This window comes from Salvia miltiorrhiza, chromosome 1 (genome assembly GCF_028751815.1).
Source record: "Salvia miltiorrhiza cultivar Shanhuang (shh) chromosome 1, IMPLAD_Smil_shh, whole genome shotgun sequence".
NCBI classification, from domain to species: domain Eukaryota; kingdom Viridiplantae; phylum Streptophyta; class Magnoliopsida; order Lamiales; family Lamiaceae; genus Salvia; species Salvia miltiorrhiza.
The window spans coordinates 60415878-60487236 of record NC_080387.1 but is presented as its reverse complement, the minus strand read 5'-3'; the positions used below and the strand labels follow the sequence as shown (position 1 = coordinate 60487236).

Genomic DNA, 71359 nt, shown 5'->3' with positions numbered 1-71359 from the left:
ATCCTTATTTTTCACTTCAAGGATGCCCTCCATTTTTGGTGTGATAATATTATTCATCCTTGAAGTGAAAATAAGGAAGAAAAAATGATAAACTTTTTTTTTTGTGTTAAATATTGAAAAAAAATATATTTAAATGCATAAATTTTTGTTATTCATCACTTTCTATTAATAAATTTATTCATAAAAGTAAACGTGCCCTAATATAGGCCTTGTTGTTGTGAGAATGATTCAACTTCAAACAGGAGCAGTACAGTGAAATTCGTCGATTTGAATACATAGATAGACATATTAATAGTAGAGTGAAAGTTGTGGATTTGAATATATAGATGAAGATATATACGTTAATAAATAAAGAAAAATGGTTGCGTACGTAAGTTTGAAAAAGTTGGGTAAATTGAAGAGAATTAATGGAATTGACCAACTTCCAGCGATTTGCAGGCTCTGCATTAAAAGCCATCTTCAGAGTGCAGGGAATAGCAGACAACAACTGTGATTAAACTTTGTTAAATTGAGGTTGAAGATGAGAGATGGATCCACATTGTTCCATCACAGCCGTCTGATCAAGGATCATATGTGATCCAACGGTCGTCGATGAGTTGTTGATTTCTGCACTATATTTAATATAGGAATTGAATTTGATTTTCTCTCTCTTGCAGCTAATCTTCTCTGCAAATGCAATTTACTGAGTTGGTTGAGTAGTTGAGGACAAGTGGCCTTTTTCTGCAGCGATTGTTGGTAGTTTTGCAGCACCTTGACAGCTCTCTCACATTTCTCTCCATATTTCTACAAAGAGAAGAGACGAGATCGATCATATAATTTCCTTAGCTCTATTAGTATTCTAGATCTTTTAAAAATGATATAATGTTAAGGGCAAATAGCGCCAAAATTCACGAACTTTTATTCGATTCTTATTTTTCCCACGATCTTTAAAAATTAGACAAAAATACATAACCTTTTTGATTGATTCTGATTTTTCCAACGATAAATTTCTCCTGCAAAAATTATAGCTGACGTGGTTTAATAATGTTGATGAGGATACAACGTCGTTACAATTTAAATTAAAACGCTGTCGTCTATTATAAATTTTTAAATCTGCCCTAATTTTATATTCCAACAATTGTATCTCTCTCTCAATCGTGCGCTAACAACAATTGCCTCTCTTCATCACTTTCGATTGTTTCTTGCTTGCATATTTGAAGAGCACATCAAGAACTAGCCATGGATTATGCCGAATCGCACCCTACCAATCTCTGCGCAAGAAGAACTCTACCAATCTCTGCGCAAGAAGAGCCCTAATTTATGAGTTGCAACCAATTTGTACTGTTTTTAACACAAAACGACAACGTTTTTAACAGTTGGAAACGACATCATTTGTTTCGCTGGACGGCGTTGCCATGTTGGCAATTGCGAGTGCCACCTAAGCTTTAAATTGGGCGAAATTAACAATCGTGGGAAAAATCAGAATCAATCAAAAGGTTATGTATTTTTGTCTAACTTTTAAAGGTCGTGAAAAAAAACGAGAATCGGGTAAAAGTTTGTGAATTTTGGCGCTATTTACCCTAATGTTAAATATAAAACATACTTAATATTGTTGAACACAAAAGTACATAAATATATATCAACGTCATTAATCTTATAAATTACATCAAAATTAATCAAAGTTCGATTTGTTCACTTTCGCTATAACTTCAAATAATTGAATAAAAGTACAAAATGAGCTTTGATGTTTATGTATAAAAGAAAAAAAAATACTAATGTAGACTAAACAAGAGCATTGCTTGCAAATAGTGATCACATAAACGACGTAACACAACATTTCTCTTATATACGTAGATATAGTTTTGTACGAGGATAATTAACAAGTTAGTATTAGGAAAAAAAAATCATTAAGCTAGAACAGAGGAAATTATGTAAATTGAAGAACGTACGTAACGAAGATATTGCTCGCTATATGAAGAAATAATTGATACTAGTATATACTTGAAAGAGACTAACAACATCACTTTCTTGGAAAATGTGATGACCACATAGTATAACTTACATAAACCTTTTGTTATTTAATTATGGGAGAGAAATATTTATAGCTTATGACAACCCAATTATTCTTAGCTAGCTAGCCTCTCCACTTGTATGATCATGTTAATTAAGCAGATTTCTTTTTATAATAATGCTATTTGGACAAAATATGGTTAAGTATAATAATGCTTTTGTTGTTTTCTTCACATTGTAGCGTTTTTTTTAAATAATTTTATTAATTTTAAAGTACAAAAAAGTAATAAAAAAATTGTCAAAAAATTACAAAAACACTACAATGTGGAGAAAAAATAAAACTAATTAAATCCTTTTTAAATTTGATCTGAAATTTTTAAAAGTATTTAACCTTTTTTGTCATACAAATTTTGTCGAAATAACCCTAAAAATCAACAATATATTGGATTTTGGTGTAGGTGGGGGCAATGAAACAAGTTTGCAGCAAAATCATGTGCAAGCAGTAACTACACTTTCACTTAGCATATTGGAATTGAATATCGGAATTGTAGTTTTTATTAGGAAAATACAAGTTCGATTGTGCATTGTACAAGTGCCCCCTACCATCATTGCAGATGATACACAATTTACTGTTCATTATCACAAGAAAATAGCCTTTCGAATCTGCCTTTATTTCCATGCATTCAATTCCCCCAACTGCTCTCTCTTCACTCCCCTCTCCCACTTTCTTTAAAATGGGAGCCCTAACACATTCTTTCAGGTGTCAACAAATCACTGGGGATTCCCAAACATTTAGAGAGAGAGAGAGAGAGAATGGCGAAATCATCATTGGTTTTGATGGCTGTAGTTTCTCTAGTAGTTGCAGCGCATGTGGCCGCAGCTGCTAGGGTGATGCCAGCCGGGGACGCCGGCCTCGCCGACCAGAAGAACTACCTCAGCTACGGCGGCGTCGGCAGCTTCAGCGGCGTCGGCGACAACGGCATACCTTTTGGGGGAGTCGGCGGCGGAATGGGCGCCAACGGCATACCCGGCATACCCGGCGGTGTTGGCGTAGGCGGCATTATCGGTACCACGCCTCAAGGTGGCCTTGCTGGAGTAGGCGGTGTTATCCCTGGCGGCGTCAGCAGCTTTGGCGGCGCTGGTGGCGGCTTCCCCGCTGTTGGCGGCGGATTCCCCGGCGTTGGTGGCGCCACTGGTGGCTTCCCCGGCGTTGGTGGCGCCACTGGTGGCTTCCCTGGCGTAGGTGGCGGTACCGGCAGCTTACCTTCCCCTTGAAGCTTTTTTGGTTGTGCTTTTACTACTTAATTTTATAGTTCACTTGAGTGTTCATGTAATTGTGCTTTGTTGTTTATCGTTATAAATGTGTGTCGGAATCTTGGTTTTCTTTAGGTTTTGCGTCCATTTGTGGACTTGTATTATGTCGAATTAAATTAGCATGCATAAAATATTATAAAGTTGCGTATGTACCACTGGGTCACGATGTGCTTGTTCGTACGTTATAGTACTTTATACATGTAACAACAAAAAAGAGAAAAATAATTGAGTCAACAAACAAAAAATGTGAAGAAAACGGAGGAGATAATGCCATGACATCTCCAACTCACACCAAAATGGATGGCGCAAATTTGCGTTTCCATATTGTTCACAAATGTATCCATCTTTTCATAAGAAGTAGAAGTGGTCACTACAACAAAATGTCGAGTAGCAGCATCACCAAGGGAAGTGTCATAAATTAAACGTGAGCCAAATTCAGAGTAGGGTTGCCAAGGTAACCTGAAATAGGTCGAAAACCTGCAAAACCTCTCCAGCTAGTTCTAGGCGGGAACACCCTACACCTATATTCAGAAAAGCTAAGTTGACATCATAACCTTATTTTCGAATAAAATAAATTGCATAAACCTTAAGGGCATGTTTGATATTGGTTTATATCCAGGATAAGTTAAGTTAATACAGATTTGTGTAGTGTTTGGTATTATGTTATATTAATACGGTCAACTCCAACTTTATCCCACCTCTCTGTATTATTTTGTGGGAATAACCCACACTAATAATACCACCTCCCCCCTAGGATTAACTTAAACCAGAATATTCTGTATTTAGCCATGATAGCAAACACCAACTCAATATTAATAATATGTCATTATCCACGCTAAATATCCTGGTTACAAATTATCCTACATAATCCTTTACTGAAAACCAAACATGCCCTAAAGGCTTTCATCATGAAATACTTTCAACATGAATAATTTATACGACGAAGTCTGTTGGTAACTATATTGTCCGTTGCATCATTTGATTTTGGAACTTAAACATTGACGCGACATTGGATCTTGTGTATAACCACTTTGAAGAGCTCATATATAAGCAATCTTTAAAAGAAAAAGGAAAAAAAAATCAATACGCACAAGCACATACCATGAAATAAAATTCCGTTTAAGGGTGGACACACAATTTAATAAATTTGTTAAAATTATTATAAATAGAATAAAGATACAATTTATAGAGACAATGTTAGTACAAAAAAGTAAAATAAAAATACAGTATTAGTTAAAAAATAGAATAAAAATACAATTTATATTTCTAGTTAAATATGGAAGAAAAAATATGATGTGATTGTTCAAAAAGTTAAATAAGACCTATTTTATGAAGAAAAAAGGATAAATATAGTATATTAAATAGTATCACATAAAGGGAAACGAAAAGGAGGCCTCTTTTGACATCGAGAAACGGCATCACTAATTACGACGCACGAGAGCAAGAAATGCAAGTAGAGACAAAACGAGCGCAGCTCTTGATAATCAGACTCGTGAAAGCAAATCAGCTCTTTGCTAAATAATGGATGACATTGGATTGCTACCGTTCACCGTCATAACTAGTTTCCAAAAGCTTTTAAAAAACAAGAATCAAAGATAAACTTGCAAATTCATCTACTCCCCAATTCAACTTGATACTCATCACATATACAACCCCTCGGGAACACCCTCTTTCTTCTTGAACATGACCTTGTCCTTCGCCTTCTTAAAATCTGCATGTGTCACCTGAGAATCGCACACACATTGTTACATACAAGTTAAAACACATCAGACCCCATATAGCAGTGGCTTTCAATTACAGCCACACAGAAACCTACATTAAGCATATTGACCCAAACAAAATATTTCAGTGTCAAGCTACAATGAAAGTGGCCAAGTAATTTCACTTTAATTATAAAACTACCACAGCGCAATCACTTTGTAACCAAGTCTCTCCCCTAATATAATTAGAAATTTATAGTCATGACTCATGACATTCTATAGTCCTGAAATCCTCTCAATCAACAAAGCGGACAGTCCTTTTCGGAACTTTGCTGAATGGCCCAAATTCAATGGTAATACAAGGCAAACAAATAAAAGTCCCACTCTATATAACATATCACATGAACTTCTAATCATTCCTAATCTTGACAAAGAGGCAACAAATTCTCATCAACCAGCAGCGTGACAACTATAACAAAACCAGATTTTGGAAGCATGAATTTCTTATGTAAGGCAATCAAGTAAACAATAATGTTTCACTGAAAAAAGATAGTATAAAATGAATGAAGATGTGTCATCCGAGAACAACAGAACAATAGACAGTTATGTGTTTACTGATTGATAGAAAAAGGAGTAAGGTTGCAAAAATCATACTATTGATCAATATATCCTCAACTTCACTAAGTGGAATTTACTTAATACTTTCAAGATCTTCTGAAACGATGATGAACCTTGACTTGGTTATTAGTTATTTAGCGTCACAATTTGAAAGCCCAGATCTCCCAAAATTTGCTTTTATAGCAATTGAAATTTCAGCTCCTACTTTCAAATAATATAAAATTAAGTTACAGGGAGATAAATTACATCATTGTAACTTGCGTGGGGTTTCTCAAAGTATAAATGAATTTAAAATCTTAAGCAAATTTTCCGAACATGGAGTGTCGTCTGTTACTTAAAGTAAGAGCTAACTATGCAGTATGTATATCACTTAAATTCCAGAATTGATTCCATATAGTATGTATATTTCAGTATTGATTCCATATAGATTATCTATGAGCTGAATTTATTTTTAGGGTACAATTAATATCACTTGAATTGCAGCCCAATGCATAGGGTTCTTTCAGTATTGATCCCATATAGATTATCTATGAGTTGAAATTTAATTTTAGGGTACAATTCATATCACTTGAATTGCGGCCCAATGCATAGGGTTCTTTCCCCTCATCCCTATGTTTTCGATGGAACCCTAACAAAATGGTGACAATCTGAAGGGTTTACCTTCATGCGACGCTCTCTCAAAGCAAGCAAACCAGCTTCTGTGCATATGGCCTTGATATCAGCTCCAGAAAACTCATCTTTTGTCATAACAAACTCTTCTAGGTTCACATCATCAGCTAATGTCATCCTTGATGTGTGAATCTAAACATCAAACATAACATTTACTAAGTTTGAACATTAATGAGGAATGTTGTAATAGGGTGAAGTCATAAAAATTTAGTTTAAGCAACAAAGCATGCCATCAATACCTGGAAAATCCGCCTTCTTGTCTTGATATCTGGTAGAGGGAATTCAATCTTTCTATCTATTCTACCTGGCCTAAGTAACGCAGGATCAAGACTTTCAATTTTATTCGTCGCAAGAATCACTTTCACATCACCTCTTGAATCAAAACCATCTAACTGATTCAGCAATTCCAACATTGTCCTCTGAATTTCACGTTCACCACCTGAGTGGGCATCATACCTGTGACCAGAGTTCTCCAATTAGTACCAGCTTTACCTATTTCATGGAAATAAAATCTGTACATTACCTTTTTGTACCAACAGCATCAATTTCATCAATGAAGACAATTGACGGTGAGAGGTCATCAGCAACTCTAAAGAGTTCTCTCACCAACTTAGGGCCATCTCCCAGGTACTTTTGAATTAATTCACTTCCAACAACACGCAAGAAAGTTGCAGAAGTAGAATTTGCCACAGCCTGAAGGTTTAATGAAAAATAGTGGTTTATAAATTCAGACCAAAGTCTTAAAAGTGTCATGACGATACATATCCGTTCAAGATGTCCATTACTCATTAGAGATGCCATATAATACTTCTAAATAGCTTCCTATATCAATGCCCTGGATAAACTAGTATCTTTCAGCTCAGTCGACTGAGCCCTTGTAGCAACCAAATGAAAGAAAGTTATACTCATGCTTATAACTAAGAAATCAATGTTCAGTTTCAGAGCAAACATAACCAGATGAAAGGTCAACTCACTAGTCACTATTAAAGCTAACCTATCCTTTCAAGCCTCACAGTTCTGTCTGAGGAAAAAAGTAACAACTAGCAGCATATATAATCATTTTTTTCACTTTTGTTTCTGTCGGAAATCATTGGCAAACAAATATAACATGACCCTTGACAAAGAAACAAGACATGCTGAAGAAACTATGTTATAATTTACAACATTACCAATTGCGAGAAGACAAAATATATGATCTTGACAATTTAGGCTCAATGCACCACAAAAAGACACACCTTTGCAAGTAATGTTTTTCCAGTTCCAGGCTCTCCATAGAGTATAACACCCTTGGGAGGTTTAATACCAATATCTTCATATAATTCAGGGTGCGTTAATGGAAGCTCAACTGCCTCTTTGATCTCCTGGATCTGGGCATCAAGTCCACCAATATCAGCATATGACTCCAAAGGAGCCTTCTCAACCTTCATCACTGATACCATGGGGTCGACATCATCTTGAAGCAGTCCAACAACTGAAAGAACCTGCAACAAGGGAGATTTTCTAACTTAAGAACCTGCAGACGCAACTCAATCTTCCTATCCAAGCCCCATTGATGCCTTCTCCAAGGAAACTATTTCTCTATACAAAGCATTTTACAGCTCTCGCTTCACTGAAACTTATTTTGTTTACCTCTCTTTTTCTGGTTAGAAGTCATTGACAGCACACACGGAATGTATCTAATAACCATAACAAAAACACCATGCCCTGACCGAATCTAGACACCCTATTTTAGAAAAGTTATTCAAGCAAGTCGCAGAGTAAAGAAGTAGCATTTCCAACTTAAACAGCCTCTAATAAACTACATCTCCACTCTTCTCATCTCCTACCACGCCATACACCAAATCTTCACCGCCCAATTTCAGATGCAATTGTAAAGAACGAATCTCAATATCAATAGACGTATTTCATTTCCATTTCTACAAGGAAAACACACAAAAGCAAACATGTAAAGACTGTTCAAAACCCTAACCAGCTAGAAACCCTAATTAGTCACACATACCTTATTGTGCATCAGAATCGCGCATCCCGGCTCCAGCTGATCCTTATCGACGAACGACAATATCCCAACATAATACTCCGGCCCGACCGACGAGGAGACGATGGCGTGGTTCTCATCAATCAGCTCCTCCAAATTCCCGACGCTCATTGGCGTGCCCCGCAGGTCGTCAACCTTGGACCGATCCTCCTCCGTCTTCTCCTCCTGTGGCTTTAGCCGCTCCTGATTGGCCACGAATTCCTCCTCCATCAGCAGATAGTCCTTGATTCTCTCCAGCTTCAGGAGCCGCAGCTTGCACTTCGTCAGCGGCGTCACCGCCGGAATCCGTGCAGCCGCCTCCGGGCCCTTCTGCTTGCGCTGCTTGCGTCCGACGCGAGCCGGCGGCGCCGCCGGTTCGAATTTCTTTTCCTTCTTGTCGCCTTCGTTCTTGCGGTCGCCGGGGAGCTGCCGATTGAGGCCGCCGGGAGTGCCTTGACCCATTATTAGAAGGCGAAATTAGGGTTTGGGGATTAGAGATTGGGCAAATATGCGTAGAGAAAGTTGTCTTAGCGTTCAAGAAATAAATGTGCGAACTGCGAACAAAGGTAAAGAAAAAGAAGACGGAAATAGTCAGGGTCAGTGGGTCTATCCGACCCGGTTTCTCCTGCACCCGGCCCATATAACAGGTTAGTTTTAAACTAAAACTAAAAACCAACACTAAACTATCCCACATCGGATATATATGAAACAGTGACACGTACATAAGCTGTTAGCAAGGAGTAGGGTACACGACCTTACTTGAACAGGATCTGTTCTATAGAGTTGTACCTCTGTATCCTTGATTTCTAAGGAGACAGGAACCATGTCTGGAAGATGAAACATGGCCTGCCCGGTCGGAGCGTGATTATTGGTTACTATCGGCTGCGATAAATCAAGCCGCTGGTCCCTCAGATGATCGTTCTTGGCTAGACCACGGTCTGGTTTGGATGGCCGGGCAGCTAGCTGACAGATTTCTCTTTTTCTTTGCTAAAATTTACGCGAGTGATCTTGCAATTTTATGAGTAGACTTTAAAACTGTTTTGTTTGATAAAATATACTAACACATAGCTGACAGATTTCTCTTTTTCTTTGCTAAAATTTACGCGAGTGATCTTGCAATTTTATGAGTAGACTTTAAAACTGTTTTGTTTGATAAAATATACTAACACATAATTATAATTTATTACCCCCTCCGTCTCACAAAAACATGAACAAAGAGAAATGCACGAGTTTTAAGAAATGTTAGTTGAGAGTTAAAGTAAGTGGAAAATGAGTCCCACTTTAAAAGGTGTTGTGAGAGTAATGAATTAATTAAAGAAAAGTATGTCTGGAAGATGAAACATGGCCTGCCCGGTCGGAGCGTGATTATTGGTTACTATCGGCTGCGATAAATCAAGCCGCTGGTCCCTCAGATGATCGTTCTTGGCTAGACCACGGTCTGGTTCGGATGGCCGGGCAGCTAGCTGACAGATTTCTCTTTTTCTTTGCTAAAATTTACGCGAGTGATCTTGCAATTTTATGAGTAGACTTTAAAACTGTTTTGTTTGATAAAATATACTAACACATAGCTACAGATTTCTCTTTTTCTTTGCTAAAATTTACGCGAGTGATCTTGCAATTTTATGAGTAGACTTTAAAACTGTTTTGTTTGATAAAATATACTAACACATAATTATAATTTATTACCCCCTCCGTCTCACAAAAACATGAACAAAGAGAAATGCACGAGTTTTAAGAAATGTTAGTTGAGAGTTAAAGTAAGTGGAAAATGAGTCTCACTTTAAAAGGTGTTGTGAGAGTAATGAATTAATTAAAGAAAAGTAGTGATGGGCCATGATGTACTAAAGTGGAAAGGTTCATGTTTTTGTGAGACACCCCAAAATAAAAAACCGTTCATGTTTTTGTGAGACGGAGGGAGTATGATGTATTTACGTACGCATATATATTGATTAGATTTGAGGTACATAATCATAAAAACGAATTCATGACATATTTCTATATATAAATGTCAATCTATATTTAATTAAAAAAAGATCTTTATTCTTTATACAAAGAAATAAAAAATGTCTTACACAAACACAAACAAACAATTATTAAATAATCTAAAATCATGTTCGAAATTTAATTTTTAATATACATAACTCATCAAATTTATATTTCAACTAATACAACAAATTTTCATTTTAGAAGTTTTATAGTACTATAAAATTAAATAGTTTTAAAATGAACAAATATAATTTGTTAAAGTTTAGGGGGTGTATTTGTTCAAGATTTTAATACATTTTTGCAGACTTTTAAAATCTGGGTGCATTCGTTCAATACTTTTAAAAGTCTATGAAAATCTAGAGATATTCGTTCAAGACTTTTAAAATTCTATAAAAATCCAGAGGTATTCGTTTCAGACTTTTAAACATCTATGAAAATCTAGAGCTATTTAAAAATTGGACTGATTTTCATTGATTTCATTCAAAAAATACGCATGAACAAATCTCACCTCCGATCATGAGAATTCGAAAGATTTCATATATCAGCGCCGGCTGGGTGCCAGCGGCCACGGCCGCTGGCACCCAACAATCACTGGGTCTCAGAGAAATTAATCAAATCATTTTTTATGCCTTTTCTCTGCCTTTCGATCGCTAGCATCCAAAAGAATATATTTGATGTCTTTTCTCTCACCAAATCATTTTGATGCCTTTCGATCACTGGCACCCAAAAGAATATATTTGATGCATTTTCTCTCACCAAATCATTTTTGCATCATTAATCACTGCCTCTAATCATTTCTGCACGCAATCATAATTTATAATCTGAGTTTTTTTTTTTTTTTTCACAATCGCTTGAACCCAGTGATCGCTGGGAGTTGTCCCAACGCTCAATTAACTCCAACGAGCGCTGAGATGGTAGATTTCAAATCCGTAAAAATCACGTCAAATTCTTGTTAAATTCATCTAGAAATCTGTGTGAAATCTGTAGATTTTTAAAATTCATCCAAAAATCCGTTCAGAATATATATGAAATCTGTAGACTTTTAAAATCCAGATATTTTAAAAATCTACAGAATTTCTGAACGAATACACCCCCCTTAATTGCATTAAAATTATCATAATTAAAAAATCATGTAAATAAAAATATAAATAGCAAACACAAATAAAAATATAAAAATTAAAATAGAAAAGAAAAGTAAGAAACAAAGCGTTGATGTGAGGAGAGAAGTCGATTTTCCAACAATTGCTTGATTTGGATAAGGGGGAACTCTATCTTACTGCTACTCATTTATTTTGAGTATTACTAGTTTATTGAGATCATGTGGAGTAATTGATTTTGTGTACATAACCGACAAATGAGGATATTGTTAGTGTGGGGAGCACATAGTAATTCATGTTTGTCATTTTATGTTAGGTATCCTATTAGTTGGTACTTGTGCCACCAAGTGCGCTATTATTAGCAACAAGAATCGCGAAAATATGCTTTATATGGTTGCATTCCTACACAACATTTTGCATGTTGTTTTATGATGTTGCAGCTCCATGATTTTATTAGGCGTCGTGTTTTTTGTCTACGTAAATGACAATAGATCAGATAAAATTTCAGTAAGTGTGAGCAGTAGAAATCACAAAGAAAATATTCAAAAAGAAGAAAAAAAATGGATCTGCTAAATAGTGGTTGAAGTGAACCGTTGATCTCTGAATTGTAAGCTAAGGGTGTGTTCTCTTTGATTGTAAATTTATCATGGGAAAAAGAAGGATAAATAAAATTTCACCATTTAAATCCTTATTTTCTTTTCCACATTTCCTACTTGACACTTACTCATTCCTCATTTACACTACACAGGAGGGATAATATTATTACACCATTTTTGGATGGATAATATTATCCCTTCTTTGTAGGGTGTGTTTACTTTGATAGAAAATATTAGAAAAAGTATATTTTCCATCATTTTCACATGTTTCCTATGATGAATAATTTTCTCCGGTCAGGCTGGAAAATTTATTCGGGCAGCCCCTTTTCACTCCTTTTCTTGCAAATGTTGGATAATATTATCCTATTAGGAGGGTGTGAAAATATTTTCCAACATTTCAATTTGTTTATCCATTTATTTCTAACAAAATAAACACATGATAAAAAAAGAAGAAAAAGATAATATTATCTCATTTTTTCTTATCCATCATTTTCAAATGAAAATTTTACTACCAAAGTAAACACACCCGTAGTGTAAATAAGGAATTAGTAAGGATCAAGTAGGAAATGTGGGAAAAGAAAAGAAGAATTTAAAGGGTGAAATTTAATTTATCTTTCCTTTTTCCATGATAAATTTACAACCAGAGATAACGCATCCTAAAAAGCATTGGCGAGAATATTGCCACCGTTGAACACCTGTAACTACGAATAGTATAAATGGGCAGAATATTATTCAAAGTGAAAAATCTTTTCACGACCCTAATGATCTTCCCGAATTATCTCATAGTATATATTTGAGCGATGGACCAAGAAAAAAGGGGCTAAAACTTCTCCATATTCCGCAGCCTCGGAATATTATTATTCTTCCACCTTTAATAATCGCGTAGTATTTCAGATCTCCATTTCCCAAGATAAACAACTCATTTCAAGACACCAAGAGAGATAAACAAAAAACACTTATGCTTAGTGTTTACATATTGTATCAAATTATGTTAGCTAGCTAGAGGATATCTATATATATATTATATATATAAATATATATATTCGTGTCTACTCAGTGACAAAATTTAGTCGGGTGGGACGATATATAGCCTCCCGTCAGTGATCTTACCCCAAATCATCCTGCATTATCACACAAATCTCTTCACCTTCATCACAAATTCAAAATAAATTATAAATGTGAAATGCCATAAAAGTAGCATGGTTTCTTTACCAGTTTGCTGGTTATGAGGGTTGCCGATGTCTTTGCTGGTGCTTGGTTTGTTGTCGTCATGCTGCACCACACCTTGATTCTGCATAATTAATTCCAGATTTATCATAATTATATTCATCAAAAATGTAATGGACAAGGATAAGTAGTTAAACAGAGAGTTTCACAAGATGTTAGTAATACTATAGAGATCAATCTTGCCTGTGGTATTGGTAGTTGTGTGGGATGGAAACCAAGATACTGTTGATACGAATCCGAAAAGCTTGGAAACCTTGGGTGGTTGTGATTCTGAGGAATAGTGGAGTTTGGCACGGGATCTGTGTGGTTAGTAGGTTGTGATCTTGAAGGATCAGGTATAGGAACTGGTTGCATATGAAATGGTGGCAGGGCAAATCTAGGACCCATTTGAGCTGCCGCAGCTGCAGGATTCGGCATGGCTGAGCCGGCCATCATAGGTGGATAATGGACCACCGGACGACTCATTCCCATGTCCATCCCCATCCCCATCCCCATGCCCAACCCCATTGCAGGCATGTACTGCTGCATGCCCGCCGGGTACATCATGGGAACCATCCCACAACCCATCGACATCATCTGCACAAAATCGCGCTTTTTAAAACTTGAATGCACAAAATGATAATGGATGGAATGTATTGGAATACCAAATATTGCTGCCAACCCAAAATTGAAGCATGTTGTAAACAGAGCATATTTTTAACTAAGGAAAACAACAAAAAGAGACATTCTAGTTGATACTCTGGCAAGAAGTGATATGCAGGGGCCATGCAAAACTTAGTCATGCTATTAGTTGATCACATCACATTCATATACTAACAAACGAAGATTATACCAATTTATAAATTAAAACTGGTAAAACTAGATCTACCTGCACTTGTAATTGAAGTGATTTCAAGTATTCGATAGCCTCATCCAGCATTGAAGCTTTGTCTGACTGAATTCAGAAATTTAAAGCTACAATGAGAATTCAATTCAAATAGCTTTGGTTCAAACTTAATGATATGTATACCTACTAAACTCTCAGACCTTATTGCAACGTGGGATGAGCTCTTGTAGTGCCCTCATTTTCTCATTTATCCTGTCCCGTCGCCTCTGCACGAGTAACAACATTCAAGCAATTCAGCAACATAATCATATGCTGAAACAAACCAGTGTCAAATTACTTCAAAACTTTGGACATGTACGAACCCTCTCCGACAGGTTGTGAACTTCTGCAGCACGTGATCTCTTTGTCGATGATGAACCACGGCCTTGTTTTTTACCTTCGGAAGCTTCAAACTCGATATCCTATACCAATGAATTAGAAATGGTATAAATAGAAGGGAGCAATTTTCTAGTCACGGATTAGTTGAAGAGTAAACCTATTTTACAACCATTTCACCTCTCTCATTTGACCATAAGTTGCTTCAGTAAAATACTAGGAGGAGGTGATAATTACTCTCGTTTTGGACAAGAAGACACATTATTAACAGATTACTTTTATCGTTGGAGCTGAGCATGAATGCAAACAATTATGTGAAGATTATAAGAAGCCATTCAGCATTTAAGGCAGTATTCCAATGTGGCTCCCCTAGTTCAGATTCCATAACCTAGGACAGATTTCCTTCTTCTACCCCTTTTGATTGTAATAAATACCCCTTTGCCTCCATCCAGTCACAGCGGTTTTGGATCCAAGAAAATAATAGTAATGACAAATTAAATTAGACAAGGATAATGCCACAGCCGCCACCCACCTGACAAGATCTGTGAGCATCATCTTATCTATGAAGCTATATTTATTAATATCCTTGTCACCAAAAACAACCATTCCACAGCTCAAAGGGGCAATGCGTCAGAAGTTAACTAACACTTGCTCTTAAAAGCTGAGTAAACCTATCACATTTTCATGATAATACGTCTCATATATGTGCACTGGTAATAAAAGCCATGAAACTATAACTAGAAAATTGAATAAGAAAGTCCCTCCCATGTATCCACCACAACCGCCTTTGCATTGAATGTGTATGGATAGTATTGATTCCTATGCTATGAGAACCTAAATACATTGTATCCAAAGTTAGGAAAAGAAATAATTTATTTTATAAAAAATAGGTATCTGTGAATGAGACGTATTGTATTGGAGGCTCCTAAGAGATAAGAGGGCAATGTCCGTGATCTGGCGCCGAAAACATTGCTCCATCAGCCACTCGCACTTCACTGCCACTATTTTCCAATTTTGGTGTTTAAATCATATCCTATAAAAATGTGTTCACTCTGACCTACTATCACCTGGTTCGAATTCGTGGCATGCCGCCTGCCCTGCCCACGTGGCAAAAACAAACGCAGCTGGCATCCGGAACTACCACGTGTCGAGGGCGCACGCCAGTTATATGTTCCGGCTCGATGCTAACATGCACCCTCTGTCTGACTACAGCCCCAGAGGGCCATAACCCAACTTGTTGGAATCTACCCGCAAATAAACAAAAACTAATTTCTTTTTTGGGCGGAATATAATTTAAACAATTTAAAAATTTTAAATATTGCTTACCTCACTCTGACATTCATTATCGTCGGCTTCTCTTACTTTCCGCTTCCGATCATCCGCGGCAGCCGCCGGCTTCTGCTGCGGCTGATGCGTCTCTCCGCTGAAGCTGGCGGGGGAGCCGTCGGGCGACGAGGTGACGGTGAGGTCACAAGTACCCGCGGCACCCGACGTGTCTCTAGTTCTCACCGTGGAGGTATCCGCGTGCACCGGCGGCCTGCTGTCGGTCACCTTGTGAGAAACCCTAGACTCCCGTGCGTCCGTCGGAGTCTCGTTTGACTCCACCACCGTCGACGATTCTCGTGGCGCCGTCCTCGGCCTGATCGGGAGCCTCGAGAAATGCACGAAATTGTGCACCCGCGGCGGATTGTCAGGTCTGGCAACCGGCGTCTGGATAGGCGGGGGGCGGATCTCCGCTGCCGCCCTAGGCTGCGCGTTGGCGGTGGCGGTGATGAGTGGCGGCGGCGGCGGAGCGGAGTAGAGGAGATCGGCGTAGAAATCGCGATCGAAGGAATCATCGAGTGGATACTGAAGCCAAGACGCCATCTCATCCTCCTGCATAAACAAATGCTGGTGCTCCTCGGCGGTGGATCGGATCTCCCTCTCCGGCGGAATCACGACCTCTCCGCTGCCGCCGCAGGAGTCGGTCCTCTTGGGCGGTTTCTGGTTCTGGCTCTGCACCACTACTTGACCGTTCTGCCATAGCAGCTCCATGATCTCCTCCTCACCTCTACAATTTCTCAAAGTAAAAAACACAGAAACACAAATTCAATCTCACATAATTCCACTAACAATAGGGCAGTGGCATCTAAAAGCTTACGTCGCAGTCCTTTTGGGTCTAGAGAAAGTGGAAGGCGTGGGAATGGAATCGTCGTCCTCCATTTCATGAAATTCGGGAACGCAGTGATTCATGGTCTGGTTTGAGTAATTTGTTTTCAGGTGGGGAAATTAATCATCCGAAGAGATTGAATCTAGGTATGATTGAGGATAGCGAGGGAGTTCCAAAAAGGGGAGGATTTAAGAAATATAGAGGAAGTTGAATTTCTCTCTCCTGTGTGCTTAGCCTTTTTTGTATGTAGATGATTGTTGGTTGTGGTAAATGGGTTGTTGCGCAGGGGGAGAAGATAAGGCCCCCCGCCCCCAACGAACAAATTGAATAACGTTAAATTGTTGAGAAGAAAATGTCGAAAGTGATACAGACAGTATGCGCACTGTAGTGTGTGTCCCCACCTCCCATTTCATTACAACACAACAATCATCCACTCATCATCAACTGCCATCGCTTCGTCTAATTACCAAACAACATTTTACTTCTATATATATATATATATATTTTTTTTTTTTGAAGCGAAAGATAGAAATATTATAGCAAAAAGTCGGAAATAGCAATATCTAGAAGCCAACTAGGAAAGTCGGCCTTCCAGATCACTACATCAGGAAAAGAAAAAGAAGACCGGGCAAGCTCATGGGCTGCCCTGTTCGCCTCGCGGCGCATGTGAAGAAACTCAACCACCACATGTTGTCGAACATGCATGAAAGCCTCCCACAAATCATCACACAAGGACTCCATTCCTTGGTTTCGATCCGACAGAACATGTTACTCGCTTTCTTTTCATATTATGCTTATGCTTTTCCAAGCGCAAAATTTTAATTCAAATTTCATACATAAATATAGGGGGAAAATATTTATCAAGTATAAAAGGTAGAAAAAAAATTTTGCCTCACTCAATGCTTAGAGACCAATACTTTTGTTTTGTTTTTGGATTAATAGTAAACATTCGATACAACCAAACCCGCCAACCAGTAATAACATACTCCCTCAGTTCACAATATTATTATCACTTTGTAGACGCAAGAGCTTTAATAAAGTGATGAATAATAATTAATAGTAATGTCGTATTATTCTGAGTGGAAAGTACTGCTATATATGTGGAGCTTACTGTTATAAATGTAAGTAACAATGATATTGTGGACATATCAAAATATCAAAAGTAATAATTATATTATGGACAGAGAAAATATATTTCTAGATTTACATTATGCAACAAACATAATACTATATATTTTATAATTGCCTATATGTACTCATTCTGCTCCCATTAACTTGATTAATATTTATTTTTGGGTCGTTTCAACTAGAATGATCAATTTCCTTGTGTGGGATAAATATAAACAATGAAATATCTAATTACTTATTCACTTAATTTATTATCAAACACACTTAAAATATTAATTTCTTAAATTTCGTGTCAAAAGGAAGTGTTGATCAACTTAATTGGGATGAAGGAATTTATTCCCTTATTTATTTATTTATTATCAAACCAACCAATGAATTCAATTAGTTTTGGTTTTGTTTTCTTCAATTAAGTTGCGGTTATAATATTACAAACCAATTGGCAAAAGATATTTTGTCTACGCCGACCAAACTGAAATATGATAACCTAGGTAAATTAACCCATAAAATTTTATTATTTTGATCAAAGTTTATAGAGATAAATTTGGCTCTGACCTGAATAATTGCAAAATAGTCCAAAATTTGATTGGAAAAGAAGTTGTGCCATGTAGATTATTATTGAGTCATATTTTTATTTTTAGAAGAAAAAGGAAATCGAAGTTAGTCGAAGTCAATGAAATTGAAGCGAGAGTTTGTGGTTGAATTTAATTAGGTCAAATTTATGCAATTCCTAGTGATGTCTAATCTAATCCTACGCTTTTTAGGATATTGATACCACAATTAATGATGAGTTTTGACTGTTTTTTTATTTTATTTATTTTGTGTTTGCTTTTAATTTAGAGTAATGCTAAACAGCCACATTGTGACCACCCACAATTTACCTAAATAAAAATTTATTTAATTTATTTTTTAAAATAAAAATAAGATTTTGTTATTTTATCATATTCTCTACTTTGTAATTATTTTTTTGTAATTTTTTGGTAACTTTTATTTTTATTAAAAAATAAAGTAAAAATAAAAAATGCAAAAAAAATAAAAAAAATAAGTACAATGTAGAGAATATAGTAAAATAACTAAATCCTATTGTACTTATTTTACTATATTCTCTACATTGTACTTATTTTTTTAATCTTTTTGCATTTTTTATTTTTACTTTATTTTTTAATAAAAATAAAAGTTACCAATAATTACAAAAAAATAATTACAAAGTAGAGAATATGATAAAATAACAAAATCTTATTTTTATTTTAAAAAATAAATTAAATAAATTTTTATTTAGGTAAATTGTGGGTGGCCACAATGTGGCTGTTTAGCATTACTCTTTAACCTTCAATTTATATTTATATAATCAGATAAGGACACTGATTACAACTTTTTAGACTTATTTTTTTAGAATCAATAATGTTTTTTTTACCTTGGCATCATCTATCATGTAGTCCTCCTTAATATAAAGGTGATTTCCGTACTACTGACTCGGATTAGTTTAACCCGATAATGACAATTAACGGTATAAACTGTCTCAGTTAATTAGTGGAACAGAAAATTATTCAACTACGTACTTTTGAGTTCATTAATCAACCAAGAATGCTTAATTAATAAACTAACATAAGATAATGTAATTTGAATTGTTTATTAGCAGCAGTCAACAACAATCAGTGCGTCCAACTAATTAAGTACTGTTTAAGGATTTGTTTATTTTTAATAATCCAAATAACCTTACTCATCTTTTCCAGATACTGCAACGTACAGTCGACCTTAGAGAGTTGGCTAATAGTAATATTCTTTGCACGTGCATATATACCAAGATCTATTTATACTTCGCTCAAAAGAATGTACTTTTATTTATTTATTTTGTACTTGCATATCGTTTTTTAAGCATTATTACTTGCATATCATTTTGACATATGTCTAGGCACACTTATATATATGGAAAACAATTGGCATGTTGTTGCTAGTCAATGAATAATACTCCCTACGTCCCAGCCCAATAGGCTCATTTCTTTTCGGCACGGAGATTAAAAAATTCATTTTTTAGGAGTAAAATGGTGTGATCCACACTAATTAAGTACATTTTCTTTACTTAAAATGAAAAACGAGCCTATTGGAGTGGGACGTCTCAAAAAGGAAAACGAGCCTATTAGAGTGGGACGGACTGAGTACTCCGTACAAATTAATTAGATCATGTCCTTCTACATAATAGTAAGTAGAAATAAATCTTAATATCTTAGATAACATTCTAAGATATTACTAATACTCAAATTAGGTTACTCAGGCTTCTTCGACAAGACAAAAACTTGGGTACAATCGGGTGTACTATACAACCGAGTTGCACCTGCACTCAGATGCTGACCCGCATCCGCATCCTGACTCAAATCGTGTAAATGACACTATTTTAAGTGCGGGTGCAAGTTGTACGGTACACCCGATTGTACCCAAGATCACCTCCTTCAACAATATTACTACTTCTTAGGGTATAGATATGATTTCCAAGTTCCAACTAAGGTCGAGTGAACTTTTACAATAGAAAATGTTATCTAAGGATTGATTCACTCATATATAAACTAGGGTTTGGCATTATAACACAATTTTTAAAAGCAGTATTTAATTTGTATATTAGTAACATTGAAACGATATATATAATTTTACCGCTAAAAAGTTTAAAGCCGATTATCGCGAAGGTTAAAAGAATGGTGTTGTGCTTAGTAAGTTTTAGAAGTCATATTGGATGATGATAAAAATTGTGAAATGTAAGACAATTAGTATAATAATAATAATAATAATAATAATAATAATAAGAAGAAGAAGAAGAAGAAGAAGATAATATTTTTGAAGGGTGAGGGAGTGATGTAGACGCATTCGAGTGTCGAAGCGTGGTGGTGGTGCATTATGCATCAACCATCTCGGTCGAGAAAAATGAAAATGACTAAATACTATTCCAAAAAATCCCACTTGTTGGGTATTTTTTGAGTGGTTATCCAATTGTTATGATTCTCCTTCATCTACAATACCTACATCATTGGAGGCTTTCGGATGCTCATTTCGTCCCTACTTCCATGGGGTGCAATTAATATTGAGCTTAATTGATGTTCATTCAACCAAAAATAAACATGTCCCATATAACCTACTTTAATTTATTTTGGTTTAAAATGTGCAAAATAACCGAAGAATGTGAACATCCAAAATTGATATTACATGCACTTATTTGGTGCCGCTTGATTGAGAATATTGTTTTCGAGATGTAAATGTGGGACACGTGCTAAGTACTCAGTAGTGGTAGCTAAAAAAGTTCTTCATTTCAGACTTGCAAGGTAATATGATGCTAAATTTCTCATTTTTCATTTGTTAGCAATACATTTTTCTTTTTCTTTTCATGCATAAATATATGCCTAGCTACCTATCATCCGCAAACATCTCATACCTACTTATTTCTTCTGCATATATTTGTCTACACAGTGTCCTCATTAGTGAACTTGTTTTGCTCTCTATTAGAATAGAAACATGATCAATACATTAGATTCTTGACATGTCTCACATGCTATAAGTTGAGGCATATGTACGTACGAGGTATGTTATACCCATTATGCACAAGCACGACCCCAACCTTATAGATTCTCTAACAAGTGTGATGTGCTTTAAAGGAATTTTGAATTCTCATACGACAGAAGACAAGTGTCATAAGATTAACAGTTACTCCCTCCGTCCCGCGAGTCTTGACACGTTTGGGTTCGGCACGGGAATTAAGGAGTTGTAGATTAGTGTTTTAAGTGTGTAATTAATAAAGTATAAAATTGATAAAGTAAGAGAGAGAAGGTAATAAAAGTAATAAAGTAAGAGAGAGAATATAATAAAGGTGATAAAGTAGGAGAGAGAATGTAATAATTATTGCCCAAAAATGAAACGTGTCAAGATTCGTGGGACGGCCCAAAAAGAAAAACGCGTCAAGACTCGCGGAACGGAAGGAGTAATAGATTATGAATTTCCCCATCTAAAGAGCCACTGAAATACTCATGAAAATCAAATCTTGTCGTTCTTGTTTTTGTTACTTATCCATATTTACATAGTAAAACGAGATAATTACGAAAGGTCCGTTTCACGTCAAAAGCATTTACCGTTTCCCACGTTCTACACGACTTGGGCAAGTCCTAATTGGTTCAGGGGTTCTATTTCACTTTTTTACGGTTTAGGGTTCTATTTCAGTTTTAATAGTAGAGATTCTATTTCAACACATCATGTCCTAGATATTGCCATCGTTTATTTAGTTAATACCCCTGCACCATATTTCCTCGTAATGATTGTGTCAAAAACAGAAAGATCTGGCCTACCAACACATTGCCGTCACATCAAAGAAAGTAAACAATTACTTTTTCTTTTCGTATGAAATTACCGGAGACAAGCAAAACATATAGGTTTGACGTATTAATTGTACACATGCAATGTTTTGTGTTGATTGTTGGTCTACAACATATGCTTTGATGTGGGTCCGGACCCACTAGGGGTAGGGCCATCTAACATGCCCCTTTCTTTCCTTTTCCTACTCCCAACTCCAACTGGTTTTCAAGAACGCCTCATTAGTGCTGGCATGATAAAAAGAAATCGTAAAGACCCAATATATTATGTTTTAATACGAAAAAATGATTTCATTATAGACACAAATACAAAAAGGTACATCACAATGTTTGTTTCCACACACCAAACTGTATTCTCCAAAGCCAATGAGCACAAATACATTAAATCTGTGATGGAAAAGAATTACAACTCAGCTCTCCAAACATCCCATCCCCTACAGATTTCACACAATATACACGCATACACAAACAAAAGAAGAAGTGATCAAAATTAACAACCAGAATCATCAACCAACGCCTCTGCATCAGAATCAGAAGCAGCTTATCATTGGGTAGCATCAATCGGAGTACCAGTCCTCGCCTGAGATATCCTGTTTGCATATATCGTCACCAGCCGGAGTTGTGTGCTATTCAGCCCTTCCAAATAAGGCAAAAATGCTTTCCCAAGCATGATATATATGTCCACCAGACAGAAAACGACAGTCTGCAATAACATGAAAATTTAATATTTAATTTAAACATCATAACAAAAATGTAAGAGCTCGTCCTCCAATTTAAGACTACTATACAAGCATGATATGTGGAGTAAGTGGAGTTCCTATGTAGTCACCAAAAGGTCAACATTAGGGAGGGCATGCTACATATTCCAAAAAATACAATATTCAAAAGCAAAACCTGTATTTCAGATTAAAGAATTCATGTTTGTTTTTTTTGTTTTTTGAAGTAAAGCAGATGTTAATCATTTTTACCTTCCGGACATCTGCACTCTGATTCCCAAATGCATCAAAAAGAGCAGGCAAAAATGAAGGCAACTGAGCCATCAGTTCCTCTTGAGAGAGTCTACCCACAAGCTGCAAAGTAACATGACATTCTTAGGGTGCATAAAACTATAAAACTTTAACTACGAAAATCTAAAATATATATTTATTTGTTTCACTGCCTTGCATCAGAAATTAAGTACTTAAAACTAGGTAGTCAGGAGGAAGACGAGGGACAAAAGGATCAGTGTCAAGAGGGGCAATTGTATCAGCATACATTTAGAATCATTCAAGTACTGCAAAAATTGGACATTTTAACCAAATAGTGAATGAAAATAATTATAAATCTCTCTATTTTAAATGCATAACCAGATGTAAAGCCTTTGCAATTGTAGTCATAGTCAATTTTGCAAATATGATATGCAGAACCACAGGCATTTGTGATTTCAAGAACCGGTTCCTCTTTCATAAAGGTATAATTTATAAACTTCTCCTTGGTAGAGCCGTACAGATAAATGTTGGCAGACTAGCACTATATAGATCAGACATCCGAAAATGCTAAAGTCATAAGAAACAGTGAACAATTGAAAAGATTAAAAAATATATATATACCACCATTTTTTGCAAATCTTATTCATCAATATACTAATAGAAAAAGAGCCTAAGGCAGTCTAAGGCACAACTTGTGGATTGCCTATTTTACCCCTATTATATTTATTATTATATTTATAAAATATAAATCTATTTTGATATACATTTATTTGTCACCCAAATCTATAAAGAATACTTTATATCTATAGCTATTGATAAGGCTTATAAATAAATACATCCATCCAATAATTATCTAATAAAAGTAATGAATTAATAGATTTTTTTAAATAATAGATTATCAATTAAAATAACATTAATTACACGTACAACATACGTTCTTTCTGCTAGTCAGATAAAAAATGGAAAGCAGATAAATCTTTATATCATAACTTTAAGAATTCCACATAGATTTTACCTTTGTCAAACAGTTTATGCATGTGACAAGAGTTCTCTCATCTTCAGTCACAAGCAAAGGCACAATAACCTGCAATGCAACAGAATAAAACAATGGGGGAATTTTAAAATTCGATTACAAACACCATGGAAACTAGACATGTATATAAATCATGATTAAACTTACACTTAGACATCGGAATGGATCATACTGAGACAACACAATCGTCAAACAATGTTCTGATTCATTGGAGACCTGAATGTAAATAGAGCAATGAGACAGAGAAGTAGAATTGTAGAAAAAGTACATAGAGCTTCAGGAAATACATGTACCTTCAGAACATTGTCCTTCGTCACATTAAGCAGCTTTTCTATTACAATCTCAACAGAATCCTCCATCAAATCCTTCTGAAAAGAAAACGAGCACTAGGATGGGCAAAATGTTCGTATATACATAGACAAAATACTAGAGTTTAGAAATATAGATAGACAACAGACCTGATTCTTTAACATCTCAACAATGAGCGTGAGAGCCAGCTCGCGAATTAATGAGTCAGAATCATCCAGCATTTCAAGTACAGCAGTTAATATCTGATTGAAGTACTGAGATATGCCATTTGTTTAGTAACTAGAAGCACAATATTGTTGGATGATTAACCAAATATGACAAAATCAAATTACTTGAGGTTCCACCATGAAAAAGGAAACTAAGCAGCAGTGGCTATTACATGTATTCTATTTTATTTTGATGGATTTATATGTGAGGATTTTTCAGGCCATAATAGCTACTTCTAGATAATATATTGTCAATCCTTATTTTGGGCAGTTCACAACCCATTCATTCAGCAGGAGTATATGAAGTTCTTCCACCAATCCCCTCTTGAATCAAACATCTTACACTAAAATCAAACCCAATACGTCAATTTTGTTTCTTACATCCTTCCAACACCCCAACAAATGAAAGAAAAATTAGAAAGGGGAACCAAAACTCACAAATGTCTAAAGTTGGTTTGGTCTAATGAACCTACAAGGCATAACCAGATGAGGAAACAAGTATATAACATACCTTGCTCCAGACAGAGTGGTCATTAGATATGGAGATTTCAATCAACTGTTGAAGTGCAAGGCGTTTATTTGCTGAAGGACTGTCATCACTCCCATTGCATATCTACCAAAAGTGAAGAAAGCATAAGAAAGATATAACTGAAGACTTCCCGACCAACATTGCCACTGATAACCTCCTTGAATTGTTACTTCAATAATTATTTAATAAGAATGAAAAAATGTTACTAGAAGTTGGAGAAGAGTAGCAGGTGTAAATTCTTTTTATTAAAAAAGAAAAAAGAAAAAAAAAAGATTGAGGCAAGCAAGCAAAAGAAAAGCTCACCATATGAAGAATCTGAGGAATACTTGGTGGTCCTGCTTCTGTAGAAGAATTCAATTTTAGAACAGGAAGTTTAGGAAAACTTAGTGCCGGTTCAGGTGAAGGCTCATTGTCAACTCCAACATCTAGAGATTTCTGCAGATGATCAGATCCAATCAGCCCATTGATGTCCAAACGTGGTGTCAAAGAAACCTCTGCATTTGGATGGCCATCTATTGCAGATAATCCCATATTATCACTGGAGATATTGGATGCATATTTCAAACTTTTGTAATTTGAAGTTGTAACATCAGCATTTGTGTTAGTCTCCCCCAAATGATTATGCAAATTCTCCTGTGTATCATCAGATTTTTGGTTCCCAATAGAACCTGTGATGAAGGATGCATCTTGAAGAGAGCTCCACTTCCTCCCCCCATCACTGTCCACAGATCCAGAAGAATACCTACCAAACAACTGACTCTTCTTTATTGATCCATTATAGCCATCTTCAGAAGATGTTCCAACCACATCAGATGGATCATATGAGGACTTGCCACGTCTCTCTTTCTTGCTTTGCAGAAAGTTCATGAGTTCTACCTCTATGCGAGGAGTATACTGCTTGAGGGCTCTTCTTAAGGAGTTCTGTTCCTCAACAGATAAGCTAAGAATGAAGTTCAACACTGCCACCGAATCAAAGTGAGTATAAACCGATATAATGCATGTTATAGCTGCTTCCTTCAGTTTTGTGTTTTTGTCATGAACCAGTGGGGTTAATTTTGCAAGCCATAGCTTAAGGATGCCACTATTGGCAGAGCCTTCAGAATTTGAAGCATGCTTGTTAAATGAACCAATAGCAAACTCAATAACAGCTAATTTCGCCTTGGGAGACCGTTGTTCGTCCAACGAACGCAACAGAGCAGGTAAAAGAGAATCAGTACCATATGTTTTGCCAACAATATCCAGTGTAGTTGAGCAAGGTTGCCTCACTAATTCCTTGGGATCAATCAACCTAGAAAAAACATGGGGTAGAATCCTCTCCATGTAGCTTTCAAATGGCTTTCTGCAAGCTGGAATAAGATCTGCAAGAGTTGAAAGGGCTGCCTGTGCAACTTTGTGATGCGGATCATCCAGGTGTTGGAAAAACAGCTTCATGACCTTCTCAAAACTCTGCATTACTTCTTGAATACCTCTTGGCCCTTGCTGCAGAAGAGAACGAATATAACTAAATGCAGCCACCCGTGCATTCCAATCTGAACTAGAACTGAGCCCTTCACTTAGAGCATCAGTGAGAGAAGCTGGGCTGTCCGAATAACTTGAGAGCTCACCCAGTGGGAGCTGACTGTCATCAAAGCTCCTCCTCCTGCCAGCAGACATTCGCCCAGCAGTATTCTTCCTTAGAAGTGGACGCTGGAAATTAGGTATGTGGTTACTATGTGATTCCCTATAACTAGCATCTCTGTATTGTGTCTCTAAGTATTGCCTATCATGAAAGTTCATATATCTCCTTGATTCCCTAAAATCAGAATTTTCTTCAACAAATCCTCTATCTTGCACCTTTTCTGGAGCTCTCTTGGTTGAGTAAGAAGAATGTGCAGATAGAAGCTCACTTCCCGTGCTGTTATTATAATATGATAGTTTACTTGACTCCTTAGAAGCCTGGATTTGTGTGATGATATCAGAAAGTACCAACCCTCCATTGCGATTGTTGCCTTTAGAGATACCAGATACTGGATCTGTTAAAGAATTTGTAAGACTATTTGATGCTGGAACAGCAAGGGGGAATGGTGGATCACGAGATGATGGAGGGTCAACTCCTGCACTAGGGGCAAGAAAATAAATAGCTAAACCATTCATACTTCATAGTCATAGACTCATAGGAGAATCAAGAAAATTAGCATCAGCCATTCACAAGGGACAAAAGTATTTCAAGAGTGGGGAGTACCAACATCAAATAACATTATATAAATTAAAATTGAGAGAATAGAACAAAACTAAGTACCTAGGTCCAAACTGGAGGATCGACCTCTCTCTGATATATCCAAGCCTCTCAGCATACTCTCTATGGCAGTGACCTTCTGTTTGCTTGAGTGCAACACACTTTCTAGGCTACGCTCTGCACCCTTGCCCATAGATTTTGCTTGAGAGAGTAGTAGTCCAGAAGTAAGAGACGTCCCTGAAGACAAACTACCACTTCTATCCATTGCAACTATTGCAGAAGTCCCATAACCAGGTATATTTGAAGGTGTGGATGCATGAGAGGAAAATGACATGTTTGAACTTCTTTCACGAATGGAAGGTGAAGCATGTCTTCTATGCATTCCTCCATCTTCATCATTTATTACCTAGCACCAGATATTATTTTTCAGCTAATAGTTTCACAGCAATGGACGGGTTCAGAACAAAAGCGGGAAAACATGTGTACCCTTTGAACAACAGGATCAAAGGACATGAACAGACGCCGGGAGCGATCAGGCCAAGTTTTAGCAAACATTCTGTAACAGGTCCTTGCAGTAGAACGTACCTATTGACAGTAATGTAGCCCATGAGATTAAATTTAAATTAAAGTAAAGTGCATCTCCAGCTATCGTAAACCAGAGATATGAACGCTGATTCAATCTGATAATAAAAGGAAGAATAGCAAAGTGACCGCCATCCATATAAATACAAAGAGGTATGTCGAGGACTCTAACCTCACTCATTGCATCACCCACACAACATCTTATAAGGTCTTCATAGAGGTCAGCTGAGCGTTGTATTTCAGGTGCATCAGCCCAATATTCAAGTATAAGAAGCGCATAATCACAACACCTAATTTAGGAAATAGAGGCATCAGTACAAAGGTACAAGAAAGTTAGCCAAGAAAACAAGAAACCAGTACCGTCATACTTATCACTCTACAAAGAGCACAAGACAACAGTCCAGGCAACTCAGAGAATAGCATAAGAATACCTTGCACGGAGTATAGCATTGCGGTCATTCTTTGCAGCATCAACAATCCGGGGAAGTACACGAGGAACTTTGCAATTGCGTAACATCTATAGATCAAAATATATCTCAAATATCAGAAGGATAAAAAAAAGTTAAATAAAAGACTACCTAACAAAAACATTAGAGCATTACCGTCTTTATGCAGTTATCCGCCGACTCTGCAATTACAAGCACTGTTATGACAACAAGCTTGAAAAGGACCTAAATTACAGGAAGGATAGTGAGAGGCAAGATTAATTGTATCCACCATCATAATGTGTACAAAGAGTTGTTCTCACCGGAATAAACATCTCAGCGCATCCCTCAAAATCCCCCAAGAGATCTTTAGATAAGAAGTTTAACAAATGACATGCCTAGCAAATCGAAATTACAAAAGTGAAAAGACCGAATTGATAAAACTTCAGCCAACAATTAAAATAATACATCAAAATCTCAGCTATACTCAATTTAGCAAGAGTAGCTAAAGTATAAAGTATTACAGAGAAAATAACTTTTCAGCACTAAAAGCATGTTATTTTCATACTCCTTCTCATACGTGATAAAACCAGCAGAATTTGGGACCTTCCATAAAGATAAACCACTTTAAGTATATGGCAGAAAGATACCAAACTGCTCATGGGAAAAAACCATTGACACTGAAGACATCAGTAGGATGCATTAGCATCTCAGATAAAAATTCCTCAGAAGAGCTAATAATGAATTTAAAAAGTTGAATGTCATGATAAATGATTAGTAACTCATCATAGTCTTGTCCTGTTCCTGTAATGTAAATGCTAACACTCTTGGAGAAAGAATGGTCTAAGCGATCACATTGGGCCAAACCTGCTTCACGATGCTAGAGCGTCGATCAGATAATTGTGTGCTCAAAGGACCAACCAGCTGTTTGAGAAGTCCTCTGAAACCAGGGTAGTCACCTGCACCTGCACAATTAAAAAAGAATAAGTGTTTCTGTAAATCCTAACCGACAAAATTAATGATTATTAGACAACATAATTTGTTATAGCAGGAACCATACTCTTTTGTAACCTACAATGAAATTATCTGTTCAACATATTACGAGGACGTACTCGTAGTATAAAGATAAAAGTCATCTGATACAATACTGGTTTTGTTAAAAAGAATAGGCACCAGCGCTTGGATTATGTAATAGTAATGAACGGACCTCCAATAACAAGGCCTTCGACTCTCTGCATAGCAGCAATACGTATAGACCAATCTTTTTCAGGCACTAAGGTAGAAGCAATCTTCTCAAACTCCCTTATAAGCTCTTTTTCTGAATATACTTTAATAGGTTCGACAGGCTTTTCTGTGATGTCGCCATCTGCTGCTCAGAGTCAAAGGACACAAAAGTTCAAAAAGTTGAAGCGAAGTATATGTTGTCATTCATATAAAAATGTAAAGTATAAAGGGAACGAATATAGTTTCACTTTCTTGTGCGTTTGAATCGTAAACTGGTTTTTATGATATCAAAAAAAAATTCATACAATATGACTTTAAAGAAAAGGTTATCTCATTTACTATGAAAAATAACTGGATTATATTACAACGCTTGATCTCAAACTATGACTTACCAATATTAAATTTTTAATAAAAAGAAAGAAGAATAGCTAGATGACTATACAATGCAACAAAAATCTGTAGCTACGCATTGCCATGAGTACTAACCTCCAAAGAGAGAAATCTCACGTGACGTGTTTTTGGCCTTCGGGCTGCTTTTCTTTGGATTATGCATTGTAGGCTTAGTCTCAGTAGATGAGTAATTGCTCACAATAGCATCTGAAGAGTGAATCTTGGGCTCAATTTTCTCTAATCTGGCATTAATATCTCTTAACTGCAGCCAAAGTGTGATAAGAAAGCATTTCAGACACAGTTCAATGTCTTCTTTTATGTTAAAAAATCAGATCAGTTAAAAAGGGTTATGGGTAACAAAACTGTTCTGTTCTACTCTCTCAATATAATAAATTTGACCAACAATTACCATGGGTGCAGGTAGATGATGTCGATTCAATTCTTCAAGGAACTGAGGCCCAGCCTGAGTAAACATCTCCTGAGATTGTCAAACCAAAAATAAGGAAAAAGTGACTCTTTAGCTCAGTAACAACACTAAGTCAAGAGAAACAATACCAAATAAAGCATCAGAAATATATATATATATATATATATATATATATATATATATATATTCTTAAATCTGCAACTAATTCCAGAACTAAGAGCTGCACAAAATCACAACACCCAGATTAAAAAAAGCTTCTTTACAGGACTCAAGTAGGACTCTTCCCATTAGATATTTTGATATGATTACTTTTACAGCATATCCCAATTCCCAAAGAGTAAATCAAACACCAGTCAATTCAAGCCGCCAACCCATTTAATGCCCTAAACTTCTCAAAATTTGGACGAATGGTAGAGCACTAAAGGAGTCTATGGTCAAACCACCAAAGCTGCCAGCTAAAAAGGAAAGATTGATAAGCACAGCCTAAATTCATAAAAATGATCACTTTAGTCATAACAATGTTCAACTCAGCATTTGACAATAAGACAGATTGAACAGCTGCTCAGACACCAATTGCATAAAAGCAAACAAAATCAATTTTACATTAGCATGTAAAACATTATATGCTCCCTCCTTTTTCGCAGGATAACACACACAATGTTATTGCTGTCAAACCTCTAGAAACTCATTTCCATTACACAAAGGAGCATATGCAACAGTATTGATTTTAAAGCTGAAGCCTTTTGTCAGCCTTATCTAGAGAAAGACAGCCTAAACCGAGGGTCAGAAACTGTTGTCTTTTTTCTTCCATCTTAGTTTTCCCCTTTTTAGCCTCTAATTTTTAGTTAGTGATATTTAGAGCACTAAAATGCATGCGCTTACAAGCAAGAACAAGGATTTTCAGCTGTGTAGATGGGTTCCATTTACTAAGCAAACCCTAATTTGACTATAATATCATCATTGCTCTGACTTAGTTTATTTTTTGTATAACTTTGTTTACTAATATTTTCAATGAAAACAATTGCCTGATTCCTCTATATCCAACCAGGACTACAGAGCATGAGGAGTGTCAACCTTTAAGAAACAAGTGAACAGGCATCCGCTACACTAACTGGTTAGTAAAGCATGTTTGCTTTAAGGCAAGATGCATGACCTCATCATATTTGCAAGTGCTAATAAAATTACATATTTAGTTGCAGATAAATCAGGATAATAGCTAAATTTATTCTACAGATCCTCATCAGAGAAACATGCAGAACCAGATGGCAGCAAACATAAAGTAGCTTGTATATTCCCGAGTTCATGAGGCAGGATTTTATCAGTCAGAAACAAGACCATTCAAGGACATTGCAAAAAGGATAACAGTGAATTTTTTCATGTAGGAAATAGCTTAGCAAGAAATTGGTATGTTCACACCTAACCGGCCTAGATACTCCATAATTGGTCCACCTGAAACACAATCTATCTTCAGAACCCAGCAGCATTATTTTACTCTGGATATGTAAAACGCCTATAACCATCTAAATTTATACTCAATAAAGATATCTGGATTTAATTGACATTCATGCTTCAAAGCTTTGGTGGTGGTGGTGGCAGTACAAGTAACAGTAAAAGTAGCTATGACTGTTGCAAGTACAGGAGAGAAACAATACACAGCAATTTCGCTAACCTCAATACATGAAATAGCTGCTTCCCTAACACCAGGGTTTGGATCATTCAACATCTGCAAAATCTGATCGAAGAAGATAGCACATTGGGTGATTAATTCTTGTTAAGATAATCATGCACAATAACTTAAACTTATGTCCTTTTAAGCTTCATTTAAAATGCAAGCTTGCACCACTCAAAATAAATAGAGCCAACATACAGGAGGAAGAATGGCACGCTGAAGAGGTAGTTCTGTAGCTGCAAAGAGACCAATAGCTGACGTGACTGTGCGAGCAAACTCTTCTCGAATTCTCCAACTTCTGTGCATCCAAGCGTAAGATCCTGCCCTTTCAACGATAATAGTTGGTGAAGAAACCTGCAGCAGAGTTGACACTCTCAATCGCTGAATGAATCTCATACAATTCATTATACATGCAACTTCATACTTTAGTTCATTAAAAATGAAAAATTATGAGAAGTAAGAGTCTCATTTGCATGATGCAAAGTCATATCAACACATTTTAATCAAATAACTTAAAGAGGCTCTTTTAATGCAAGAAACAATCTGTGATTCAGGTTAGTGATTTCTTCCATTGCTAAAATCCCATATCAGAGTGATGACATTAAAAAAGATATATGAGAGAGGGAGAGGGAGAGAGTTGAAATTAACATTCTATTAATCAAATAGGAATCTAACAGTATTCACACCATTCAAAAGAGACTCAAGTTCTAAATCACCAAAAAAACAACTTAATGAGGAAAATTCAACTTCTTAGATAGAAACATCTTTAACAGAGGCTCAACGGGAAGATTATCAGACTTCAGTCTCGAGGGACGTAATAGTACTCTTACAGATTTGTTCCGTTATTTTTAACGTTGGGAAGTATACAATGGAAGTAGCGTCACGATTTGAAGTGCTTGCAAATTTAAAGGGATATTTCGAGGAATGGAATATTGCAATTCTATGAGATGGAAGGCCCAATGGAATAAAAGAATACACTTTTTCAAAAATATAAGTGCAGCTTCAGCCTCTCCCACTTCTTCACATTATCTACCATGAGTGTCGTGTAGCCTAAAACACATAGGTAATTAGGTATCTTCTTTAGTCATTTTAGAACAAGTCAAAAAGGCCAGAAACTTTTTTATTCTTAAGCATAAATGATAAATTGGAGAAATCACAAGAGGCATCGCTTCACTTTTCAAAATGAAGGAAATATCATTTACATAGAACTTATACTTCCAAGTGAATTACAGGTTCTATGATCTTTGTAAGTTTCAAAGAAAATCCTAAGAAATTCTCAGCCGCAAAAATGTGCAACTCAGAATTACAAGTTGAGGAGAATTTATAGTTATAAATGGCAAAATTTAACCAAATCTGACTGTTAAGATAAAGGACTTGGTCATTTAGCAGACAAAATTAAACTGCGGGCAATCAGCAATACAGACAATGGTCTATATATTAGCATATATAGCAACATTTGAATTGCATTGGTTATCCCAAGTTTGTAAACCCTAGATGATTCAACATCCGGATAAATTCTACAATAGGTTACAAGGACTAATTTGGATCGTACAAGAGAATCCAATAAACGAATTCGCAACCAAGTAATAGAAAACCACACGCAACTGCGATGTTATTAAACCCTCATCAACGGAGCAAATAAAGACAAATCAAAAAACCAAAAACATAAACATACTCCGCAGCACCAAACATCACATTTGAAGCCATTACCGCCACATAACTCGCAGCTACCAATCGCACAAAATTTCAAAGCAACCAAAGAGACTCAACGGACAGAATGAGCATAACTGTACAACACGCTAATGCACCAATAGTTGTACTCCGTACCTCCATGAGAGTGAGCAGCAGCCTCCTCGCGGCATCCCTAACCGGCTGCTTGGCGTCGCCGAGCCTCTCGACCACCGCCGGAACAAGCGCATTGAAATGCAGCTTGAAGTGCTCGCCGGAGAGCACGGCGGCGGAGGCGAGCGCCTGCAAACCGCCCTGTGACACCCGGAAGTTGTTGTCCTTCAAGAGATCTAGGCCGACGTCGACGAGTGACGTCACCTCCGACGGAGATAGCGTCTTTCTAGAAGCTTCGAGGAGTTGGTGGAGGCGCTCGACGCCCGCCATCCGCTCCTTTGTGTCCTTCGCACGCGCCAACTCCAGCGCCTCCTCCATTGCAGCGGCGGTAGGGGCAGTTCGGTGATTTCGCAGGGAGCGATCTCGCCGACGGACGATCGGATCTGCTCGGAGTTGGAGAGTGAGGAAAGGGGAAGTGTGGAGAGAGAGAGAGAGAGAGAGAGAGGGAAGGTGGATAAAATTATGTGTGTAATGAAAGTCGGAAAATAAGTCAAATTATTTTGACATGGTTAAAATTTCTTGGAGTTTATGAAATACTAGTATACTACTAGTGAGTGTGAATTATATATATATATATATATATATCTATATATCACCTCTAAAAAAATATATATATATATATATATATATTGTTTAGTGAATATTGTTTTAGCCTTATTCCCCTCTAGAAAAAATTTACAGATTTTAAAATTCTGATTTTTTTTTACAAAAAAAACTACCAATATTATTTGATAATAATTTGTAAAAGTGCACAAAAGTAGGAAAACTATGGAAACTGACTCCATATATAAAGTCAGTTAGTTAATCAACAAAAAATTGCCTCAAACCACCACCTTTTTTTCTGATTTTTTCTTTTCTTTTTTGTTGTTAAGGTGATGCATGACCTAACAATTTTGGGTTTCAAATAGGTAAAATCAAACAACTAAAAAGTAAAGGTAACTCAAATTTTCGGTTACTGAAATCTAAAATTTGTTCAATGAAGCTTTTATATGTTTATTTGTTTACTAAGTCTTTGAATTATAAAAAATAAATAAAATCTTAACTCACTAAATTCTGTCCCAAAGGGACACTAAGCAGTACGATCTCTTGTGTGTGGACAGTGAGGTCCCGGATTCAAACCTCACTGCTCCCCTTCCCAACTCCCCAAGTCAAAAATAAATAAATAAATAAATCACTAAATTCTCTAATTTTGTTTCGGTGCCTTCAAAATAAAATCTATTAATGATGACAACCTATTAAATGAAATAATCTATTTATAGGATATTACTACTTTAAATTACCCAAAAAGATGTAATTCCTTCGTTCTAATTATATAAGGTTTTTTTTTTCAAATGTCCCTAGTATATATGCTATTTTTTATATAAAAAAATAACTTATTCGCCAACTTATCCTTATTTAATTCTTTTACTGAACTAGCATTAATTAATTATCAAATAATAAATCTTGGTAATTAATTATCAAATAATAAATCTTGGTATTATAGGGAGTATTAATGTATTGTATTTTTATATCCAACGTTTGCATCATAAAGTTTCAAAAGGAGCTCAACTCTTGTTTCTTTAGAATCAGAAAATCAATGACAATTCAAAGCTTGATGTGAATTATTTCTCCATTTTGTATGCACTTGATGTGGATTATTCATCTATTGAAAAAATGTATGTTATGGAAAGTTAGTATATGGAATAGGTGAAACAATTCCAGTGAAATTTCATATTACAGTTTTCTTTTTATATGCATTTGAATCTTTATTTGTTGATTATTGTATCGAGACTATTATAAAAATAAATAAATATATATATATAAGCATACAACTTCATAGCTGATATAATAATCGTATACAAATAATTCATAATATCTCATCAAAAAATCAATCTTTTTTAGGGGAATCCAAAGCCATAGCATTAACCTAAATTAGAGCATACAATATCGCAGAGCAAAGATGGAAAATCAAATTTTCAAAATCTTAACTTCACGAGAAACTAAAACATAAGACCGCAAGCTCATGAGCTACTCTATTAGCTTCACTCCGAGCATGGTAATCTAAGATCACATGATTACGTGCATGTTCAAAGACATCCCATAAATCATCGCATAAGGATTCCGAGCCATTGCAATCATCGTGAAGCACATGAATCGCCAACAATGAAACAGAAAACAGAATCACGGAAACTCCAAACTATGGGGGGTGTATTGGATTGGGATTTTAAAGGACTTTAAAAAGTTCATGAATTTTAAAGGACTTTTGAATCCATAGACTCCGCGTGAAGTCGCGTGGAGTTTAGAGGAATCCATAGAAATCTCAAGTCTAAAGCTCAGATTTCGTCATTTGTATTTTTTTTTTGACAAATCCATCAGAATCCATGAATTATTAAAATCCATGAAATGTTGAATACCACGTGATTTTAAAAGACTTTAAAAAGTCTGATTTGAATACCTCAGGATTTTAAAAGACTTTGAAAAATCTGGATTGAATACCTTTGGATTTTAAAAGACTTTTAAAAGTCTGGATTGAATACATCCAGACTTTCAAAATCCTTTAAAATCCTACAGAATCTCAATTCAATACACCCGTAAGTCATGTTACCATCAAAATCAATCTTAAGTACGTTATTGTTTTATTTTCCTTTTATCTATTTTACAATCAGTATACTAGTTCATAAAATTTTCAAGTATTAAATGATGAATCATATAGCCTTGTTGTGTATATCTTCACTACAGTTTATGTTTGTGATTATGTATAATTTCAAGTATTGATCAACTTTTTTTTTTGATTGGGCAAAGTCATGTTAGATGTTAGTAATTAGTTCCCCATCCACTCCAAGAATTACCTTATCTCTCCATTCACCAAATCCACCTTATATCTCCAATCTCCAATTCGCTCCCAAGAGGGATCGAACCCGGGTCACTTGATCAACTGCTCGTCAGATGCACAAAAAAAATTAAATAATTGATCCAATTAAGATTGATCTGGGAGTCATTGTATTGAGATATATCAGAAGTACTAAGTGGTAATTATATTTTGTGTCATCAACTTTTAATGTTTTTATAAAATATCTTAATTTTCGTTTTTTTTATTCAAAAATCTCAACTGTAAGCGTTTTTTAGAAAAATATATATCCCACTATACAAAATCGAGCGACAAAATACTGAGTCACTTCATCGGATTTTTAAGAGAAATTTTTTGTACCCCACTCAATAAAATGATGTTGTTTCACTTAAAAATATAACAAGGTGCATGGCTCATTTTTTAGAAATATTAAAAGTTGGAATTTTGTAATAGAAAAAAGATTGACATTTTTTTTATCAAATGCCCTTTTACTAATAGTCTGCACAAAAAACAAAAACTCAAATACATAGCGAGAGAATTAGCATGTTAAATCCGACTGGAACTTATTCCATATAACTTCACATAAAATGTCTATTAGGTTGAACTAGTTATTGGAGACTGTCCCTAACAAGTAATTTATAAAAAATGAGATATAATATTCAAATTCCACGATTCTTCCTCCCTAAAAAAACAAATTATTGGGGACCTTCTTTTACATTCGTTCCAGTATTCAATCCTAATAAATGTGCAGGACTTTTAGTGGGATTCTCCTCCAACTTTTAGTTATTCAAGTATGATTTAATCTACTTTTTGATTGGCATAAATATCAAAATTATAGTTGTATGAAATTTTAAAAATCGCTGTATATTAATATTAATTTGTGTTGCTGCTAATGAAGCGTTGTTCATAATTACTAGTAAAATGTTTAATGTGGTTTTGGATTTCATGAGATTTCGAACCAAATAATTAATTCCTTAGTCCAGAGTGTCAAAAAAAATGAGGCACACAAATTAAGTAGATATAGATAAAGTAAATGAAGATAAAATAAATGAGTCGATAAATATAGAGAATAGATAAAGTATTTTTTTTTTAACTTGAGACATTAAAAATGAGACGTTTCAAAAAGTAAATTGGGGGATAAAGTGAGTATATTACAAGATTAATAGTAATACATATTTTTGTTGTCTACAAGGTGCTTTTACAAAAGATATAAATAAAAGAAAAGGAGGCGAGTTCAAAAATAAAGTATAATAGGCAGATAGAGATTAGGCAAAAATATGACGTAGATTTCCAACCTTTTGTCCTACAAAACAATCAAAACTTAATTATACTCTACGTTAGGTTGAAAATAAAGTGTTATAAGGTAAAAGTATATCACTGCCTCCTAAAATTTGTTAAATTTTATTATTCTGTCATATCCTCTAATTTAAATTTAACTACTCTAGTTTGCGGTTTCCCTTAGCTCAATTACATATTTACACGCCCACAAACCATTTTGACAATTATTGTTTTCGATTGTCTTCTTCTTTTTGCTTTGTTTTCTTAAAAAAGAAAAAATAACTTTCAAGATTCAGTAAAAAGGTAATTTACCCTACAATTCAAAGAAATTGAATGATGGGACACCAGACAATTGCCATTTTGATTTGTAAAATATGAAGTAGTTTTGCTTTTATTTTATATTTACATGTATTTTTAACATGTCATACTCATATCATATTGATCAAAAGAGTAAATAAAATGTCATATTAGAGTATGCATGTGTTGGTCTAACGGTAGAATGATTAATATTCGAAATCAAATATTTCGGGTTCGAGTTCATCGTGACACAATTTTTAAATTTAATTATAAAACTGCCAAAAATAAAAATAAAACTATTATATTATGAAATCGAAAAAGTCATTAATATATTACAGTATAACTAAGATAAAGATATTGAAATGGTTTTAGTTAAATTTCAAATGCATACATATCAATACTAACAACTTTATAAAGCTACTTAGCTACATATGTACCATCTTTAATTAAAAGTGGGCAAAATAACAACAAAGGAATAGAGTTATAGTCAAGTTAATTAAAAGTGGGCAAAATAACCAAATTTAACAAATTTAAAGGACCACATATATGTGAGGAAATATTTGTTATCTATCACAATACTATTCTTTTCGTCTCACTAAAAATGACTTGTATTTCATTTTAAACCTTCCTGTTATGGGCTACGAAAGCAAGCTCTAATTTTAACTCTATAAAAGAAGTGGTTGGTCTGATGGTTTCATTAATCTCAATTTACAAATTCTTAACAATTTACTATTATAAAATATAATCCTTCGACAGCAGAAGCATACACTTGGCTGCAAAGACAAAATAAAGGAAATTGATTAAAAAGAGAGAGCATCGCGAATTTTTTTCTAATACCAATCATCATAAGTCAGGAATCACTAGGACACATTTTTTTAATAGCCACGTAAAACTGTCTTAGTCTCGTAGTATTATATTTTATAAGAAAGGTTAACTGCCTATTGAGTTTTAATTAAAATTATTATTTTTATCAATTAATATATATATATATATATATAATTTTTTTTAATATTTTAGATTTTGATTCAAATGAAAATTTTAGATACATTTAATCATATGTAGACGTTAGAATTTATTGGATGACATTTTTATATGAACTAGCTTTATGAGAAGAAAAAAAAAATCATGTTTAATTACACATCCACATAAGACAAAATGTTACATCTAAAAAAAATCTCGATTAAAAATTAAAATTTAAATATATTTCATGTATTTACATACAATTAATCTTTATAAAAAATGATTAATTGGGTTCAGTTCTCATTTATCTTCCCCAACTTTAAAGAGAGAAAAACAATTTTTTACTTTTATTTATCATAAACCGGATAGTAGAAATCGTTATTAAACAAGTAAGTTTTACGTAACCAAATTACGTAAAAAAAAAAATGACATCTTTTTCATCACTTAAATTCCTGTGAGGGAAAAGGGTGAAAGTCGAGTCATAAAGCAAAATAGTACAATTTCGAAACCCCCAAAAAATATTGTGAAAGATGTTACTCCATAAAATGAAGGATAAATTATACTCCCTCCGTCCACGAAATGAGTACCCATATTTCCTCTTTCGTCCGTCCACGAAATGAGTACCCATTTCCCTTTTTGGCAAGTGTACCCCACAAAACTTTTTAATTAATACACTAAAAAATGTGGGACCCTTATTCTATTCACACTACACTCAATACATTTCTTAAAACCCGTGTCGTCCACAAACGGGTACTCATTTCGTGGACGGAGGGAGTATTAAACTCCGAACTATATCATAATTAAAAAAAAAAATTATACCCGTTTTATCAGAAATATCATGAGCTATAAGAAATATCGTTTAAAACCCCATACTATTAAATTTGTATAAAAAATATCTTGCATTCATTTGTCTATCATCACCAGAAACGTGATGTGGCTCGTTGGATGCCACAGTGTAATTTATATTTTACTCCCTCCGTCCCATGAAGCAAGACCAAGTTCTTTTCGACACGGGAATTAAGAAATTGATATTTTGTGTGTTTAGTGTGGTAGGTGAAAAAGTGAAAAGGTGAATAAAGAGTAATTTTTTTGCTACTTTTAGAAATTGGTCTTGCTTCGTGGAACAGACCAAAAAAGAAACTTGGTCTTGTTTCATGGGACGGAGGGAGTATTTTTTTTAAATGACATGACATAAAACAACGTCGTTTAATACCATGTCATTTTAAAAATTAAAATCAACGTTGGGGTTTGAAGTAAAACACGATTGAACAAATAAATGCAAGATTACAATAAATTGACGACAATACCTCGTGCATGTAGCTCTTGAGAGGGACGATAAAGGTCCTCCTGAAGCTTAGATCAACAATCTTAAGTATTCTCTTCTCGTTATCAAGCAACATATTTGAGGCTTGAGACAGTGGTGGAGAATGTCGTGGTTGTGGCAATGTGCCACCCCCTTGCAGAGCTGGTAGTGGAAGCTTTGGATTGGTTGCGGCGGCAGGGGCGTAGGGTTGGGCTCCTTACGGTGAGAATCGGTGTATTTCTTGAGATCAGTGTCAAAATACTCAAAAATAAGGTAGAAGAGCGGCTTGTCGTTCTTGTTGTTAACGTGTTCTATGCGAAGAAAAAGAACGACATAGAGCGATTGAGAGACCTCGCGGTTCCGTCCGCGTTTTTTGGGTTGATCTTCTTGCATTTTTTTGTTCAATCATGGTTTAGTTCAAATTCCAGCATGGATTTTAATTTTTCAAATGACATGGTACGAAACGACGTTGTTTTATGTCATGTCATTTAAAAAAATAAAATATAAATTACATTATGACATCTGCCGAGCCACATCACGTTTCTGATGATCGAAAAATGGACGCGAAATATTTTTGATACGAACTTAATAATTTGAAGTTTTATAATATTTTTTATAATTCGAGATATTTTAGATAAAACGGGTATAATTCAAGGTTTAATATGATATTACCCTGAAATAAATGGGTATGTTTTGTCAAAATAATTGATAAATAATTTTATTTTGAGAAAATGAGAAATTAATTTGGTGGAAATGCACTGTCGGCGAGATGTGCAACTTGGCTTCGTTATCTGATCTAGCCATTTCGAGGGATTCCGTAGGAAAAGGAAACGGATATCCATAATAAAATCGTAGGGTGCAAATTTAGACAAGGCTTTATGAAAATGATTGATTTAATTTAACTCAAAATATCAATAACTGTCCATCAAAATGATAATTTGCGAAAGTCTCTATTGTACGGGACATTTGTATATTTTAATGTATATGAATAGTCTGCATCACACTAACATTCGCATATAAGACCTTATTTTTTTTCATGAAATATATGATACTCCTTGAAAAACCACACTTCATCATTTAAATAAACTATCGATTTTCCATATTGGTTATTGACCATATTTTTTTGTTGACGTTTGCACTAATAAAATAATGTAGAGTTACTTGTCTATAAATTATTAAATTATCATCAAATTTTAATTTTACATAAAAATTTCAAAGAATGTGTGGCAATTAGTGACTATTGACTTAATCTGATTTCTTTTTACCAATTATGAATACAACCAAACATAATGTTAACATAACTAACCGAATAATTAGTGTGGCACAATCGTTCTCACATGACAACCAATTTGCAAAAACAACATCACTTTATGTAAAACAATGTCAATTATTTAGATTGCCATGAGTAAATTTGATTGAAATCTTGAAATTTTTAGTAATTACCAAGTTAAACTTTGAAGTTTGTATACAAAATTAACTCAATTATTTATAATGTTGCAAATGATATTATGATCGTATGTTACTAATTTGTTCTACTGGTAGGTACAAATGGCACATATAGGTTATGCTTCTCTTATAATTATTTGGTGTATTACCTAAGAAATAAATTGTTTGGTATATTGCTTTGTGTTTATTGATAATGTGACATTACCGGATTGACAAAATAATCCATCCAAACATTACTAGTAATAAATAATGTCAGTTAAACACATAGTCTAAGACTCTAAGTCTCTAAGTCATACTTCCTGAATTCCACGTTTGTAGCATGCGCGAACTGGTACATCCCACCACTTAATTAATGAGACAAAGTCACATCAATTTTATTTTTTTTCTTTTTATCGGATAAAGTTATGTTAGATGTTAACAATTAGTTAACCAAACACTCCAAGAATTCACCAAGCCCACCTTATCTCTCCAAACACCAAATTCGCTCCCAAAGGGGATCGAACTCGGGTCTCAACACTTAAGTGAGAACCCGGTGGCCAGGAGAGCTAAGCCCCCTGGCTAAAGTCACATCAATTCTTAAGTAGTGATCTGGAAAATTTGGAGTGTTAATGTTACAAACAAAACATTCTTACGACAGTTTTAAAAATCATATTAAAATTATTTAGTACTATCAAATTCGTGTATTATTTTAAAATTGACTCAATTAGCAAAATCTTATCATTTTAAACTGAAATCAATATCTCGACAGAAACAAGAAAACAATTTGATTGCATATTTTGTCGATGACAAATCAAGCCCATTAGTCTACCATTATATGGCTGCCAACTAAATTAAATCATCAAAAGCACATTATTACATTTACATTATTACATTTGTATTCAGATATAAAATAAAAACAAAAAATTAGAGAAAGCAATGATTGAAGTTGGGACCCCAGCATTGAATACCAATAAACCTGGAAGTCCAAGAGTATAAAACAAGTTAATTACTCACATGATTAGTGACTTTTAAACTATGCCACTCATCATTAGCCTATTAAAAGATGCAATGCACCGTATGTTTAGGACTCCTAAAGAATTTGGCCACTCTATGATATTCTTTTCAGCCTAGAAGATGAGAAGTTTGTGTGAGACGATTTTACAAGTTAAATTTATGAAATAGATTAAGATTTGAATCTGAATTTAAATATATTCTTGAAATATGACTTTGATTAAAATTTTAACCGTCTTATGCAGAAATGGCCTGCACAAATCCTTGTCAAATAACACACGTCATTAGATATAACTTTTGATACGTATAAACAACCCTCATGGTCATTTTTGTTCAAATCCCACCGCTCCCCTTTTTCAAGTAAAAAATAAAAAATAAAAATTAACAGCAACACAAATCCACAACAATTTTTTATGTGTATTTGCCTCAAGCTTACTTTCGTAGTTGCATGTTCCTTAATCACCTTTTAAACTTTAATTACCTTTCATTAATTAACAATTTTTTTTTCCCAAGTTAGAAGAATGTAGAATTAACACTTGCTCATGAGCTAGCTCGTCATGCTTTTTTTTACAAGATGTAATGATTTGAAAGTTAGGTTTTCCAACGTGACTTTCAGATATTGCTCTCTCCGATTTGGAGTAATATATATTTCCTTTTCTCCTCAAAAAAGAAAACACACACACACACACTCGTTTTTGGAGTAATATATATTTCCTTTAAAATATCAACCGCAAGAAATGTTAAGGTAAAAAAAAAAATGAAAGACGAAAAATGGTAACTTCAAATTAAATTACACAACCACCCATTAAAATACTAACTTGTGTGTTATAAGCTTCACTCGACTAATCCTAGGAGAACACCATCTTCAGTTTATTCATCGAAATACGAGCATGTTGCCTTCCATGACATAACCCCAAAAATTAAGTGTAAATTTGTACATAAAAGAGCAACAAAGTTGACAAGATCCACTCAACAAGAAAGATGATAATTCACACCAAGAAATAATAACCACCCTTTAGCATGTTTGTTGAAATAGGATAAGCTCTGATTTCAAGGATATATGAATATGATTAGCATAATATATACAAAATGAAACCAACTTTCATGACTAAGCCACCCCACCTACCACTTATATTTGGAGTCGTCAACTTCATCTCACTTCATTATGTTGGTTTGTCCTCTAACAAATTTAAGTAGTATTTTTTTGTAACTACAAACTTGTTAAGAAGTGGTTGGTTCATCTTTACAGGTTGGATTTGGATAAATTTGGTTATGATAAGCTTAAAGTATATGCTCTCTCAATCCTACATACACTTTTGCATGTCAGAAAATCAAGACAGAAATCAATTAGTGAAAAGAGACAGACAGTGAAATAACCAACATTGAACATATTTTTTCTTACTTGTAGCATGAGAGCTCTATCACAATCACAATAAAATTAAACTGATGATTAGTACTGCTGACAAGAATACATAATCTTAATCTAAACACAAAAATGTAATCAGCACGACTCTTTAACGTGTACGGGTGCCCTATTTGCTTGATAGTATAGCCAGTTGGTCCAGAACCGCTTTTACTGAAACAGAAGAAGTCTTGAGAGTCGAGAAGTGTACCCGTGATGCAGCTAAGGATCATTGTCGTACGGTACATGTGGCACAGCTGATAATAGAACATTAAGGGCAAATTGTCCATGGATTCGGAGTTCAGCTAAAACAGAATCTGCATCAGTAAGTTGATGACAGAAAGTGTTTCCAGCCAAGTCCAGATGCTCCAGTCTCCCTGTAGATGGAAATACTCCGTAAAATAAATAAATAAAAATTTCCACATTTCTGGGTATAGTAGCGAGGATATACGTAAATAGCCACCTTTTGAGTCTTTCAAGCCAGAGGATATTACTGATAAAGATTCCATAGGCATTAAGTTATATCTTGCATCAATTGCAACAATTTTGTCAGCGTGTTTAACGAGGCTCGATATGAACTTTGCAGCTCCAAGCGCACCTTGGTTATTGCTGAAACAAGTTCACAGAAATGTCAATTATAATGTATGTGTGTGTGTATCTATACAACATATGAAAAGCAGAAAGGACTTAAGACTGTATTTGGAGTGATTGATTTGATTTGAGAAGAGGAATAATTAGAGATCTCAAATCCATCAAAATCACTTCAGACTGCATTCCAAGAGAAGAGTTAATAATTTCAAATGTATGGTAGAATGAACTCATCCAAACAACCTCGATGGAGCTTTTATTATAAATTTCATGTCCACCCTTCAAGCCCTTTAATTCAAACACAAAGCAAAAATAACCAGAAAGAAGTGACATCTTGGTGGACCTTATATTTATGTAAGCAATCTTCAGTTCTTCTGATATTTCCTTTACCGCTTGTAGAAAACCGGAAGGACCAAGTCCGATGTCTTCAGCATCAAGGGATAAAATACCTGTGCACAAAAATTTTCCCAAAGGTCCCCCAATTTTACTGGGGAAAGCAAATAATTATGGCTACTCACTCATAAATAAATAGTAGAAATCTTGGACAACACTTTTCAGCCAATATACCTGCCAAGCATATTGCCTTTAATCGAAAGCTTATGAAGAGGTTTATTCAAAGTTGAAAGAACTCCAAGAAGTTGAACCATTTGGTTGCATGAAACCTCACAATTTTCAAGCTTCAGATCAGTAAAGGGTACATCTCTGCCAGAGATCTCAGTAAAATAGGCAATCAGGCTCCTGAAAAATACATCAATCATTTTTTTGAGTAGAGCTTAAATTAATTAGTGCCTGATCCCAGCGAGAAGCACATAATATAAGGTAGGGGAGACATGAGACAGCCAGCCTACCCGACTCCATCCTCGATTGGATTGTCACTCAAATCAAGACTCTCCAGATTAGGCATGCAATTCAGGGCGTGTCTGAGAGACCCTGCATCATCCTGTTCTAAGTTACATGACCTGAAAATCAGAAAAAATAAAGAAAATAAAATAAAATTAATGCACTAGATGTACAAGCTACCACTGCATCTTGCTAAAAACATTCACTTGGAAAGCAGTAAGAAAACATCCAGAAGAATTAGACATGTGCAGTAGCCATTTGTTTTCTGAAGTATCTCAGAGAGCCTTGGTCCAGATACATTTTTCGAGGGAAGAGTTGGAAGGCAAATTAAAACGGGGCAAGTTAGGGAAACAGACATACATCAATACATGTCAAGGCTAATTATATAAAACACAGTTCTTATGAGTATACTTACACCAAGGGTACAAGAAGTTCTATCAATCATGCTCGAGAATCTATTCTACAAACATCGCAGTCCAGTCTCTACAATACCATTTCTGTATCCTTAAAGTATCGTTCTTGAAAACCTACATGGCAACTAAGAACTTCAACCTCACCCATACATAATCAAGAGATTCCTCCTTATTATTCAAATAATATTATGTTTTCAATTTTTCTACTTTCATTCACTTTCTCATTAAACTTCTATCACAACTCTTGTTAAATGTTGCAACAGAAGTATTTTGAGCTTTCTTAGTTAACTACCTGATTTAAGTAAATGCCACTTGCTTCTCTAGTTATCAATGACAAACAGTAATGATCTTTTAGATAAGAATAAATAGCTCAAATACATCTTGAAGTGAAAGTAGGCTTGGTTTAAATGTCGCAAGAATATTCCCATGACAGGTGGGAATAAATTGATCCGGAGAAAAGCTACTAATTAATTATCAAAAGACTTCAGGTAAACTTATTCAATTACCTTAAGTTGAGCACTCGTATTGACTGCAATGATTTGTACATTTTAGAAGGGCAACTTGATGATCTCCACCGAAACTGAGAAAGGAATCCTGAGATCTGCAATAACATATAATACCATGCTGTTACCTCAGTAAAAAAAAAAAATGCAACTTAAATAATAACCAGTGAAGGTCAACTGACACTATTTTCTGAGAGGTCTAGCATGGAAATACTAGATGAAGCATCAAGGAGGGAATTAAAAATCCCCCTAGCAAAATTTCGCCCCAGATGGCCATCACATAAAGTTAATGATTGCAGGGACCTGCCAAAAATGGATTTAGCTTAGGTTCTAGTTAATGAATGATAACAAGAAAGAGAAAGCAAAAATCTAGATGCTGAATCAAGTATAAGAACTGAGCATATGCCAGAAGCAAGTTCCTATGTCATAAAGGGAATATAATATTGTCGAACCCATGCTTTTAGTATAATGCCCATTAACACTTCTCATTATTAAAAATAAGAATGAATACAAAATAATTATAATTTACATCAGATCAGCAGTTGGATTGCCTTCGTAAGATACCTGGGCTAGTACAATACCCAAATAAGGACCATAAGAGAAGTCATAAACAAGCTTATAATCATGTTGAAAAGATCAAGCTACGGAGAGAGTCATAGTATTTGTGGACACAATGTCATAGAGTTTCTCCAATAATAAATGCTCATGAGGCTTTTGAGAATGCAAAATACTCCGAGATCATTATGTCGGAAAGTAGACAAAGCACTGAAATGTCATCTTAACTGATTACTATAATCTTCCTATTTATGTGCTAAAGCTAGGTGTCAATCCTCCGCCTTCGAGCTAGCTTTTTCGTGGAGTTAGTGTCTGGCTTGAGTGCCTATCGTTTGGTCCAATTTACTGAACCAGCATGATCCATGCAATTCATCCAAAAGTTCTTGTACCACAAGTATAAGGTACTTTTATTCAGAAATAGTGAGCTTGTATCACCAGAAGACATTGTTCGCGATCGTTGGCTCCTCGATATTTCAATCCTTTCTAAATAGAAGCTAAGATTGGAAATGTGGTGTATAACGTATTGGCTGAAGTTGCCTCCCATGTCTTGGGTACATCCAATCTTCCATGTGTCCATAATGAAACCGGCCATTAGTAATGCAGCCGCAGCCCACCTTATCAGTGAAACCCCCATAACATTTGTGCCTGATCGAGTTTTGCAGCACCATGAGTTGGAGCAAGATGCCGGTAAAGCGGCACAAGTGCTGATTAAATGGTGCAGGTTAGGAAATGGACATACATGGGGAATTTCCTCTGTTCAGCCTTGAGGACAAAGCTGTTTTGGCAGGCGAGGCTATTGATAGTTGTGCACAGAGCGTGCCTTAAGGTGTACACTTGGCGGCACAAGAAGATCGCAGCGGATGCATCCTAAGGACCCTTAACAATGTGTTGGGAAGGCTGAAACACTTTTATATGTTGTTATTCATTAAGTTGTCAGTTCACTTATTTATCAGTTAAATTATTATTTCGCAAATGATGTTTTTTGCACTGGCGTACGCTAAGGAGTCATTTATATAGTAATTTTCAGAAGTTAAATTATCTTTTGATCATCGTCAAACAAGAACAGCATTGATGTGATGGGTCTTTTTTCCTGTGAACCCCAATTCTTTTTGAGATGTTTATTTGAATCCAGTTTATTGAGTTCTTGAATTATCTTAACTCTATCAAAGTGGGGAGAAGAACAAGACTCGATGTAGCAATATACCATTATATAATTGAATATAACCATTCACATATATGTGTGTACCTCCCAGATGTTAAGAATGATGTCAGTCCGACTGGAACGGGAGATGAATCAGCCTGAAGAAAGCTTGATCTCTTGATTGAGAAATGCTCAACTCCATGCACTTGAAGACCCGTCATGTGCAGTGAATCACATATGGCATTGACAAAATCTGGAGAAAGCTTGCAATGGATAAATTCAATTGATTTCAGAGTCTCAGTACTCTGGTTCAGAAGTTTACATAATCCCTCAACCTGAGAAGTTGTGTCGGGCATATATCAGAACGACTAGCCAAAATATAAGAAAATAAAAAATTAATTCTTCAAATTTATATCTCCAATGACCAAAGCTGAACTCAAATAATCTACTATGTGATAGCATTAATTAACCAGATCGGTTACAAAAATAAAAATAACAACGGAGAACAACTATCCTAACTGAATAATCTTTTTTATAAAGAAAAGGAAAAAACATTAGAGCTGTTTTTTAACATCATAATCTAATTATGCAGTCATACTGCAGCCATTGTTAATGCTGCCAAAACCAGTGAATTTATAAAGTTTTCAAGCTGACAGCTGTAATGCATTTCTCATCTCATATTCCAACTGAGAGGAAGAAATTTATACACTGGATAGGTGTTCGGGTAATCTTTATTATAGTATCATTGTACTTGGAGCATCTCTTGGTTTGGACCACAGTTCCAGCATGGCACAGTTACTCTAGACCATGAGTTGCTGTGAACATCTTAAAAGGACAAGCATATATAAGTTAATATCCTCATTTTGTGTATCTTTTCAACTAAATTAGCTGCTATACTGTGGTTCTCTGGAAGCTTTCAGAAAACACCGATGATAATGAAGAAGCATGATACAGTTACTTAAAAGTACACAAAACAAGCAAAGAGAAAAGCAAAAGAAAAAAAAAATTATCTTCCTTTCTGGCAAAATGAAAGATTATGCATGCACAAATGGAGAAATCTTAAAACTCGATTACACATAACATGTGAATAAAAGAAAATGAGAAAAGAACAAAGACTCACATGGTCATTGGATTTAATCCACTGAAGCTCCAGACTTCCCAACTTACTGTTTTGTAACAATTCCTGTAAGATAGTGACACTTAGATTTAAATGGATACAAGCTAATATCTCAGCTACCAAGAAGAAGCTGACTTACATGTGGCGGATGGAAGATCATTCGATTAATAAACATAGGAATCGGGAACTTACACAAGTTTCTGCTGCACATAATGCGTTTGGAAGCCTTAGCCGTCTGCAACAAGAACAAATGTCACTTTACAAAGTCAAGTCTCCTAATTACATCAAGAGAATGAAAGATTAACTCTACACCAGGAAAGAGCAAGAAAATAGATACTTCAAGGAAGCTTGTCCATAATCAGTTTGTAGTGAGAGCATAAGAGGAAAAGCTCCGCACTGTAAAGTGGCTGAAAGTAACAAAGGTAAGTACTCCCTCCGTCCTGTAAAAATAGTCCTAATTTTCCTTTTTGGGGTGTCCACAAAAAATAGTACTAATCCATTTATGGACACTATCCCACAATCGATTACCCTTTATATATTAACTTATTTACCTATTCTACCACATGGTAGGACCCTCTCTCCACTCACAATACAATTAATTATCATTATTAACACTACCTTTATGGTGGGAACCCTTACTCCACTCATAACAAACTTAACCACTTTTATTAAAACCCGTGTCATTCCCTCCTAGGACTATTTTTACAGGATGGAGGGAGTAATGCATAGTTTGTGGAACATCGTGTGCTACCTGACATAAACTCCAAACTGCTGGCAGTGACGAGAGAATTTGAGGGAGTCAAGTGACAACTTAATCAAGTAATCCTTGCCACCAATCTGCTCCAGTATACCACCTTCATAAATCAAAATACATGCAAACTGCTTCATGTAATGTTCTCCGTAGATTTTCTCAACTTATAACATTTCTTTAATACAAACATCTTCTAGAGATAAGATGTGACAGAATCAAAACACACTTCAAATAAGAGCAAGACCAGAAAAGATTATGGAAAAAGTACTCATATGAAGACTAATAAGTTATATGTTTCAAATTTTAATCAAACCATCATATATCTAGTCCAATTCTTTTCTGTTATAATTAAGCTCCTTACTTCTGTTTTTCATATTATAAACGATCATCTGTTTAGTCCAATTATTTTCTGTTGAAATGAAGTTTTTGCCCAGCAAGGATATGGCAATGAATCAAACGAAGCAAAATTGAGTAACCTGGAATTTGTAATTCCCCAATAGAACCATCATAAGATGGCAGCAAAGCTGTTTCTGCTATGGCATCAACACAACTGGAATTAAGAGCAAGGTCAGCTCTCCATAATGAAGTAACTGATCACAACTAAACAAAATGTATGACTCAAAACTTTTTGGTTATTGAACATACTCTTGCAAATGTGCCTCCCAGTACTTTTGCTGCCAATCATTTACTGACTCATACTTTTCTTTATTTCTATCAAACCAAGCCACAGCCTGCTTCTGCTGACTGAGATTAGGCCATCGAGCTTTGTATAGTGCACGCCACGCTGAATCTAAAATGTCGCATCTGCGCAAACAACATACCAATGATCATCTATGCAAGTTCTTTCCCCCAACACAATTAAAAACATGCTTTGAAATACCAAAAGCACCTTTCTTGCCAACCTTCTACGTTTTCGACAGTCTCTATTATCATCGTAAGCATGCTCTTTGCTCTCCATGAAGTTGATTGGCCTATATCAAGAAAAGGACTGGTTACTCATCCTTACATTTCTTATTTTTTATGATACTCAATTAGCCAAGATGAGTTCTATGCAATCACAAGCCCTTCAGAGCCATCTGGAAATGAATTTTACTTTCGCGAATTAGCACAAGCCTGCTGCACTGATCCTATTTTCTCATTATTGTAGGTAGTATATCAAACTAACCATCCCAAAAGGCTCTAAACTCACAATTTATCTTGCAACTTGTGCAGTGCTAATGGAGGCAGCTGCGGCAACAATCCATCAAACAATTCCGGCGGCAGTTCATAAATAACCAAAAAGATATCGTCGTTATCGTCCCCTGCAACCAAAAGGTATGCATCAAAATCCCATCACAATATACTTCAACAAAAAGATTGAAAAACCAAGAAAAATGTAAAGCAATGAAAATATTAGCTGATAGTTACTGTTAGTAACCTTGGAGAAGTTCATCGGCAATGGCGGCCGTGCATAAATCAACTAATTTGGGCACTCCAGACATTATTGAGTTGAAATTTCTTGATACTAAGTCCAAACAAGTTTTCCGATTTCAGCGGCGGCACAGCCGCAGATGGAGGTGGAAATGGGTGTGCGCTGTATTACAATCATGATATCTTCACAAGATACTTCCTCCGATCCGACTGTACGTCAGATTTTTTTTTTTAAGGGTAAAATTTTTATTAGAAAAAAAAGGAAAAAGTCTCACTTACCGTCGGACAAAAGAATCTTAGATTTAATGGGACAGAGAGAGTAAAATTTAACATATAAAAAAATATAAATCTTAACACTTTTAACTATTTTAGTACAATTTTTTATTTTACGTGCAATAAAACAGGGAGGGAGTAAAAAACTCTCATCATTCTGTTATTTCATTTCACAATCACACTATTAACTCCATACTTATTGTCAAAAAAAAAAAAAAAACTCTATACTTAATGAATTTATTTGTGAGATTTATGAAGCCCATGCTTTCCAACTCAAAAGTTAAAAGGAAAGGTGTTTAAATATAGGAACTTTCACATATTTTTAATATACATGAATTATTTTAAATATACGAATTGTTATTTTTGTTATTGTTTTGCACGTACAAACATTTATAACAAATGAATATTGAGATGAAAATTGAAACTGTATACATTATTTAAACGGAAGTCTTTTTAAATGTCGTAGTTAGACCTATAATGAAACATCGCTATTTCATCATAAAATAAGTCCAGAATTTGTAGATGATTCAAGGCATTGTTTTTTACAATTTAATGATGAGAAAGTGAGTTCACAATTCAAGACCATAATTCGTTATTCAAGATTATGGGTTCACCATTCATGTCAATTTAGGAGTTCGAAATTTAAGTTCACCCGATTAAAATTTAGAATTGTGGATTCGAGATTGAGTTGTAAATGCTAAAAATATTAACTGTGTACAAAATCATAAATTTATAAAAATTCATATATTTAAACATTTTACCCAAAATAATAATAGAAAATAAAGTAATTTCCTTTTAGATTATATAAAAGTTTGTGTATTTAGACGTTATTATCCAAAAATAAAATAAGCATAAAAATAAAAAATATGTAAAAATTTGTTATTCAAACACAAATATTCTAAAAACATGTAAAAGCTCGTCTATTTAGAAGTGTATTAAGAGTGAATAACAGGTAGCTGAGTGTATTGGAAGTGATGAAAATGTGTTATAATTAATATTAAGAGTTGTGAAAAAGTAAAAAGTAAAAGGATTATAAGTGGTGGGGTATAGTATAAAAATAGGTAGAAAGTTTTTTTGTGAACGTCCCAAAAAGAAAAAATATGAAGTTCTTTCGTGAACGGGGGAAATATAATACTTCATAGTTCATATCTCCCATTGATAATGACACACTTTCCTTTTTCGTATGTCCCATTAATAATAACATGTTCCAAAAAAGAAAACCACATTTTCTCACAAAAAAATATATGCTCCACCACTTTCTATCACTTTCATCATTTAATAATCAATCTTTTTTTAATAACTGTGCCAAACAGTAACGAGCCAGAGCTCTCTTATTAATGAGATAAAGGGAGAATATAATAATTCCACTAAAAAATTATGTTCTGAAAAAGAAAAATCACAGATTAATAGATGGAAGCAGCAATTGGTTTGGGGCTGTTCCTCACAAGAAGCTTGGAACTGGCCTTGTTATTGAGGCTGCCATCAATATTAACACGTTATGATTCAATCTCGAATACTTCACATGAACTTCAAATACACAATCTTTAAGCAAGCTGTGAGATGAATGCAAAACAGCCACATGCATGAACTACAATCCAAGTACGGATGGGCTGAAATGTCACACTTCATAAACCAAAACTACCAAAAAAAGTTTTAACATTTTGTAGCAACAAAGATAGATATTTAAAGAAGAAAACTTAAAATTAGGATTGTTATCAAACAATCGGTCCCCAGTAACCAAGTGAAATACAGGGCAATCAGTAAGGGAAATGGAGATTATAAAAAATTGAAAATTGCATACTCTTCTACAGTCTAAAGATAAGGAAGACACTTGTTTTAATAATGGTGAGACACTGCAGCTAAATTGATCACACCTCAGTTGCTTATGCCAAAGGGAGAGAGAGTTGCATCATTGCGTATGGGTCTGGGTCTGGGTCTGCTGCGTCTGCCCCTTGTGGTTGTTCGAGGATCATATTACAACTGTTCATTGTACGAGCATCAAGAAGACCGTGATTCCAGAGTTTGATCATAAATAATCTCCAGCACCTGCATAGGATCAAAGAAAAGAGTTGAATACAACAACTGGCAAAGACATGGTGTGTCATTAAGCCCTTGGAGATGAATTGTTGCTACAGATGACCAGGCGCCAGAGTCTTATAGCAGATATAGAAGGAATAAATCGGTCGAAAGACATAAATTACTTTTTGAGAAGACAGAATTAGCCAAAAAAGGATTACGAAAACAATCAAAATTCTGACGTTCATTCAGAGAAAATATAAGAAGTTGGGGAATATAGCAAATAACTATGAATGTTTTCATGGGAAAACTCTGCAGAGTATATGAAGCTACCAAAGTAATGCTGGTATCTGAACAAGATCCTGTTTGTGCAATTTGGAGAAAGCTTCGCACGCCCAAGGAATATGACCATCAGCCAATACCCTGCCATGATAGAAATTACGATTCAAAAAAGAAAAGTAATATGCAAGTAACCAAATAAGTGACCACACTGATCATTTCACCGATATAATAGATTAATCCTGTTTCATTATAGAAAAACTTTGAATTTTAGTACATATATTATTGTTGTTTGGGAAAAAAATAAATTATTTTATGAAAAAAGAAGATAAATATTTGAAATTGAATATACATTTACGAGGCTTGTCGAGCCTCGATTAAGCTTGAATAAACTCGTGCCCCTTTCATATGTTTGACATATTAAGCTCGAGCTTTGCTAAATAATAAATGAGCCAAACTCAAAACTTTTGAACACTATGTACTGAATTCTTCAGTTATGTACTTGCACAAAAAATTTGTAAGCTAGCAGTGGATAACCTATGTTGTACACATGTCAAAAAGAAAAATTACACTCATCTACACCCATGGGTTGCAGCTAGTAAAAGAACTTGAACAACCATCTCTAGACCTATAAAATAATTGACTTGTACACAGAAAAAAAGTGAAGATTTTCAATTGTTTCTTACCAAGTTGATTAAATATTTCTCAAGGCAACAGCACAAATAGAAAAGCTCTTTCTTTGAAAGATAATTAATCATTGCTATTTGGCAATAATGAGTAACGTGTCATACAAAACTTGCAGACATGTAGAGCCATATGCTTTTTGGATATGAATGTTATCTTTCTATGCATGAATTGTCTTATCACATTTGTGTCTGTGTGCGTGCATAACATGGTCTACGAGCATATTCTCACGAGATAGTAAAAATGGAAGATTAAAAAACCATAAGTTGCTGACCTTTGCTTCCTAACAAAAGAATTCCAAAGATGCATCAACCGCTTCTCGTCTTTTGTGACATCCACAAAATCATCCAACATCTGCTCCAAATCAATAAATCATATGCAAATTCAATATGATGAATCTCCAAATATCAATTCAGTGTAAAATATAATGATATGATGAAATTGGATTTTAACCCATCAAATTGAACCAGTTCACAGGAAAAAAAATCTGAGCAGAAGAAATAAGTATTGTTCAGAGAGACTAACATACCCTTCGGTCTTCAAGATCTGCAACATCATCATCAACTTCATCCTCACTGTCACGATCTGATACGACTTGCTCCATGGCCATGGGCTTTAAAATTACAATAATCATTACTTCCAGATTTATTAACATTGAAATCTCAAAATTCTCTTAGCATTGCATGTCACACTAGTTTCTCAATGCATTCATTGTTTTCAAAATGCAACACTGGATACCTTGAAGACATGCATAACTCAGCCTCTTAGTATAGAATGGTTTAACATAGCAAAGTGAATTGATCGAGTCAAGTCAACAAAAGACAGGTACAGCACCAGTGATACAACCCAACTTTTAAGGTCAAAGGACACAGAATACAAACACCCCCAACCCTTTTTCTTATATTTTGAAAACAAGCTTTTGACTGCATGAAGTCTATAGATTTCCCAGAAAAGATAACATTACCAAGAATGTTGCATTTTTAAGTACTACACACCCAACTCAGATTATTTATAGACAAAACTTTGAACAGTTTTTCCGACGCTTTAGACATATTAAAGCTGGATCAGGGGAGATTCTGCCAAAGTTCTTCTGAATTTTCTGAACCCAACAGAACTGTACTGCACTACATGTTGGTAGAAACTGAAAAATATGACATATACATTCATGTAGAAAGTTGATATGATATAAATGATCATTGAACCACTCACTTGCGCTCTATGAGAATGAAAGAACTGCCGCTTCTGCAAGAGTGCACGACTGTAGCCATAAAAAGAAATAAATAATAAAATAATCAGTCGATGCTCATATCACTTCTCTAAGTAAATTATAGTGGGGCAAATTATCTGGCTGCTTAATGACTATGAAATATGAACTCCGTTTAGTTGGCTAAGTTTCACAGCTTAATTAAAGAAAATAAAAGAGAACCAGCTAGACCTCAAAGTATGTACTAGATGCCACTCATCGTATTAAAAATATTCATAGAAAATATCATCCGACTCACAAAAGCACTGCTTATTATAATAACCTGGCAGCTAATCTAGTATATAAGGATTCCAATATAAAGGAACCCAATCCAATTAAAGCATTACAAAATACCACTATGCAAAAAAATAATAAATGTGGCTCCAAATCTTTATTACTCCGTATTATTGTTTTTTACTGTGTTCAACAAGAAGAAATTTGGCAATTCCTCTAAAACCACATTGTACAATAAATATAGATCTTGAAAAACTACCGTAAAAACAAATCACACTTTAATATAATATAGGTGTCAAAAACTTGAAAGCAAAAAAGATAAGACAGTCAAGTCAAGCTAAAGGTAAAAAAGCATGTGAAAATGTAACTTATGAGTTCTTTGAGAATCTTTAGTGAGGACTTCACTCACTTTCTAGGATCAGAGCGTTCAACTGATAATTTCCTTGTCTTTGCAAACTGTAGTAATGCTGGAGGCGCAAGGTTGCTTCCAGGTAACGACTGGACACATTCAGGGTCTGCATATGAATGAGCAGTGGCAGATGAAGCTCTGGGACTTGATGCGTCGCGGTCCGCACTCTCTTCTACACCAACTAAAAGTGAGATGTAAGTTTCCTTTCAAGTTTATCGACAGTTATGCATATACCTATCTGACATAAATAAATATGTAAAGACATATTTACATAGGATTTTAAACATGATTATCTTTTAAGTTATTTAGCCCTTGGCAGCAGGGAAATGCTGGCAGGATAATTTATCCCGTGTACAGTAATTTTCACCTTCATTTAAAGGCTATAACAAATACAAGGAGGTCAATGGCCAACAGGCACAAAGTTAATACATTTCGTTAAGCAGAAACCAGTGCGGTTAGATTCACACAACATTTTGTTAAGCAGAAACCAGTGCAGTTCACACAATTCTTTCATAATTACACTACTGTTCAGAGCAACTGCACTTAGGGGACCAAATGCAAGAAATTAGTCACTCGTGAAGTTCAGAGTAGCACCAACTGCTTTTCACTTCAGCATGAAAGCAAATGAAGAACAAGCTTAGCAATGCTTCAGCAACAAGGCTACTCTGCTGGATGAATTATTTATGCTGTTAGTGCTGCAACCATCTCTTTCTATGGTTAAATCTGTAAAGAAATGAATGATATACAAGAAAGAGCATAAAAATAAAATAGCATAAATAACAAGAAATATATTGCATAAGTTACCAACAATCTTTTCTCTAAGCTCAATGATCGATCCCGGCATTTCTGAATCTAAGACAAGAGGATGCACAAACTTCGGATTTTGCAGTGGGCTCTTCATTTTTCTACGCCGTGGTGCCTTTGAACTGTGTTGCACCCAGATTATTTAACAAAATTTAACTTTTTAAAATCCCAAACAGCTTGTTCTGAAAATATTTAGTCCATCCAAGGCATACCAAAAGAAAAACGTTTGTTGCTTAGGATCAACACCAGCTGCAACAATCTGCACAAAACATAGTATAGAAGTTAGTTCAGTTCCTTACCACAATTGAGAGACATCACAAGCTAAATGGACATCAACTACATGTTAAGATCTATTTCTCAGACTTGGGACTGTCAATGCCCAAGGCAGATATATATTATTACCATTTACTGCACACAATTAATGTAAGAATTAAAGTTAATAACAAACATGAGAAGTCAAAGCCAGAGAAAAACAAACATGCTGACCTCAGATCTCCATGTATCGGTTTTTACAGATACATTGACAGCTTGAAATTCCTCTGTTACCTACATAATTTCTTCAGGAATCAGCATAGTTCTTTAGTTATATTGTATTTAGAAACTTGATTAAGTTTACCAACCCAAAATTCGAAGTTGAAGAGGTCATGGGAGGCAGGCAGATGATATCTCAGACCCTGTTAAATAATCTCTAGGAATTAATGCATAGTCCAGAGATCATTTTGCACTTGTTCAAAATTAAGAATATAAGATTTGACAGTACCTTAAAGCTTGCACATTTGACCAAACAGAAAGGGCACGTAAAGTCCTCCGTTACTGTGTATACATATTATCAAGTCAGCCTTTTCACGTGCAGCAACAAGTAAGATGAAATGCAAAACTCGCACAAATGTACAAGTCAAGTGAAACATGTTCTACAAGATCTGGACACAACAACGCAACTTACAAAATCTGGAGCTATAATGAAGTAACAAAGGGAAATAAAACTCAGGGAATGGTTGGTATTCAATACAGATTGTGTTGATTAGAGATACGTGTGTTTTGTAATTTGGAAAAATGATTTCGGTGACAGATGAAGGCTCAAGATCCAAGGGGTAATATTCTCAAGGGTTATGCCTGTTTATATACAACCTATTGCCAAATTCCGGTTATAATGAAATCAAAAAAATCGGTGAGAAAATACACAAACTTTGCAAGTGTTTGGAATTTAGGCTGAGTCCAAATTCTGGCCAAATTGAGACCCATGTAGCATCAGAAATTATCTACGCGTACTACCAGCCGTAATTGAGATTCCGAACAGACTTCCCTCGGCTTGTACTACCGAAACCCCAAATCAATTTCCTGATCCGATGTCAAATCAATGCCTTCCATCTCAACAGCTACAAACCCTCATTCCACCTTCTGAGTCAAATACTTGGCAGCAGAACGTCCAACAACAAAATTGAAAAGTTGGTGGGACAGCCCACACCATGAGCTTCAAAAGCCCTAAAACACATTTCAGTTTCAAGACGTTGAAGTTTGGACTTTAACCCCGACCTGTGAGGATCAAAGTTTGTTAGCCAATAAATCGGTCAATTGGAGTCCGATGGATAATCCGAAGATGCCGTTGGAAAGTTCTTGATGATAACTTTCTAATGATACCCACATTGTTTTTGTTACTGGAGGTGGCTGGAAAATGGTCTGAAAGTTGAAAGTTGTTGTCATGTCACACTCTACCTATTTCTTGGCCGTAATTTGGATCCTAGTGCCACGTAGGGCCTCAATTTGACCAGGATTTGAATTCAACTAAATTCCAAACACTTACAAAGTTGAGTTTTTCACGCCAACTTTATTGATTTGTTAAAAATAGGAATTTGATAATACTTGGTGTATTTTCCAGGCAATTAACCATATTCTCAATAATGATTAGTGGGAAATCTAGAGGCAAGTTTAGGGGTTCTAGGCATGTAAGGCAGGTGATCCTAATTTCTCCCTCTTTATCATCTCAGCAAATGTGCTAAACAGATTGACAGACAAGGGCTGCCCAGAGGATCAGCAGTCAAGGCAAAGAGGAAATTTCATTGCAATTTGTAGACCAAAATCCCTAAATGGAAATAAATTCAATCTTGTGAGGTAATTAAGAGAAGAATCTTTCAGATTTAGGCGGGGATGAAGCTGTATGTTAAGGCATGGTTCTCAGTTTTTAGGAAATGGCTAATTCCTCTATCCTGTTTTATCTACTTTTGTACAATTGCCCCTTTGAATTTAAATTTCATGTTTCTTATAAACAGATTTGTATAAGGTATCATTGGATAGACAAACTACTGAAACAAACACATGAATGATTCATATGACATAGGAGGTAAGACATAGTACTGAGACCCTATATACCATATATTCTACAAGCAAACAATAATTTGTGTGTCCACCCGAAATTTTCTAATATCTGGCAAATAAACATCTTTTATCAGCATCATTTTAAAATTTAACAAGGATAAAATTGGTAAGGCTATACATGTGTTCCTTTATTTTGCTCTTCTAGTGCATGGTATAGCGGTGCATAGAAGTGTCCACATTGAAAGAATAAACTACATAGAACAGGGAAAAGTTGTAGTTTCTTTTCCAAATTGATCATTAAAATCTCACAAAATACTCTAAAGATTACTAATTGAAACCAAAAGATGAGTTATGTTTGGATATGGATCTTATGAACAAACAGATGCTTCCTTTGAAACAAAGGCAAATCATGCAGGTAGAGAAAACAGCCATAAGCATGGTGAACAATTGGACTAATACCTTCAGTCCTCTGTAACTTGTTATTATAGTATCTGTAGTTGAAAACAACATTCCCAGTCCTCAACCTGAATGGAAACAACCAATAGGATAGGTGAACAGCCAAATCACCACAAAGAGGAAAACATTTTGACCTAATTGTGTGAGGTTGAGGCAATGAGATAAGGATATGGAATGATGCATTTGCTTGAGGAAGAAAGAGAAAGTAATTCATAGGAACATTTTATTTGTATTCTTTCAATATTACAGTTGGAACTCTGTACTTCTCAATCCCAAATACAGGGAGACAAAAGTACAGTTCACATACTACAAAGTAAAGAGAATAGTCCATCCCATTATTATCAAACATTTCATTAAGCATTAACTTTGGCAATAATAATATTTTCAGGATGCAGAACATTATGAGAAACAAGAATTCATGGTATTGATCATCAATTATTTTTCATGAAGAAAGAGGTATGGAAAAAGGAAAAAGGAAAAAGAAAGGAAATCCTCTTCTCTAATTCTCAAAGGGCATGGCCGATAGCCTCAATCGTATTGGCATGTAAAATAGCAATGGCTCATTATAACAGTAGAGCAATATTCAGGAACTTAATAAGATAAGGAGCGTCCATATTTATTGCAAGATACTCCCTCCGTCCCGCCCAAGATGCTACATATTCCTTTTTGGGTCGTCCCAACGAAGATGCTACATTTCTATATTTGGCAAAAATAAGGAATTTTAAACACTTAATTAACACTAATTAAGTATTTCTTTATTACATTCTCTCGCCTACTTTATCACTTTATTACCTTCTCTTTCTTACTTTATCACTTTATTACTTTCTCTCTCCTACTTTATCACTTTATTATTACACACTTAAAACATTAATCTACAATTCCTTAAATCCCGTGCCGAAAAGCAAATGTAGCGTCATGGCCGGGACGGAGGGAGTATTATAATATATCGTTTACAGACGGTAAGATGAATCGCAATAAAGCAAGCTGCATTTCCATCTTTTAGCAGTTTACTGTTTAGAGATCAGAAAAATGGTTGCTGAGGTTTTGGCTATATCAATGTGTCAAAGCGGTCTTCAAGCATTTGCTAGGACAACCCAACTATATTTGCAAGGCTGGGTGTAGGAACCAGGCCCTCAAACAACCCATCCATCCACCACCCCTTAGGTTGATATTTTAACTCGTTTACAGGTAGTCCTTGTGGTGACATGAAGTCCGAAAAAGTAACATCATGAAATGTTTGTCAGAGTATATGGTCACAATGAGACAAATTACTGATTGCTTTTATACTCAGATGAGTGATGCTGCCAGTGGCTATTTTTGTCAGACAATGTGCATGGTGAATGTTATGTCTTTGCATTGTTATGCAAGAATTTACCTGATAATCTGAGGCAAAGTAGAGGAAGGGACGTCATTGTATGAGAATGAATCATAAGGAGATCTCTCCTTAAGCCCAACTTCTTCTGCTGCAACACGGACTTGCAGTTGTTGAGACAAAGCCTTCGTAAAGCAGACAAACAAGTGAAAACCAACAAAAAGCAATAATCGATGGCAAAAAATTGTCCAAAATGTTAAAAAAGTTTATCTTCTGGATATAAAAAAGTTTTGTTTCTGTAAAATGGGAACATACCATAGCTCCAGCAGCATGGGGACTATGAAATGAAAAGCATTTATCTTCTCCAAAACTGCCCGTCTGTGGAAAAGAGCTAGTTGAGAAAAGGAGAAGGGAATAGAAACTGAGAAATTTGATTAAGAAAGGATAAGGATGACTATTTACGAAGTTAAACTTATCAGAATTAAGATTTGAAATAACAAAAAAACTTCCCTTAATACTTCCCTATTTTTGGTATCACGGTAGAAATGGGACAAATATTGGTGAAATGTCAGAAGATGTAGAAATATATGAAAAATATCGAAAGTGTTGGAAATTATATTTATCAATTTTTAACTGACATCAATAACGATGGTCTTGTAAAAGAAGATGCAAGCAGTACATGATCTTATAAATTAATGAATAATGAATACAGCCCTATTGAGTACCCATAAAGTAACTACTGCTATGCCCTGAAAGATTACCACAATCAAAATGATCCCTTAAGACTACAAAGACATCTCCAATGTTCTAACAGGCACTATAGCTAGGCAGGCAGCAAATCAGGGCCTAGCACCATCATAGGTGCACTTAAGAGGCTAATTTTTTCCTATGGGGGGAAGGGGGGGGGCATGGATAGCCAAAGGGCCACCAGAGGCCTTGGCAGGACCTATAGAACAACTAAACGCCTCAATGAAACACTGCAAAATAAAGCTACTGCATCAGCAAATATATATATATATGAGAATAAGTCACCGAACAAACATAATAATCATCCCATTCATGCTACTGCATCAAAGCAAAACGAACATGCCTTAGCTTAATTGATGGCTTTACAAGGTTATATACAGGACAAAACAATAATTTTCTTAAATCTTTCCTCAGGAGTTAGGCCAACTTCGACTACTCGAATATGATGAAAGCAACCCAAGAAAGAAAAGGTGCCCAAAATGTAAAAATACAGTTCCACAAGTTGGACAAAAGAGCAACACATTTACAAGTTTAAGGTTTTAGAAATATCAGGGAGTATCGGATCACCATATTTTAGTTTCGTTATTTTTCAATGACATAAGATTTAACCAAGAAAAAATTATCATGATTGCAGACCTTTAAGAAGCATGAATGCAAGTCAACAGTCGACAGCATCTCAGCTCTCTCCCCGCTACTCAAGTTCAGAGACTTTTCCCACGACAAATGAAGCAACTCCATTGGAATCTTACCCAGGAAGCAGTGACCTCCAACATTAGCTACCAACAGGAAAGAAACAGTTAAGCAGGATGACCACAGACAAACAAAAAGAAGAAACTAGAAGTGGAAAGAGAAAGATAGGAGAGGGCACAACCTAAAGCCTCATTAATAAATTGCAATAGAAAAGTTAATAGGGTTAATTATAGTTTATAGCATGAACTTTCAGTGAATTTTAGTTAGTAGCCTCAACTTCGGCTTATTTTTTGTATGTTATGAACTTTGAGAAATTATTTAATTATTGCTCGTTTAAGATTTTTTGGCACCGGAAGTGTGATAGGGATGATAATTAAAAGGAGGTGGATTTTCCAGCCACATGGCTTGCCAAGCAGTTTTGATTGATCAGTTGAGGGGAAACATTGACCTCACAATAAAGAGTAGATTGGTGGTTGAATCAAGGGCTCGGAGTGTCTCACGACAGAGAATTTCAGACAAAGAAAATCGAATTAGTATGCCGGCGTGTGCGACAACAGTGTTAAGTTTGCGGCCATATTTAGGTCATTTTTTAACAAGATTTGTTTCGATTGCTGCCTGGTCATGTTAAGATGAAGATTCTGACATATTATTCGACAATTTTGGTTGAGTAATGAGCACATTTTTTGCCGAAAAAGAGCAAAGAAGTCATTGTATGTGTCAATGCAATGGCACCAACTTTTTGGCGCGATTTCAACCAGGCCCAATGATAATAGGGCTACTTACCGTTGGAAATCCCCTTTAGTGTAGACTACATTAGGCTTTTGTTTTGTGGCGATTGGTCATCAACTCAGGTGTAATTTTGGCAAAGAACAACTACTGCCACAACTCTGGCATGATTGTGGCATTTTCGACGTCGGAAAATTTTAAACAAGCCATAATTAAACAATTTCTCAAAAGCGCGCCTAGGCGCGGGCTTTAGTCAAGGCGCAGGGTCTGGGGCTTTCCTAGTGCTAAGCGCACGCACCTACAAGCGGCGCGACTAGGCGAGGGCTTTAGGCTGGGCGCAGGGTGGGCTTTAGGCTGGGCGCAGTGTTAGGGCATTTTTAGGTGCTTTTATTTGAATTTTAGGGTTTAGGGCTATTTCACTTTTCAAAATTAAAAAACAGCACAGCCTCCCTTTCTCTACCCTCCTCTGCGCCGCTCGCCCCACCAGCCCACCACCCGGCGCTGCCAGCTGTCGCACGCCGCCGCCCATCGTGTGCTCCAGTCAGGTAAGCATTGTTTTTTTTAGTTTATTTCAATTCCTTTGTTTCTTATTCCAATTCCTTCTCAATTACTTCAATTAAACTTTGTAACTTAGGTATTTTTTTTACTTCAATTAACTCTCTTTAGCATGTTTTTAATTCAGCTTTTAATTTTTTGTTTCTTTTTAATTTCTTTTATACTTCAGTTTTTAATTTCTTATTAATTTCTTTTATACTTTAGTTTTTTAATTTCAGTTTTTAAGTTCTTTTTTATTTCAGGATGGGGCGGAGATGGAAGAGGACATTGGTGAAGACAAAGATGATGAAGGAGAGGGGGATGAAGTACTTAATGATAATGATTAATGAAGATGAATATTTGTGTGTTTTAAATTAATTATTTGTGTGTTTAATTATTTGTGATTTGAAGTATTTGTGTTTTTGGTATAAAATATATTGTAGGTAAATATATTAGAATTTTTTAGGCTTTAGTGCACCTCGCCTACGAAAAGCCCGCGCCTGAGCTTAAAGCCCTGCGCCTAGGCTCCGGGGCATGTTTGCGCCTCGTGCGCCTTGGGCTTTTTCAAACCCAGACTATAACTAACCTAAGAAAATATAATAGCCAACTTCTCTATCTCCTAGAATCCTAGTGAAATAAATAGACGAAGAAAAAGCATATGAGAGGCCGAACTTAAGGCCACATTAATGAAAAAAATTGCAATAAAAAGAGAATCTTATGGATTATAATTCCATATTGCTTTTCCTGGAACTCCATGGAACAATGATAGGCATATACTCAACATGACTATCATGAAAACAAAATTGGAAGTCTCAAACATTGTACCTAGTATAGAACCAACCTTATTGAAAGATTGGTCATATGCTAATTCTTTCCAGGTGGGTTATATAGGGAAAAATACAGAGTCAAATTTGATGTCACGTTTCTCTTCAAGTGTACTTAATCTTAAGGAAACCTCGTCGTTCCTTCCCAGAAAACATAATAAATCAATGCTTGGGTGGTTTTAGCTTATAAGCACATGAATACTTACATGGAAACTAAAGAGGTTCTCTCAATATTTAGATAACTAATACAAAAAAGGGACACCCAGATGTAGGAAGTAACAATTGCTAAATACTTTTTCAGTTAGACCTTAAAACCAAAAAGTGTGTTACTTCAGTGATCTTCTTGAAGTGAACCAAAAATTTTATTCTCCTTGAGGTATATAATTAGATAAGCAAGGTTTCGTAGCAAATAGCTAATAATAGTAGAGTTTCCACAGAAAGAATTGACTTTTTGCTCAAGATATAGCGTGAATTAGCTTCAGACTAGTCATAAGAAGCAAAAAGTGGGTGCAACGTATGGAAAAATGATTAGTAGTCTTTTTGCTTCTTAATGTCAATTGAAATAGGTTAATTCTATCAACGCATTAGCCTATGGCATCCTAACTAAATCAACATATATTACTTACAATTAAGAAGTAATTTAAAAATTTTATGCATTTTAAGATGAAACAATTTCTTAAAAAAATCTGACAAAGCCGACCAATTTAGAATTTAAAAGAGACTATATTAGAATTTGATACTCTCTTTTCCGGTTGATTATTGGTTTTATTTTTTGGAAGAGCAACAGAGACCAATTCCTACAATGATGCAAATACTAATGGCATCTCTTTGACTTAAACAGCTATTTTTAAAAAGTAGCCTAATCTAACACGATAAACCATTCAATATATTCTAACTCACCTGGAAACAATGGCGCATCCAGATGCTCCTTAAACAATTCAGCTACAAGATAGCAGCAAAATATGAAAATCCGCAAACATTGTATCCGCTAATGTAGACACCAAATATGGAAAAAGCATACCACAACTAACAAACAAAATTGTAAGAGAGCCCGATTTGACTTCGGCTGATAGTTTATTAATCTCAGGAAGAATAAAATTTGCTTCATCTTGGTTCATTGCATCATCTCCAGTACATTTAGTCAATATGCATTCTCGACTGAATCGATAAACTGCAGAATCCTGCACCAATAAGAAGTCAGAGAGAGAGAGAGAGAGAGCAAGTGAAGAACATAACACAAAATCTAATGAGATGAACAGAACTCAACACTACCTCTACAACTGCAGGACTATAAACGGGTCTTGCCAACATTATACACAAAGGAAATAGACTTTGAATTTGAGATTCATCATTTACAGTTGATGGTAGGGAGATTGTCATTTGTATCCTACGAACAAAGCAATACACATGTAAACTACATCAGTATTGCAAATTAAATGACAACATATGCATCTTAGATTCCAAGCATACATCAACTGAAGTGACTTTAATAAAGAATTAAGAAAAAAGGAAGTAAATGTATCAGTAGTGGTAAGTAATATTTGAGGGGGGACAAAATATGCCAAGATTCCCATTGTGATGAATATTCAGACCCATTCAGTTACTCGGAAAAATAAAATACAGGTTTACCCAGTCCAAGATACAGATAAAACAAAATTCAAGGATACCATACAATGCTTATTATAAAAGAAACAAGGAATTAGGAGCCAGGGCCAAGGCAAGCAACGACATAATATTTATCTTCGACAGATAATCCAATACTTCATAGTTTTACAAAAAGTTGATCTAGTAGAGGTGTAGGTAAAGTTCAGAAACTAACAAATATGAGTATGCATGATAAAAGGAACATTATTACTCATGGATAACAATATAAATGGTTGTCCTAAATGAGTAGTAGGAACATGGACAAGTCAGAGTGCCAACCCTATCTTTTTATGGACTGCTTAAATTAGATGCATGGTGTTAGCAGTCCCTAACATCTCATGGCTGCTGAGAATTCAAAAATCGGTTGCAGGAAAAGAACTCATGACAAAGATCAATATATTTGAGGAGTTCTACCTTTTCTTGTGTTTTGCATGTATTTTGTACCGCAAACATCGCTGAAGGAAGGATGGCTGCAGAAGAACCTGCCCTTGGTTAGTAATTGCTATACAAGATACATTTTCCACTAAACATATATATGAAATAATTCAAAATGAAAAGAACATATTAATTGTTGGTGGATAGCTAATCAACGGTAACCAAAAAAATCAATAAATAAGTAATTAAATATATAGGGTTGGATCCAGTGAGAATGACTATCTTTTGTGAGAAATGAGAATAACGAATAAATTAATAAAATCCATGAATAAATCAATGTAACACATGAATAGCTGTATTCAATTCATGTGTTGCATTTATTTATTCATCGATTTAACCACATGAACAAATACGGCTATTCATGTTACATTGATTTAAGCATGGATTTTATTGATTTATTCATTATTCTCATATCTCACAAAAGATAGTCATTCTAACTTGATCCTTCTCTCTCTCTCTCTCTCTCTCTCTCTCTCTATATATATATATATATATATATATATCTATCTATATATATATATATATATATATATAGGAAATGGTTCCAATGAGAATGGTCATATATTGTGAGAATGAGAATTGATATGAAAAAATCAATATACAAGTAATGCATGAATAACCATTCAAACCTGGGTTCGAATCCTAGAGGGGGCAAATTTTCACTAATTAACTGAGCAGCTATTCATGCATTACAAGCATCTTATTCAACACTATATAGTGGCTTATTCGTTATTCTCATTTCTCACAAAAATAGTCATTTCTCATTGTATATGTGTGTTTGTGTGTGTGCTGATTTTATAAATCCATTATTCACATACCAGTACTAAATGAAGTAACACCTCATGAAATAGCACCGGACAATTCCATCATCATATCCAGAATGATATTTAAAAATTCTATTTTGAAAAATAAAATAACATGAACAACTGACAAAGAGTAAGAGGAAGAGGAAGCAGCAAGATGGAAGAAAGTTACATTTCTAACAGCACGGCGCTGAAGAATGTTGTACAATTCAACAGGCTTGCAGTAAATTGAGAGGCTTTCCTCGGCTGCAATTTGCTCTTCTGGAGACAAATGCGCACGGGGATCTTGGCGACACATATGGTCTGCACCTCGGGAGTAACTGCAATTGCAAACACAATTCCTGTTCCAAGAATTACATTACACTGAGATCCCAGTTGACCCCAAACTGCAAACACAATCCATGTTCCACGAACTAGATAGCATGGAAGATCCTAGTTCACCTCTAACAATCACATTTCAAATTCAGCCAACTTGATTGAAACTTAAGATGCCAAATTCAAGAATCTATCTGCCATATTATAAGTTGAGGATCTCAAATCAATTGATCAGCAATTGGACATATTCATATAATCTTTAGAGAACATATTTTGCAATAAATTAGAGCATGGACACCATAAATAACAACTTTTTGTAAACCACATTACCACTGAACCATGGGTGAACAGAACTACAAGAAGCGGTATTGTGTAAGAGATCCACAAATCTTGCAGCTGTCAGTAATCATCCATAAAGATGTAATGGTATATCAAAGATATAAATGTTATATGATTGGCATTATTTGCAACATAATGGAAAAACAGACACTTTACGTTCACTTGAATGGTTTAGGGGACCCCATAATTTCTGTAATTCCTTATAATCTATGATATCCTAATCAATGTTAGACTTCACACTGGAAAAAATATGAAAATGGGTAACGAACGTAAGCTCAAATTACAGAATCACAAAGCCACTCAATGCACCATTAATGCTTCAGCGTGTGTGCATCAGAATAAACACTTACGCAGTTTCACGAGCCACGAGAGGTATGCCCGGCATCCGGTGCTAGGGCTGTAATAAGACTGAATCAAGCCGACCGGAAACGACGCTGGAGCTCGGCTTGTTTAGTCCAAACCATCAAATTCCTCTTCCTCTAGGGGAAAATCCGACAAGGTTTCTAGATGATACCCCTTGCAAATGCCAACACTGCCTCGGTAATGGCTAGTCGCTGCTGCGCCTAAAATAATTGCATTAAAACGGCAAGGTTGCTAATTCACCGAATACATCCTACTCTCTCCAGTCATACTCGCCAACTCCTCATCCTCCTCGCAACGAAGATAGTGATCTGACGAGGGCAAATTCCTCGGATCTAAGCGTTTCAAACTAATGGAGGACGAGGCTCGGTAGCTCGTAACCTTCAATGGAGAAAGGATGGTGGAAATAGGGTGAAATTGGAGTTCGAATTTTGGGAATTAGGGCTTATTAGAAAAGTATAAAGAACTAAAGAGCGTAACAAGATTTGAATGAATTAATTAATGCTCGACCAACTATACTGGACTACCATCCGCATATGTACATTATTTCATCATAGTGTTTGCGTGCGGTAAGATAATTAAATAATGTAGTCTTATATGGACGTTTAGCCGCACATATTTCTTTCGTCTCATTGATAATGATTCAATTTTTTTATTCGTTTGTCTCAATAATAGGTGTCTGTTTGGAAAAAAAAAATATTTTACAATTTTTTTTTAATTCCATCACTTATTATTATTTTTATCATTTAATCACTCTTTTTTTAATAATCGTGTCGAACAATAACGAGTCATTATTAATGGACGGATGAAATTTATTTAACAAGTCAACTTATAATACTAGCAGATAAGTTCGATTTTATTTCATTGTTCCACATCCAAAATTAATAGCTCAAAGCTCGTGGGATTATTTATCTTGACGCCCTCATATATGGGCTTCTTTCTCACGACATGACGAGATTGCTGGTCCTTTTTTTGTTTGGAGGTATATTATTTATTTTAATTTTATTAATATGACCATTTTTAAACATGAATATCAAACATGCATCATTTTTGTCAATATAAACTACATTTTCTTAATCATTTGTGTGTATATATGTAACTTTCTTATATGTGTATAATATATATAGTAACACGATTACAGATTTTCGTAAGTAGTGATTTTTTTTTGGGTTTTTTCATGCACTTTTTTGAAATTTATATGATATGTATAAATGATAAATTGTAATTAAAAATATTAATTAAATTTTTTTAAAGAGAATTAGACTTATTGATAAGACATTCACATTTTCGAATTTGGATATTCATCTTATTAAATTGAATATTTAAATAGAACGTTGATTAAATTTTATAAGAAACAAAATATGCTGACATGTGAAAAAATTAATGAGGGAATACGGCAAGGTGGCATTGATAAAGCAATGAAGCGGGATTATTATGGGCCAAAGCCCAACCTTCAGTCAGATGAATGGAAGCCCATAGTAGCCCAACAACTGCCAGTGTTGCAAACCTATGTAGTAGACGGGTGATTTTATTCACTCTCCCAATTTTAGTCTATAACCCTTATTTAAAGTGATGATAATAAATAATTATGAATGTACCCTTTTCATTCTATATCAAGTGTCTACTTTCTAGAGGATCTTCGAGTGGCATGAAAATCAATTACTTTAGAGTTATCTTACTTAGTTATTCTTGGATCATAAAAATACGTAACGAAGTGCAAGTCTGATTACGTTACGAAGTGCAAGTCTGAGGTTTGAATAATATATCTTTGTTTTTCCTCAAAAAAAAAAAAAAAAAGTGCAAGTCTGAGGTGCTTATGAATATGTTACATTGTTACTTTCAAATATGGGTCCATCTCAATTAGGATATAGTTTAACCTCTGATACTTCTTCACATGACCTAGAAATTTATCAGCTCTTGAAAGCACACTAATTAAATTGGTAAATGCTTCATTTTGCATTGTGCTCTGTAAAATAGAGTTTTCAAGGATTTTACACATATTAAATAGGAATCCTTCTCCACTACAGGTTTGTCATCCTGTGATATTGTAATCCTTTTCATATACATCTTATGGTGCCTATCTTGTCATATATGGCCTTCCTCCCGCTAGAATTTATTCATATTTTTATCCTTAATTTCTATATTACACTTTTCCAATAATTCAAACATATCCAAAAGCAAGCAGGCATGACTTCTATTGTGGGTGGTGGCAATTGTGTAGGATAATTTTGATTATTTATTAGCTTTT

General features: G+C 35.1%; 6 protein-coding genes and 1 non-coding gene across 9 annotated transcripts; 2 read left to right on the top strand and 5 right to left on the bottom strand.

The window, feature by feature from the left end:
* The first annotated feature begins 2802 nt into the window (after positions 1–2802).
* On the top strand, positions 2803–3264 carry LOC131010989 (glycine-rich protein 5-like). Its single transcript, XM_057938721.1, has one exon. It carries the CDS (start codon positions 2803–2805, stop codon positions 3262–3264), a length of 462 nt encoding a protein of 153 aa, XP_057794704.1.
* Positions 3265–4757: 1493 nt separating this feature from the next.
* Positions 4758–9311, bottom strand: LOC131000367 (26S proteasome regulatory subunit 4 homolog A). Its single transcript, XM_057926244.1, has 6 exons — positions 8290–9311; positions 7526–7771; positions 6814–6983; positions 6530–6746; positions 6282–6422; positions 4758–5027 (listed from the first exon to the last, which is right to left on the bottom strand). The coding sequence occupies exons 1-6, from the start codon at positions 8764–8766 to the stop codon at positions 4944–4946; spliced, it is 1335 nt and encodes a 444-aa protein (XP_057782227.1). The 5' UTR covers positions 8767–9311; the 3' UTR covers positions 4758–4943.
* LOC131007436 (small nucleolar RNA U3) lies at positions 9054–9277 on the top strand. The gene has a single exon (XR_009096136.1). It is a non-coding gene; the product is annotated as a small nucleolar RNA U3 (small nucleolar RNA).
* A 3485-nt stretch (positions 9312–12796) lies between the features above and the next one.
* On the bottom strand, positions 12797–16891 carry LOC131000351 (transcription factor PIF1). Of its 2 annotated transcripts, XM_057926232.1 has the most exons (8): positions 16552–16891; positions 15738–16461; positions 14399–14497; positions 14237–14302; positions 14079–14144; positions 13394–13786; positions 13196–13274; positions 12797–13104 (listed from the first exon to the last, which is right to left on the bottom strand). In XM_057926232.1, the coding sequence occupies exons 1-8, from the start codon at positions 16641–16643 to the stop codon at positions 13100–13102; spliced, it is 1524 nt and encodes a 507-aa protein (XP_057782215.1). In that variant the 5' UTR covers positions 16644–16891; the 3' UTR covers positions 12797–13099. The 2 variants fall into 2 exon arrangements, with proteins under 2 accessions (XP_057782215.1, XP_057782208.1); XM_057926225.1 differs by having other exon boundaries at positions 12797–13274.
* Positions 16892–22296: 5405 nt separating this feature from the next.
* Positions 22297–34360, bottom strand: LOC131000342 (CLIP-associated protein). Its single transcript, XM_057926213.1, has 21 exons — positions 33836–34360; positions 32207–32362; positions 32009–32071; positions 30322–30390; positions 30009–30174; positions 29506–29667; positions 29166–29263; positions 28622–28696; positions 28476–28544; positions 28305–28390; positions 28046–28163; positions 27778–27876; positions 27355–27697; positions 25380–27169; positions 25059–25160; positions 24491–24595; positions 24326–24400; positions 24180–24248; positions 24015–24083; positions 23000–23101; positions 22297–22734 (listed from the first exon to the last, which is right to left on the bottom strand). The coding sequence occupies exons 1-21, from the start codon at positions 34166–34168 to the stop codon at positions 22576–22578; spliced, it is 4308 nt and encodes a 1435-aa protein (XP_057782196.1). The 5' UTR covers positions 34169–34360; the 3' UTR covers positions 22297–22575.
* Positions 34361–44319: 9959 nt separating this feature from the next.
* On the bottom strand, positions 44320–52155 carry LOC131000335 (uncharacterized). Its single transcript, XM_057926200.1, has 16 exons — positions 51679–52155; positions 51451–51562; positions 51164–51232; positions 50907–51065; positions 50738–50811; positions 50262–50364; positions 49703–49745; positions 49514–49576; positions 48499–48728; positions 46880–47000; positions 46701–46795; positions 45790–45900; positions 45509–45679; positions 45285–45428; positions 44817–44962; positions 44320–44730 (listed from the first exon to the last, which is right to left on the bottom strand). The coding sequence occupies exons 1-16, from the start codon at positions 51740–51742 to the stop codon at positions 44576–44578; spliced, it is 1860 nt and encodes a 619-aa protein (XP_057782183.1). The 5' UTR covers positions 51743–52155; the 3' UTR covers positions 44320–44575.
* A 1467-nt stretch (positions 52156–53622) lies between these two features.
* On the bottom strand, positions 53623–69734 carry LOC131000321 (polycomb group protein EMBRYONIC FLOWER 2). 2 transcript variants are annotated; one of them, XM_057926178.1, is made up of 21 exons: positions 69102–69734; positions 68270–68438; positions 67274–67329; positions 66488–66602; positions 66237–66396; positions 66116–66157; positions 63078–63217; positions 62010–62072; positions 61758–61879; positions 60386–60450; positions 58374–58426; positions 58234–58287; positions 58100–58159; positions 57826–57872; positions 57614–57735; positions 56810–56990; positions 56133–56181; positions 55453–55536; positions 55198–55277; positions 54294–54383; positions 53623–53990 (listed from the first exon to the last, which is right to left on the bottom strand). In XM_057926178.1, the coding sequence occupies exons 1-21, from the start codon at positions 69134–69136 to the stop codon at positions 53828–53830; spliced, it is 1950 nt and encodes a 649-aa protein (XP_057782161.1). In that variant the 5' UTR covers positions 69137–69734; the 3' UTR covers positions 53623–53827. The 2 variants fall into 2 exon arrangements, with proteins under 2 accessions (XP_057782161.1, XP_057782170.1); XM_057926187.1 differs by having other exon boundaries at positions 56810–56981.
* Between the last annotated feature and the right edge of the window lie 1625 nt (positions 69735–71359).

Coding starts and splice junctions, on each gene's coding strand:
- LOC131000342 (XM_057926213.1), bottom strand. CDS start 34,168: ATGGAGGAGGCGCTGGAGTTGGCGCGTGCGAAGGACACAAAGGAGCGG. Junction 24,249..24,325: donor CGAAGGACAATGTTCTGAAG/GTACATGTATTT, acceptor ATTTACATTCAG/GTCTCCAATGAATCAGAACA. Junction 22,735..22,999: donor AGAGTGCAGATGTCCGGAAG/GTAAAAATGATT, acceptor ATGTTATTGCAG/ACTGTCGTTTTCTGTCTGGT.
- LOC131010989 (XM_057938721.1), top strand. CDS start 2,803: ATGGCGAAATCATCATTGGTTTTGATGGCTGTAGTTTCTCTAGTAGTT.
- LOC131000321 (XM_057926178.1), bottom strand. CDS start 69,136: ATGCCGGGCATACCTCTCGTGGCTCGTGAAACTGC. Junction 67,330..68,269: donor AGCGCCGTGCTGTTAGAAAT/GTAACTTTCTTC, acceptor GTTCTTCTGCAG/CCATCCTTCCTTCAGCGATG. Junction 55,537..56,132: donor TTCATTCTCATAGAGCGCAA/GTGAGTGGTTCA, acceptor GTAATTTTAAAG/CCCATGGCCATGGAGCAAGT.
- LOC131000351 (XM_057926225.1), bottom strand. CDS start 16,643: ATGAATCACTGCGTTCCCGAATTTCATGAAATGGAGGACGACGATTCC. Junction 14,498..15,737: donor ATAATGAATGTCAGAGTGAG/GTAAGCAATATT, acceptor TCATTGGTATAG/GATATCGAGTTTGAAGCTTC. Junction 13,787..14,078: donor CACTTCAATTACAAGTGCAG/GTAGATCTAGTT, acceptor GATTTTGTGCAG/ATGATGTCGATGGGTTGTGG.
- LOC131000335 (XM_057926200.1), bottom strand. CDS start 51,742: ATGTCTGGAGTGCCCAAATTAGTTGATTTATGCACGGCCGCCATTGCC. Junction 49,746..50,261: donor CAGTTTGGAGTTTATGTCAG/GTAGCACACGAT, acceptor TTCTTGTTGCAG/ACGGCTAAGGCTTCCAAACG. Junction 44,731..44,816: donor TGGCTTGAAAGACTCAAAAG/GTGGCTATTTAC, acceptor TTCCATCTACAG/GGAGACTGGAGCATCTGGAC.
- LOC131000367 (XM_057926244.1), bottom strand. CDS start 8,766: ATGGGTCAAGGCACTCCCGGCGGCCTCAATCGGCAGCTCCCCGGCGAC. Junction 7,772..8,289: donor CGATTCTGATGCACAATAAG/GTATGTGTGACT, acceptor CCCTTGTTGCAG/GTTCTTTCAGTTGTTGGACT. Junction 6,747..6,813: donor GATGCTGTTGGTACAAAAAG/GTAATGTACAGA, acceptor CTCTGGTCACAG/GTATGATGCCCACTCAGGTG.